A 72,089-nucleotide genomic window follows, 5' to 3' on the forward strand; every position below is an offset into this window, starting at 1 on the left:
TTTTGCCGAACTAAAGCGGCAACTTGACGTGGCAGATGCCGACATCGCGCTCGTCAACGAGCGGCTTGATGAGGCTCAAGGTATGCAATTCCTCGGGCGCATCTGGTAAGAGGAGCTTTATGCCAGTATCTTACAATGTGTGTGCTTGACGCAGATGGTGCGGACGCCGTGGAGAGTCTTCGGGTGGAACTTGCCCAAGCTAAGGAACAAGCTAGGAAAAGTGATGTGGCTGCCGAGAAGGCCCTTGAAGAGCTGAGAGACGAACAGGCTGCTCACTGCCGAAGCAAGAAGGAGATGGTCGTGATGGTCGTGAAGTTAAAAAGTGCTGCTAACCGTTGCAAGTTTCTTGAGAAAGAAGACCGAGCGAGACAGACGGACTTAGAGAAGGTCGTTGCTGATGCCAAGGACGCTCGCTCTGCGATGAGAGCTGCGAAGGAGGAGCTGCGTCAGGCCGGACAGATTGCGGCTGGAAAGCCCTTTATGCTGCGGAGGAAGTTTTGCGATCCAAAGTTTGCTCCATTGGACCGGATGTGGAGTGCGGAGGACACCTATCTGGATTTGGTAGAGAGTGCTGCTAATGCGACCGAATACTTTCGAGATCAAGAAGATCGCGAAGTGGAAAGGCTTTTCTGGTCGCAGTTCCAGAATCCAGAGCGTCCATTGGCAGTGGACGATTGCCTGGCTCAATGGGCCGAACTGAATAGATTGTCCGGACTCGCCATGAAGTACGTCATGGGTCATCTGTGGCCGGGGAGATCGGAGCCGAAGAGTTATTTCAGCTTGGTGTAGCAATTCCTTGACGTGGTGCCACATATCGATGCCATGAAGAGGTCAGCATGCATAGAGGGCGCACGGATGGCTCTTGCCCGTGTCAAGACATACTGGGCAGAGATGGAGACCACCGTTGTTGCATCCCGAGATTCGGACAAAAGCCGAGTACCCTCCGAGCACTATTTTTAGGAAGTCCTTGAAGGCGCTCGTGTAATAGAGACGCAGTGCTTGAAGGATGCTACGTTTTGATAGCATATGTAATTATAAAGCAATATTTTGATGAATTGTAGTAGCCTTTTATACTTGTGCATTCAAGTATTTGGAACACCTCCTGTGCGGCCGTTTTAAGATATATATATACAAAATCTGAAAGATTGCAGTCATTGGCTTCAGCCCCCACGCACATAGTGCGGGGGTGCTCGCAGAAGGCGCATTTTCACACTTAATCCAACGTCTTGGTCCTACAAAGGAGGTGATAGCGCAGCGATCTAGGCAACCGGACTATAATGCTTTAACACTTTCACTTAGCCATAGGAGCTTGACAATGGGACTATTTAGGTAGCCCCTGGTGGCGACTGCGCTCGCCCGAATTCGGGGCGCGTATGTGCCTGGCCGGGAAATGGCCCTTCGTTAATGCGGAGGGATCCTACAGATTCCGGAGAGTCATCGAGTGGTTGACCAGTCTCACGCCATATCATGACAGTCGGTTTTCGGCTTTCTCTATGAGGTGCTCGCCTGGCCGAACCAGGGCACAATCGCAGTAGTTCTCCTGGTGCCGCCTTAGCCGATAGAGCGGAACGTAAGGCGGCCGAACACAGGAGCCGGGCAACCCAACATGTGACCAAAATCATGACTCGGAGCTGATGCATATAAGGCCAAACTCGCGACGTCGAACACTCCCTAAGGTATTCGGTCTTTATGAGAGCGGGCGAGGTAACGCTCTGAGGTATAAGCCCCTAGTGTCCAGGTACGCGCAAGAATTCTGACGTGGCCACATGCCAAGACGCCAGCCTCCTCCTTGGTCATAGAACCAGGGGATGTGTATCAACAAGAGACAGTAAAAAGGTTTACGCAGGGTCTTAATCTGAAAAGAATCCTTGGAACGGGTCCCTACTGCACGTCTGCGCCTGTGTCTCCGTTGTGCCGTATCCTGGACGGGCGCAGCACGACGTTCATCTGTAAAAAGAGAGCAACTAAGTTGAAAAAGGGGCATGCCGAACAAAAGTTATATGAAATAAACAAAGTGTAAAGTAAGATATGAAAATTTGAGCTTTATTGTCTCTTATTTATACGTGTGAAGCCCCTAGTGCAGGGGTATATGGCCACTAAGCCTTTATCGACGATACTTTTGTGCCGGACTCGTCTATCCGTGTCCGTGCTCTTAATGACCTGTTCTGATGTTCTGGCTGGGGAAACCATTGTATTGTGGGGCTGTTAAAGCGGCCGCACAATCCTCCGCTTGGGGGAGGTGTTCTCACTGCTTCCCCTTTAAGGAGATGATGCCGCGTGGACCGGGCATCTTAAGCGTAAGAGATGCATAATGCGGTATTGCGTTAAAGAGGGCGAAAGCTTCGCGTCCCAGTAGTGCTTGATAGCGACTTGAGAATGGGACGATGTGGAAAGTCAGCTTTTCGCGATGGAATTTATCGGTAGAGCCGAAAATAACCTCGAGCCGGAGAAAACCCATGCAATGGGTGTCCGGACCTGGCGTTACTCCTTGAAAGGAGGTTTTGCTGTGGCGAATTCTTTTTGGGTCGATCCCCATGTGGCGGATTGAGTCCTGATATATCAGGTTGAGTCCGCTGCCACCGTCCATAAGGAAATTTGAAAACTGGAGTCCGCCAATTATTGGATCGAGTACCAGGGCAGTCCAGCCTGGGTTCCTGACACATCTAGAATAATCCAGATGATCGAAGATGATTGGTTTTGACAACCAGTGGCGGGATTCCTTTGGGATAGGCCGTGGGGCGCGTACCTTTATGGGCGCCGCACGCTTTGTTATGTGGAGTAAGTTTACTATTTTTACTTCTTGTGGGAAATTCTTTTGTTTCCTGGTACTCTGCTTTTGGGGTTCGTCCTCATCTTCGCTTGGTGTGTCGAGCCCCTTGTGTTCGGCGTTGAGTCTGCCGGATTGTTTGAAAACCCAACAATCTCTGTGGGTATGGTTAGCAGGCTTTCCGGGAGTGCTGTGTATTTGACATATCCTATCCAAGATTTTGTTTAGGTTGGATAGGTCGTCCCTGTTATCTTGGAGGGGCGGCTTTTTCTGATTCTGTCATGAGCTTTTGAATCCGGCGTTGACTGTCGTGCTCTTCGGACTTTTTTCCTTAGTCCGGCGACGGTCCTTATTGCATCGCGGTTTTCCGTTTCCATCCCTAGTTTCGGATGTACTTGGGTCACTGGTAGTGCATCTTGCCAACCAGCTGTCCTCTCCTGCGCAAAAGCGGGTCATGAGGCTTGTTAGCGCAGCCATTGTTCTTGGCTTTTCTTGGCTGAGGTGTCTAGCGAGCCATTCGTCTCGGACATTATGCCTCAAAGCCGCTAAGGCTTCAGCGTCTGGACAGTCGACTATCTGATTCTTTTTAGTAAGAAATATATTCCAGAATTGCCGAGCTAACTCTCCGGGCTGTTGAGTTATGTGACTAAGATCGTCTGCATCCGGAGGGCGGACATAGGTCCCTTGAAAATTTGCTTGGAATGCGTCCTCGAGCTCTTCCCAACTTCCGATTGTGTTTTCAGGAAGGCTTTTGAGCCAATGCCGGGCTGGCCCTTTAAGCTTAAGGGGTAAGTATTTTATGGCGTGGAGGTCATCTCCTCTAGCCATATGTATGTGGAGGATATAATCCTCGATCCAGACTCCAGGGTCTATTATTCCATCATATGCCTCTATGTTTACGGGTTTGAATCCCGCTGGAAATTCATAATCCAGGACCTCATCGGTGAAACATAGGGGGTGTGCGGCATCCCTGTATTTGGGTGTGCCGGATTCTGATAATGGCTTGCATTGCTTACGACAGCTTGCTTTCTTGGCCCGTAAATGGACCTAGCTGGGCCATGATGCGAATCCTTAAGTGGGTCGCATGCCGGCTTAAGTGCGGCGCTGCTTGCCGCTTTATGCTGGCCATGGGGTCGTCTATCCGACCGTGTGGCTTTCTCACTTTTGGAATGCGAGGGCACTAAGGCCTCCTTATTGAATTCAGGCAGTAGCTTTCTCTTCGGATAGCTTTTAGTGCGGCGACTGTCGCCGTATTTGTCTGCGGTATTGATTACTTTACTCCATCTGATCCTGAGTGCATCTTCCGCAGTTTTTAGCTTCTGCTTCTGCTTTTTCAGGCTGCATACGGTTGCAACGAGCCATTTGTGGAGGTTCTTCTGCTTCGTGGGCTTGTCCGGCGTAGGGTCGTCCGGAATGCCATTTTCGCCGGGGGAGGGATGTTCGGTTTCTCTATCCGGGTTGTCCTGTTGGGACGGTTTCTCTAAGACATGCTCGTCGTCTACCGGCTCATCCTGCTCTATGGCTGGGTCTTTATCGAGGCGGGGCTTGGGTCGGCGTTTACGCCGACGCTTTGATTGTTTTTCGAGAGATCGATCCCTCTTTCCATCCCCGTTTTCCTCGTTGTTGCTTCCTTTAGGGGTATCCACCATGCACACATCGTGAGATGAGGTGGCTGTCCAATGCCCTATAGGCGTTGCTTCTTGGTTGTCTCCTGCATCGTCGTCCATACCGTCGATGTCTTCGGAGTCGAAGCCGAGCATGTCGGTTAAGTCGTCGACAGTGGCTACGAAGTGGGTGGTGGGTGGGTTTTGAATTTCTTCATCATCCGAATCCCATCCTTGTTGACCGTAGTACGGCCATGGCTCTCCTGATAAAGAGAGAGACTTTAGCGAATTCAGGATGTCGCCGAAGGGCGAGTGCTGAAAGATGTCTGCGGCGGTGAACTCCATTATCGGCGCCCAATCGGATTCGATCGGCAGGGGCGCGGGGGGCTCAGAGTTCGGAAAGGAATCCGGATCCTCGGAGTCACGGGCCATGCGGAGTGCGGGGCTGGAGTTCGGCTCGATCGCCTCTGAGATCGCAGCCCCTAAGGTAGCGTCCAACCGCTGATCCTCGATCGGCGTAGTAGGCTCCGAATCAATGGTCGGAACCGATGCGTGTGCGGCCTCAAAGGCGCTGTTCGCCGGCAGTGCGAAGCCGCCGAAGACGAAGATCTGTCCGGGGGGAAAAGTCTCACCCTGGACTACATCGTTGTTGATGATCGAAGGAGCCATCGGGCCCTAAGGCGATGACACAGAGGAACTCTCAATGAAAGCACCAATGTCGGTGTCAAAACCGGCGGATCTCGGGTAGGGGGTCCCGAACTGTGCGTCTAGGCCGGATGGTAACAGGAGGCAAGGAACACGATGTTTTACCCAGGTTCGGGCCCTCTTGATGGAGGTAAAACCCTACGTCCTGCTTGATTAATATTGATGATATGGGTAGTACAAGAGTAGATCTACCACGAGATCAAGGAGGCTAAACCCTAAAAGCTAGCCTATGGTATGATTGTTGTATGATGAAGTTGTCCTACGGACTAAAACCCTCCGGTTTATATGGACACCAGAGAGGGTTAGGGTTACACAAAGTCGGTTACAATGGTAGGAGATCTTGACTATCCGCATCGCCAAGCTTGCCTTCCACGCCAAGGAAAGTCCCATCCGGACACGGGACAAAGTCTTCAATCTTGTATCTTCATAGTCCTGGAGTCTGGCTGAAGGTATAGTCCGGCTACCCGAACACCCCCTAATCCAGGACTCCCTCAGACGCCCTCCTCCGTTATGGAAGAGGACATTAAGAAGTTGAGGGAGGCCAGATATCTGACCGCCGAGGTTTCGCATCGGCTGCCTGCTCGTGGGCAGATCGTCCCTACTCCCGAACCCAACGAGAACGTTGTGTTCGTCTCCCACTTCCTCCGAGGTCTAGGCCTCACTCTGGATCCTTTCGTCAGGGGCTTGATGTTCTATTACGGGCTAGATTTCCATGATCTAGCTGCGGACTCCTTTCTCCACATCACGACATTTATTTTCGTGTGTGAGGCCTTCCTCCGCGTTACCCCTCACTTCGGCCTGTGGCTCAAGACCTTTGAAGTAAAGCCGAAGATGATCGAGGGGCAACATGCAGAGTGCGGAGGTGCATCAATAGGCAAGATGGCAGGAGCTCCATGGCCGAAAGGTTCCTTTCTAGAGGTGTCCGAATTATGGAAACGGGAGTGGTTTTACGTCACGGCTCCCAAAAGTGCCAAGTGGGCAGCTGCCCCCGCTTTCCGCTCGGGCCCCCACCACAACTGATGTCGTGGATTAGCAGGGGTCTGAGCTGGGGTCCAGCCAAGGACGTGCCTATACTGCAAAGCCGCATCCGAGATCTCTTCGAGGGAGATTTTAATTTGGTTGAGGTAATACAAGTTATGCTGGTTCGTCAAGTCCAGCCTTGCAAACGCCGGCCCCTTCGCTTGTGGGAGTTCAACCCAGAGGGACCACGTGCCATTTGAAGTTTCCTCGGCCTGACGCATGAGGAGATGTACAAGTAATTCTTCGGACCTCAAGTAGAATGTCCGGATATTACCGAGGACGCGGGCCTGAGCAGTAACCGCGCTGCCGAACAAGTAAGAAACCCTCTAGCCGAACACACTGTCTTTTATTCAAAGTTATTTCGGAGAGTTTGCTTTTTGACCAGGACTGGCTAACAAAGGCGAAGATGATTCGGTGTTTGGCCCCCTCCCTGAGGGTTTGGAAAATCCGGTATTGGAAAAGATGCTCGAGGTCGCACCTTGCCCGGAGCCCTTGAAGGAAGATATCGGGGGGGATAATACGGGCGGACGCGGGCCCCCATCGCCGCCCGTTCCAACCGAGGGAATGAGCGTCTCCATGAAGGAGGACGACCAGGGGAGGAAAAGGACTGCTTCTGAGGATCCGGAAGCCGAAGCCTCCAAACGGGAGAAGAAGTCTCCCACAGAGGGTCCTGCCTCGGGGGGTGCTTTTGCCGCACAAAGTCCGCGGGGGGATCAGCCCTCCAACGAGTCGTAAGCGATCCAAAATACTTTAATAGTAAAGGTATGCTATCTTTTTTCTCTGAGAAAATAACCACCGCATATATCTTGCAGTTCGGGCCTTAGCCCATCTCAAATGAGCTCGTCTTCGGGGGATCTTCTTCCAGAGATGATGGAGAGCGAAACGCCTCCCCCGGACTCCTCCGCTCCAGAAGCGGGCGACCCCGAAGTGTCGTCACAGAGGGCCTCTCCGGATTCGGTGAGGCTAGAAGATAATCCCGTAGACCCTCGAAGTCCCCAGTGTCCGACTCCCGAAGAGAGCATACAAAAGAGTCCGGCACCGTCTCGTGTGCGGTCGGACGTTCTGAGGGAGTTGGTGGGGCGAGCGGCCATCTCAGAAGAACACCGTATGCTGATGGGTACGGTGATGGAGAGAATATCGTCCGCCGAAAGCGGATTACATGACGCCTTTATGAGTCTACTGACGGGCTTTGAGGTACGTGAGATAATATGTGATAGTACTGCACATGTTAGGTGTGCCCTGTGTAGATAGTAGCCCCTGAGACTATGGTTGTCCTCGAGAACGGCGGCGAACAGAGGATCATATTCCCAGGCAATAACCAGACTGCCCCTATGTGCAGGTGGTGGAAGCTCCGGTGGCTAGCCGGACTAGTGAGTTTGCCAAATTAAAACGGCAACTAGATGCGGCAGACGCCGACATCGAGCTTGTTAACAAGAGGCTTGACGAGGCACATGGTAAGTGTTATTATCCGGTGAACGCCACATAGTAAGAGCAACATAATGCCATTATCTTTAATATGTTGTGACTGCAGATGGAGCTGCCACCGTGGAAGCCTTGCGGGCGGAACTTGCCCGAGCCAAGGAACAAGCGAGGATTAGTAATGCGGCTGCTTTAAAGGCGGTCGAAGAGTTGAAAGCCGAGAAGGCCGCACATTGCGAGAGCCAAAAGAAGATGGCCAAGATGACCGTAGAATTAAAAGACACTACCGACCGTTGCCGGGTCCTTGAGAAAGAAAACCGAGCGAAGGCAACGGACCTTGAGAAGGCCGCGGCGGCAGACAAAGACACCCGTTCTGCTATGAGAGCGAAGAAGGAGGAGCTGTGGGAAGCCGGGGATATTGCGGCTAGGAAACCCTTCATGTTACGGAGGAAGTTCGGAGATCCACTGTATGCCCCTCTGGATCGGTTGTGGAGTTTGGCAGATGCGTATATGGATTTGGCGGCGAGCGCCACCGATGCGGCCAAGTACTTCCAAGGTCAGACAGACCGTGAAGTGGACAAGCTGTTCTAGATGCAATTCCACGTTCCAGAGCGTCCGCTTTCATTGACTAACCAGCTAGCCGAATGGGCCGAACTGAATAGGTTGTCCAGACTAGCCATGAGGTCTGTTGTGGATCATTTATGGCTGGAAAGGCCAAAGCCGAACAGCTATTTCAGCTTAGTGCAGCAGTTCCTTGATGCGGTGCCGCGCATTAATGCGATGAAGAGGTCGGCGTGCATAGAAGGCTCGCGGATGGCCCTTGCCCGTGTTAAAGCATACTGGGCGGAGATGGACACTACCGTTGTTGCGGCGCAGGGTTCGGCCATAGGCCGGGTGGCTGCCGAGCACTATTTCGAGGAGGTTCTCAAGGGTGCTCGTTTGATAGAGGCCCAGTGCTCGAAAAATATTATGTTTGAGTGATATGTATTCTCATTGTAAGCACAATGCTTTTATGAATTTTTATAAGGTTATTTTTATACTTTTGCCTGAAAGTGGTATGATGCCTCCTGTGCGGCCGTTTATGTATACCTGTGTATAACCTGAAAGATTGCAGCCGTCGGCTTCAACCCCCACGCATAGAAGGCGGGGGTGCTCACAAAAAACGCGTGTTCACACTTAACCCAACGTCTTGGTCCTATTAAGGAGGTGATAGCGTAGCGAGCGAGGCAACCGGAATATAATGCTTTAACACTTTCACTTAGCCATAGGAGTTTGACAGTGGAGCTACTAGATAGCCCCTGGTGGCTCTGCACTCTCCCGATCGCGGGGTGCGTACATGCCTGGCCGGAAAATGGCCCTTCATTAAGGCGAAGGAATTCTAACATTCCAATAGGTCACCGAGTGGTTGACTAGTCTCACGCTATATCATGACAGTCAGTTTTCGGCTTTCTTTACTGAGGTGCTCGTCCAGATGAACCAGGGCACAATCGCAGTAGTTCTCCTGGTGCTACCTTAGCCGGTAAAGCGGAACGTAAGGCACCAAAACACAGGAGCCGGGCAAACCCAACATTTGACTAAAGACAATGGTTCGGAGATGATGCATATAAGGCCAAACTCGCGACGCCGAACACTCCCTAAGGTATTTGGTCTTTATGGTATAAACCGGGCCTAAATAGTGCCCTTCGTAAGAAGCCCCTTGTGTCCAAGTACGTGCATTATTCTGACGTGGCCACATGCCAAGACGTCAGCATCCTTCTCAACTCTGCTGAGAATTCGGTGGATATGTATCAACAAGAGACAGTAAAAAAGGTTTACGCAGGGTCTTAATCTAAAAAGAATCCTTGGAGCGGGTCCCTGCTGCACGTCTGCGCCTGTGTCTCCGTTGTGCCGTATCCTGGACGGGTGTAGCACGATGATCATCTGTAAAAGAGATGAACTTAGGTGAAAAAGTTGTCGTGCAAAAGGATAGTTTTTAAAAGAACCAAGTATAATTCAAGATGAGTAAAATTGCCACTTGTCTGCGCGCGTTGAGCCCCTTGTATAGGGGTGTGACCATTGATCCGGTATGAATTACATATACCTGTGCCGGACTCGTCTAACCGTGTCCGAGGTCTTGACGACCTGTTAAATGCTTTAGTTGGTGAGGCCGTTTTTAGTGTGCGGCTGCCAAGGCAGCTGCACTCTCTTCGACGCGCAAAGATCGCTTAATACTTCCATTTACTGTAATGATGCCACATGGTCCGGGCATCTTGAGTGTGAGGGAAGCGTAGTGCGGTATTGCATTAAAGCGAGCGAAAGCTTCACATCCGAGTAGTGCTTGATAGCCACTTTGGAATGGAGCGATGTGGAAGGTTAAATGTTCGCTACGGAAGTTATCGGGGGAGCCGAATATAACTTTTAGTGGCAGGGAGCCCGTGCAATGAGCCCCTGGGCCCGACGTTACTCCTTTAAAGGTAGTATTGTTATGGCAAATTTTTGTTGGGTCTATCCCCATTTCGCGGATTGTATCCTGATATGTCAGGTTTAGACTGCTGCCACCGTCCATCTGGACTGGTGTGAAGTGATATCCGTCAATTATTGGGTCTAATACCAAGGCAGCCCATCCTGCACGCCGGATACTTGTTGAGTAATCACGATGGTCGAAAGTGATCGGTTGAGACAACCAGTGGCAGGACTCCGCGGTGATAGGCCCTTGGGCATATTGTTCTGGGAGTGCTGTTTTGTTTCTTCCCTTGATCACGTGTAACACGTTTACTGTTTTGACTTCTGGTGGAAATTTCTGTTGTTCCCCAGTGTCTTGCTTGAGAGGCTCATCCTCATCCTCGCTTGGTGTATCCTCCCCTTTGTGTACGGCGTTGAGCTTACCGGACTGCTTGAAGACCCAACATTCTCTGTGGGTATGATTAGCAGGTTTACTAGGGGTGCTATGGATCTGACATATTTGGTCCAGAATTTTGTTTAGGCTGGGCAGTTCGTCTCTGGCACCTTTAGAGGGCGGCTTTTGCTGACCTGGCCGAGAGCTTTTGAATCCGGCGTTTACTGCCGTGCTCTTCGTGCTGTCTTCTTTGTTCTGGCGTTTGTTACTGCTGTTGCACCTTGATTTCCCATTTCCATCTCTAGCTTCAGATGTACTGGGGTCGCTGGTGCTGCATCTGGCTAGCCAGCTGTCCTCACCCGCACAAAAGCGGGTCATGAGGCTTGTTAATGCTGCCATTGTTCTCGGCTTTTCTTGGCCGAGGTGTCTGGCGAGCCATTCGTCACGGACACTATGCTTAAAATCTGCCAGGGCTTCAGCATCCGGACAATCGACAATTTGGTTCTTTTTAGTAAGAAACCTGTTCCAAAGTTTTCGGGCTGACTCTCCGGGCTGTTGAGTTATATGGCTCAAATCATCCGCGTCCGGAGGTCGGACATAAGTTCCTTGAAAATTTGCCCGAAAAGCGTCTTCAAGCTCTTCCCAGCTTCCTATGGAGTTTTCGGGGAGGCCTTTAAGCCAGTGACGAGCTGGCCCTTTGAGCTTGAGGGGTAAGTACTAGATGGCGTGGAGATCATCTCCTCGAGCCATATGGATATAGAGGATATAATCCTCAATCCAGACCCCAGGGTCTGTTGTTCCGTCGTATGCCTCTATGTTTACGGGTTTGAATCCCTCTGGAAATTCATGGTCCAGCACCTCATCGGTGAAACATAGGGGGTGTGCGGCACCCCTGTATCTGGGTGTACCACGTTGTTCGGATGTTTGTTGTGTTACGTTGTATGCTGGGGCGCGCTTGCATGGTCCATAGATGGATCTGGTTGCGCCGTCCTTTTGGTGCGAGCCCTCGCGTGGATCGCGTATTGGCTTGTGAGTGGCATTGTTTGCCGCTCGATGTTGGCCGTGAGGTCGTCTATCCGGCCAGGTGGCTGTTTTGATTTTTGGTTGTGGGGGGTCTGAGGCCTCCTCATCGAATTCAGGTAGCAACTTCCGCTTTGGGTAGCTCTTGGTGGGGCGATTGTCGTCGTACCTCGCTGTTGTGTTGAGTACTTTACTCCATCTGATTTGGAGTGTGTCTTGCGCAGCCTTGAGCCTTTGCTTATGCTTTTTCACACTCCTCGCGGTGGCAACAAGCCTTTGACGGGCATTCTGCTGCTCCGGGTGCCTGTCCGGCGTTATGTCGTCCGGACTATTATCTTTGACAGAATTGGTTTGTTTGGTTTGATTCTCCGTATTGCCGTGGTCCGGTAGTGGTTCGCCCTGCTCCAACGATGGGTCTGTATGATCGTTATTTCTGCCGAGGCGGGATTTGGGGCGGCGCTTGCGCCGCCGCTTTGACTGCTTCTCGAGGGAACAAGCCTTCGGTGCGTCCTTTCGTTCCTCGTCGTCGTCTTCTTTTGGTGTGTCCACCATGCATACGTCATATGATGAAGTGGACATCCAGCGCCCTGTGGGCGGTGGTTCCTCTTCGCCTCCTGCATCGTTGTCCATACCGTCGATGTCTTCGGAGTCGAAGTCGAGCATGTCGTTTGAGTCATCGACAGTGGCTATTAAGTGGGTGGTGGGTGGGCGTCAAATTTCTTTGTCTATCGAATCCCAATCCTGTTGGCCATAATCCGGCCAGGGCTCTCCTGACAAAGAGAGAGACCTTAGTGAATTCAGAATGTCATCGAAGGGCAAGTGCTGAAAGATATCCGCGGTAGTGAATTCCATGATCGACGCCTAATCGGATTTGATTGGCAGGGGCGCGGGCGGTTCGGAGTCAGAAAAAGAGTCCGGCACCTTGGAGTCACGGGCTGCGCAGAGGATTATGCTTGTGTTCGGCTCGATCGCCGTTGAGACTGCAGCCCCTAAGGCGGTGTCTAACCACCTGTCCTCGATTGGTGCAGTTGGCTCCGAACTAAGGGTCGGAGCTAATGCGGGCGCGGCTTCTGGGGTACTGTTCGGCGGCAGAGCTAGGTCTTACCCATCGCGACAGTGTGGCGCGCCTGGCTATGGCTCGAATCCGTCGAAGATCAAGTCTCCGCGGATGTCGGCCGTGTAGTTCAAACTTCCAAATCTGACCTGATGGCCAGGTGCGTAGCTTTCAATCTGCTCCAGATGGCCAAGCGAATTAGCCCGCAGTGCAAAGCCGGCGAATACGAAGATCTGTCCGGGGAAAAAAGTCTCACCCTAGACCGCATCGCTATCGATGATAGTAGGAGCCATCAAGCCTAACGGCGACGACACAGAGGAACTCTCAATGAAAGCACCAATGTCGGTGTCAAAACCGGCGGATCTCGGGTAGGGGGTCCCGAACTGTGTGTCTAGGCCGGATGGTAACAGGAGGCAGGGGACACGAAGTTTTACCCAAGTTCGGGCCCTCTTGATGGAGGTAAAACCCTATGTCCTGCTTGATTAATATTGATGATATGGGTAGTACAAGAGTAGATCTACCACGAGATCAGAGAGGCTAAACACTAGAAGCTAGCCTATGGTATGATTGTATGTTGTGATGGTTGTCCTACAGACTAAAACCCTTCGGTTTATATAGGCACCGGAGAGGGTTAGGGTTACACAAGGTCAGTTACAAAGGAGGAGATATCCATATACGTATTGCCTAGCTTGCCTTCCACGCCAAGTAGAGTCCCATCCGGACATGAGACGAAGCCTTCAATCTTGTATCTTCATAGTCTAACAGTCCGGCCAATGGAGATAGTCCGGCTGTCCAGAGACCCCCTAATACAGGACTCCCTCAGGTATGCTTCGTTTACTTCCTTCTGAGAGGCATATGATTCCCCATCCACCCATTCCTCAGAGGTCTCCTAGAGTATTATGGCCTCCAACTACACAATCTGACGCCAGGTTCCATCCTGCATATCGCGGGCTTAATTTGTTGCTCTCTGCGAGCCGTTCCTAGGCTGTGAGGCCCATTTCGAGCTATGGCGGAAATTCTTCTGCCTCGTCCCCCGCTCCCAAAAAGGATCAATATTCGAGGTGGGCGGCGCCGAAGTATGGCGCATAGCCGGGACAGGATATCTGTCCGGCACTCTGAAGAAGGCATTTGAAGAGTGGCCCTCGGAATGGTTTTATATCAAAGACGTCGTTCTTCCTGACCCAATCCAGCGCGGTCTTCCTGAATTCTCCAGCGCTCCTTTAAACAAGTGCGCCAGCTAGCGTCCCCGAAGCCTCGAGGAAGGAGACAGTGCGGAAGTCGAGAGGCTGGCAAGCGAGATCAGAGTTCTTGCCAACTCCGGACTGTCTATAATCGAGGTAATGGCAATTTCAATAATGCGATGCGTTCAGCCGCTCCAATCTAGAGGGCTTCCCATGTGGAATTACAACGGGGAGGACGTTGCGTCCCGTTGTTTGCGCAAGGTTCCAGAAAAGTTTGCTGCCCTAGCTACCATCCTAGCTAACCTTTATAAATAGGAGAAGGAAGACTTCACTTGCTTGAAATGTCGGGAAGGTTTTTCCATGTATAACCCCATCGATTGGGTGAGTTTTTTAATTATTGGCCTTACTCAACCTTTTTCCAGAGTCATGCTAGTCGAATTTAATCCAGCTACTTTTAATAGGAATGGAGAAAGGTCGCCGAGGGGGTCTACAGCCCCGCTCTACAGCCAGAGGACCATGTTCGGGACCTGGACCCCGGATATGAAGAAGATCCAGATATATTCATAGAACTTAAGGAGGGGTCTTCTATCATGCGAGCTACGACGGCACAGAAGTGGCCATTATAGCCGATTACGCCAGCCTTCTCCCCTCCTCCCATGTAAGTACCCAGGGGACGTCTCCTCCAAAAGAGTTTTCCCGTTGCGCCTCGCCCATCGCACTGTCTCATGCTCCGAAGGGGCAGCGCTCGTCTCGCCGAGCTGTATCAAAGGTGTCCTCTAAGAAGGCGGTGCCGACGCAAGGCGAGTCTTTGAAAAGAAGGGCAAACGGTAATACTACTGAGCCCCCACTAAGGGAGTCCTGGACTAAGGGGTCCTCGGGCGTCCGGCCTGTTGGACATGGGCCGGACTGATGGGCTATGAAGACACAAGACCGAAGACTCTCACCCGTGTCCGGATGGGACTCTCCTTGGCGTGGATGGCAAGTTTGGCGTTCGGATATGAAGATTTCTTTCTCTGTAACCGACTTTGTATAACCCTAGTCCCCTACGGTGTCTATATAAACCAGAGGGTTTAGCCCGTAGGGGTAGAGACAATCATAATCATATATGCTAGACTTCTAGGGTTTTATCCATTACGATCTTGAGGTAGATCAACTCTTGTAATACTCATATTCATCAAGATCAATCAAGCAGGAAGTAGGTACTCATATTCATCAAGATCAATCAAGCAGGAAGTAGGGTATTACCTCCATAGAGAGGGCCCGAACTTGGGTAAACATCATGTCCCCTGTCTCCTATTACCATCAACCTCAGACGCATAGTTCGGGACCCCCTACCTGAGATCCGCCGGTTTTGACACCGACATTGGTGCTTTCGTTGAGAGTTCCGTTGTGCCTTCATCAGAAAGTACGATGGCTCCATCCATCATCTACAACAACGCTGCCCGGGGGGATGTCTTTCTCCCCGACCAGATCTTCGTATTCGGCGGCTTCGCACTGCGGGCCAACTCGCTTGGCCATCTAGAGCAGATTGACAGCTACGCCCCTAGCCGTCAGGCCAGGTTTGGAAGCTTGAACTACGTCGCTGATATCCGTGGAGACTTGATCTTCGACGGATTTGAGACAATGGCAGCCGCTCCCTGCCACCGCGATGAACATGACCTAAATCTGTCATTGGACCATACACAGGAGATTGTGCCTGTAAGCACTCTGGCCCTAGATCCGGAGCGGCTTGCGCCATCCGAAAACGGTAAGCTTAACCCTGCCACAGAAGCCGCAGACTCAGCCGCATTGGACCCACACACAGACCCAACTTCGAGTGGGGTCCGCGTCACCGGACCCCCGGATTCATCTCCGGTCACTGGTTTGGAACTACGTGCATCCGCGTCCGCCGAGCCTTACCAGGCGCCGATCGTCGAATTCAGTTCCGTGGACATCTTCCGGCACTCACCTTTAGGCGGTGTGTTAAAATCATTAAAAACCCTCTCTTTAGCAGGGGACTCACAACCGAATTATATCCGGTTTGAATTGGGGGCTGATGACGGGGAATTTCACTTCCCACCCACCTCCCACTTAATAGCCACTGTTGAAGATCTAACCGACATGCTCGACTAGGACTCCGGAGACATTGACGGTATGGATGACGATGCCGAAGAGGAGCAGGCCCAAGACCCGCCATTTACCGGGCGCTGGACGGCCACCTCCTCCTACGATGTATACATGGTGGACACACCCAAAGAAGTTAACGGCGATGACAAAGAAGACCCAGTGGAAGATAAACCTCCTGAGACACAGCCAAAGCGCCGACGACAGTGGCGCCATTCTAAGTCACGCCATGAGAAAGACAGCACTACCGGCACAGGAGAAAATAATACTCTAGACGATGCCGAAGACAATGAAGACCCCATTGAGCCAACTTCCGAACAGGACGAATGGGAAGATGGGCGAGTCAGCCCTGATGAATAGTCCATGCACGAAGACTCGGAGGACAGCAATTATCTTCCACTCTCTGAGGATGAGGTGAGCCTCGGCGACGAAGACTTTATCGTGCCTGAGGAACCTCTCAAGCAGGAGCGCTTTAAGCAACAGTTAATAGCCACTGCAAGGAGCCTGAAAAAGAAGTAGCAGCAGCTTCAAGCTGATCAAGATCTGCTCAACGATAGATGGACCGATGTCCTGGCAGCAGAAGAATACAGCCCTGAGAGCCCAACCAAAAGTTACCCGAAGCATAAACTGCTACCCCAATTCAATTACAAGGCACTTGAGCCCGCACCATTAGCGCGTAATGGGACTGATCGACCACCATGCGGCCGGGACAAAACGGCAACTCAAACCGAACACTAGCCCGTACTACCTCGCGACGGGGATAAAACAGCTCGGGCATACACGTATGATCTTCGGCAGGGCCTGAAGAATAAAGCAGGTCTGGCCATATTGATCTATAGATCATGGGGGCGTGCACCGACGCGCGACGACGGCTATCAAGCCGAACATGGCAAGCACAATTACGTCCGAGCCGAAAATCGCGGACGGACTCCATCCAAACTACGTCGTGACCTGGCCCGATATAGAGGCGCCGCACACCCCCTCTACTTCACTGATGAAGTAATGGAACATGAATTCCCAGAAGGGTTCAAACCCGTGAATATCGAATCATATGATGGAACCACAGATCCTGTGGTATGGATTGAAGATTTTATTCTCCATATTCACATGGCCCGCAGCGATGATCTTCATGCCATCAAATACCTCCCCCTAAAAATCAAGGGCCAGCCCGACACTGGCTGAACAACCTGCCTGAAAACTCCATTGGCAGCTGGGAGGACTTGGAAGAAGACTTCCTTGACAACTTCCAAGGTACATATGTTCGACCTTCGGATGTCGACGACTTGAGTCACATAATCCAACAGCCCGGAGAGTCAGCCAGGAAATTCTTGACTAGATTCTTAACCAAAAAGAACCAGATCGTCGACTATCCGGATGTTGAATCCCTAGCAGCCTTTAAACATAGCATCCGGGATGAATGGCTCACCTGACACCTCGGCCAAGAAAAGCCGAAGTCCATGGCGGCCCTCACGGCACTCATGACACGCTTTTGCTTGGGAGAAGATAGCTGGCTAGCCCGTAGCAATAACAATACAAGCGAACCTGGCACTTCGGAAGCCAGAAATAGCAACGGCAAGCCCCGACGCAACAGACACAAGCGTCGAAGCAATAGTGATAATATCGATGACACGGCGGTCAACGCCGAATTCAGTGGCTCCAAAAGCGGCCAGTGGAAGAAGCCATATAAAAGAAATAATCAGGGCCCTTCAAGCCTGGTCCACATACTCGATCGCCCATGTAAGATCCATGGCACCCCTGATAAACCAGCCAATCAGACCCACAGGAGTTGTTGGGTCTTTAAATAAGCCGGCAAGTTAAATGCCGAAGACAAGGATAAGGGGTCGCAAAGCGAGAACGACGATGAGGAGCCCCGTCCACCGAACACAGGGGGACAGAAGAAGTTTCCCCCTCAAATCAAAACGGTGAACATGATATACGCTACCCATATCCCCAAGAGGGAGCGCACGAGCACGCTCAGGGACGTCTATGCGATAGAGCTAGTCGCCCCAAAATTAAACCCATGGTCTTCCTGCCTGATCACTTTTGATCACAGGGACCACCCAACCAGTATCCGTCATGGAGGTTGAGCCGCACTGGTCCTTGACCCAATCGTTGATGAATTCCATCTCACGTGAGTCGTCATGGATGGTGGCAGCAGCCTGAACCTGCTCTATCAGGATACAATGCGCAAAATGGGTATTAATCCCTCAAGGATCAAGCCCACAAAGACTACCTTTAAAGGAGTCATACCAGGTGTAGAGGCCTGCTGTACGGGCTCAATCACACTAGAGGTTGTCTTCGGATCCCTGGACAACTTCCGAAGCGAAGAGTTGATCTTCGATATCGTCCCCTTCCTCAGTGGCTATCACGCACTGCTCGGACGAACCGCATTTGCTCGATTCAATGCGGTGCCACACTATGCTTATCTCAAGCTCAAGATGCCCGGACCACGCAGCGTCATAACTGCCAATGGAAATAGAGAACACTTCCTGCGTACTGAGGAGCACACCGCTGCTTTAGCAGCAGAAGTACAGAGCGGCCTCTCCAAGCAGAACCTCAATTCAGCGGCTGAGCTCCCGAACACCGTCAAACGAGTCCGGACTACTCCGCAGCAGGACAGCCGAGCTCGTCAAGAGCTCGACTAGCAATTCAGCCTCCGTCCTAGCCCCTACCAAGTGGCGGCATTCGTACCGCGCGTACATAACTACGCACTCCAAATACCATGGGCATAGATGGAGGCATAACTGAAGTGTGATCCATAATACGGCTCGCCTCCCCTGGACACACATACTTTCACTTTTTCCTTTTTTTTCCTTTTCAGGTTTCTTTTCCACAGGCCTTTTCCGACAGCCTGATCACATGTCATTTCGAAAGGATAGATACACCAAGACAACACAAAGCACTGACATATAAGGGAATTTCTAGGTGGTCTCTTTAACGATCACTCTACCTGCTTTCAGGACCCGCACGCATGTAACATCCCAAATTTTAAATTTGGAATGTTATACATTAGATCATCATTGCATATCATATTTTATGGCATTTTGGTTGATCCTAGAAATTCTACGCAACTCAAGGACCCACGGAGAGAGTTGGGGATTTCGTTATTTTCATATTTGAGTTCTTCTCGAATTTTGAAAAGAGGATCGTTTGATTGTAATTATTTTTCTCTGAAATATTTCTTTTATTAAAAATAAAAGAGAGAGGATAAAATGACTTCCTCAAAATAAAGAAATATCAGAGATTTAATATTAAAATCAAATAAGATTTTTATTCGGAGTTTTACCGCTGTTTTTATTTGAATTAGGAAAAATATGCGTTTTCCAAAATTGCATTTTAGGCCCAAATAAATGTTTCACCTTGTCCGACTAATTTTTAGAGGATGGGGAAAATTTATTTCGGGAATTTTGGAGTCCGTTTAGTATTTCTTTTCTTTCTTTTTCTGCACGTCGGAATTATTTTAAAAAAAGTCAAACCGACTTTGGGCCGTTTTCGGCCAGGACTCTTCGGGCCGGCCACTTTATAAGCCACACCCCGCAGCCCGCCAGCCCCCACCCAAACCCTAACCCTAAGCCGCCCCGCCCCGCCGCCGCCGCGCCGCACGCCGCCGACCCGCCGCCTCGCCGGAGCCATCCGCCGCCGCTGCTGCCCCTCGCCGGACTTGCCGGAGGTAGCGCCGCCGCCGCCGGTTTTCTTCGGAAAATCATACGATTTTCTTAGATCCGCGGTTTTTTAATTTATTAAATAGGTTTTATTTTTTGGTTTAGTTTTTTTAGCGGACGTTCGTCTGTACGTTCATTTTTACGAACAGTTTTCACCGTTTAGCCGCAAACAGCGAACGTTTGTTCATTAGCCTGTTTGTCAGTTTTTCTTTTTCTCGGATTTTCCACGATTATTTTCGATCGTGATTTCTGATCCGATTTTCGTTCTAGTATAACTTTTCGCTCGTTTATCGGAATCAGGCGATTCAAGCGCCTAGAGTTTCATCTCGAAACCTTCTTTCCGTTTAACCAACTTAAACAAGTTTTTGCTACTGTAAAATTTGACTTTAGTCCAAACTAGTAAACGAAGCTTGTTTCCCTCGCGGTTTGAGTTTCGTTGCTTCGTTTGAGTTGATTCTTTTTGCAAACCGGAGTTCTTAAGTTGAACTTTCTGGTTAGATATCTTATTTTAGTTTTACTCGTGCATTTGCTTGATTGCTTATTGTATGCTTGTTTGATTGCGATAGATTACCCGGAGTGCGAAGCGTGCTACATCGAGTCTCTAGGTTTCGCGGATCATCAGCAAGGCAAGTAACACTTTGATCATACCTCTTACTACCCAGTTTTTATTGCATTAGAACAACCCTCAAACAATTGCATGGTTAGGATCTGATCTAAATTGTGGGTTTTGGGAAGTAGATGAGGTAGTACCTATTCACCTGTTTATTATCAAACCCTGGGAGTTACTTCTACGTTTGCTTATGTTTCCATGCTATGCTCGTAGACGTGGATTGGGTTTGAGAGTTTTCATGACAGATGTGAGATTGTCAATTTAATGGTTAACTTAAGGTGGAAATTTAAATACACATCTGGGTGGATTGAGGCACCTGGGGAACCGAGTGATTGCGTGTATTTTTTTGGAAATCCCGGGGTACCGTGTGATTCTCCTATGGACCGCCACCCAGGCTCAAAGGGATCATAAGATTATTCATGCTAGAAACTTCCGTGTGCAGCCACATGCCATTATGGGCTCTGGCATAGTTGAGTAAGTTGTGGGAAACCTTTCCATGATGGGCTAGTAGATGTACGGGATTGTAGGTGTACCGACCTATCTATCGGTTAAGGGGACCTCTTCGGAAAGACCGTGTCTCGGTCATCCGTTTCACAAACACCATGTTGTGCGATAACATCAACGGAGGAGATCGAGTCTTGTGGGGAAAAGTGCACAAACCTCTGCAGAGTGTACAAACTAATCATGGTTAGCTGTGTCCCCGGTTATGGACATCTTGAGTATTCGGTTCTTGGATTATCATGTGGATCTCATCACTCTTAATATAATTTGATTGGGTTTAATGATGATTACTTTTTAATTGGGATTGAGTTGGGTGAACCTTCTCAATGTTTGACAACCACCATGATAGTTAAATAAAATTTAATTCCTTTGTAGTAGGGAAAAATTGCCTTTTCGCAAAACATTTAACCTTATAGCCTCCACCAAACCATATATGCATGTAGTGATAGCATTATTCCATTCATTACTCTCTTGTGTTACTTTGCCAGCATATTCTATGTGCTGGCCCGTTTTTCGGGCTGCAATGTATCATGTTGCAGACTTTTCAGATGACGAGTAAGGAGCCTTAGGTTGTGGTCTTTCACTCAGTGATGTCGTTGGAGTTGATGGACTCACTTTATCTTCCTAGTCTTCCGATGTTATCGTATTAGATGGCCTTAAGCCATATTTATTGTAATAAGTTCTCTCTTGAGACATTCGATGTAATAAGTGTGTGATTGCCACTCTGTTATAAATCCTTCGAGTACTGTGTGTGTCAGCATTACCGATCCAGGGATGACACTTATGCACAGAGATCAGACTGTTTGAGGTCTGGTCGCTACAAAGATGGTATCAAAGCACACGCTAACTGTAGGACACGACCATTAAGCTAAAGCCCTAGATCACTACTCTCTTCTCATTTCTAACTCTTCTCCTTTTTCTACTCTTTAGGATGGCGGACGCAAGGAACAAGTTTGCATAACCACATGAAGACACCCCTTTTGGAAGCCACTTGAAGGAAGTCACTAGGTACCTGAACATTGGAATACCAAGCTTCACCGGGACTTACAACGCCACTTTACCAGAAGAGGAGCGATGGATGATTCAAGTTCAAGTTCCAGGAAGGACATTTACACCAGTCACTGAGCCCATAGAGTTTTCTTTCGATGCACCAACCTGGAATCTAGGAAAGAGTATGGCAGCTCACATCACCATGGGACGCATTGGGGAAGTTTACCACAAGGATCTCAAGGATACTATCTACCAGATTTGTGGGCGCCGAGATGAGCAATGGGAGATGATTAGCACCAGGAAGGATAGATCAATTGCAGCTTTCATCCAGGAGTTAAACTAGCACATTCGTCGCCAGGAGAACCAGATGTGCGCAGGCATGATAGATCTGAAGAAGGTGATGGTCTGGATCACGGAGCTTGAAGAAGAACTCAAGGCCACTCACGAAGATTATGAGGAGGAAATCGTCGTACTAGTGGAGAAGAATGACGATCTGGAAAGGAAGCTAGGAGTATTCATGGGAGACCCCGCACCAGGAGGAGAAGACAAAGAACCCAAGGAGATTCGTCCGGAGGACTACATCATCATCGACAACACCGACTCGGACCCCGACGATAGCGATGATGACTATGTTGATGAAGCTGGAGCAGATGTCATGGAGTCTTTGACCAATCAATATTTCTAGTTGACCACCAAAATAGTAGTAATAGCCTACCATGTAAATAGTATAGTCCAAGCACTTTGTAACGATAGTTCTAGACCGATTGTATGCCCTTGCTTGATTGATTGAGTGATATGATTGTGTTTGTCTCATGTGCATATGGTTAGTCTCCTGCGAAAAACTATTTGATCCTCTGTTCGGCTTTTCTTTCCGAACCCCAGACAAAGTCTCAGGGGCTACTGTCTATACTGTGACTTTCTTTTCACAAATTGCATTGCTTACCTCAAAGCCTGTTAAAAGGCTTGTGCAGGCTTCGGTCAGTCCGCTCTTCGCAGACTGAATCTTCTCAATCACCGCACCCTTAAGGGTACGGTGTTCGTCAACGATGGAAGCACTTCGCAGTGCTTCCAGTAGAGTATCCGGTGCCTCTAGTTGGACAGAGGTCACTGGCGGAATAGGCACACCTTATTTCGACGAAGGAGGTTGCTTGCCGGATTCTGGAGCCGTATAGATCTCCGGGACCATATTCGGCTGGGGGCCGAATTGGACATGGCCCCCATCACCAGTCTCCATGGGGATCTGCTCCCCCATGTGTCCGGCGGCCGAGGTCTCGCCCTCTAGCGCCGTCCTGACGGCCTCCTGCGTCTCTCCCTGGTCGGGATCCTTCGGGACAACACCTTGGTGTCATCCATGGCCCTGGGAGACGAGGCCGTCGGAAGGGACCCGCTGTCCATCATCTTTGGGTCCAGCGAGTTCCCCGAAGACAAGGATCGCTCAAGGGCGGAACAAGCCGGACTGCAAGTGCATGATTCGACATGTTAAATTTATGAAGTAAAGAGGCGGATATATGAATGTGTCAGGGTCTTCAGATACTCACGATTCGGCTAGGGGCTTATCTCGAGGGCACTGTTCTAGACTACTATCGATGTCCCATGCGGAGCTATCCGCGAGGGAAGCCTTTCCCTTCTTGGATGCCTCCGCTTCCAGATCCGTGGAGGCCTCCCTCTTCTTTGCCCCCTCAGGGAGGGGGAAGTTGCTTTCTTCCTCCTCTTCCTCCTCCTCCTCGTCTTCGGCGGCGGAGTGAGCTTCGGCGTCTTCGTACGCCACGTCCGAAGTACCCTTGGGACGGAGGCCACCTCTGGTCCCCTTGGCCTTCTTCTTGACCTTCTTCTCCGGCACCTTGTAGGGCGCCGGAACCAACATCTTCGTTAGAAGCGGGATGGCTGGTTCCTCGGGCAGCAGAGCCGGACATTGAATCCGCTCCGCCTTCTTTGTCCAACTCTAAAAAAATAGGGAAATTCGGACATCCTCCTTGAAGTAAGCAAGTAAGGGATACACCTTGAAACACGGAAAACTTACCGAACTGCCGGGATGGGCCAGGTCGTGCCCGCGGTCCTCGGTCGTCTTCGGCCACGTCTCATTGGCCTTGAATAGCACCTTCCAAATATCTTCGTGCGTTGTTCCGAAGAACCATTGCAAGGTCTTGTGCTCGGCCGGATCAAACTCCCATAGGTGGCATGCCCGACTCTGGCATGGAAGGATCCGACGAACTAACATCACCTGAATCACATCGACAAGCTTGACGTTGTTGTCCATCGTGCTCCTGATGCGCATCTGGAGCGCTGTTAGCTCGTCCGATGAAGACCAATCCAGGCCCTTCTCTTGCCAGGAGGTGAGCCACATTGGGTACCCGGATTTGAATTCGGGAGCTGCGGCCCAGGTAGTGTTGCGGGGCTCTGTGACGTAGAACCACAACTTCTGCTACCCCTTGACGGTCTCCACGAAGGTGCCTTTGGGCCACGGGACGTTGGCCATTTTGCTCACCATGGCACCTCTGCACTCTGCGTGTTCGCCGCCCACCACCTTCAGCTTCACATTGAAGGTCTTCAGCCACAGTCCGAAGTGGGGGGGATGCGGAGGAAAGCCTCACACACGACGATGAACGCTGAGATGGTGAGGAAGGAATTGGGGGCCAAATCATGGAAGTCTAGCCCATTGTAGAACATGAGCCCGCAGACGAAGGGGTGGAGTGGGAATCCCAGCCTGCGGACGAAGTGGGGGATGAAAACTACCCTCTCACAGGGCTCCAGGGTAGGGACGATCTGTCCCTCAGTCGGAAGCCGATGGGCGACCTCCTTGGCCAAATATCCGGCCTCCCGAAGTTGGGTGATGCCCTTCTCCTTGACGGTGGAGGCCATCCACTTTCCCTGCGCTTCGGACATGGTTGGAGTGCTCTCTTGGGGCAGGAAAGACGAGAACTTGGGCACTGGAGCTCGAGAGTGGGTAGGCGGAAAGAGAGAGGGTGTGGGTGAAAGAGGTGAATCCTTATCTCCTTATAAAGGCAGTGAATATCAAGCTCCTCCCCACTCGCCATAAAACTCGCCTATTCCCCAGGGGCCGTGCAGGCGGCACGGTTGGATTACCCATACCTGTATTGATGAGAATCCCGCAATAAGGGGACATGATCTTTGCTTTGACAAGACGTGCCAATAAAGCCGCATCTCGAAATATGGAGTGACAGGCTGAAAAATGGTTCGAAATAATAACCAGGCACGAACGTGATATCACGTTACAAAAAGTTGTCAGCAAATTGGACTCGTGAAATATTATACTCTCTACGGTGGTGTGTGGTACTTGTTTTGTAGATCCGGACACGTTCGAAGACTGTGTTGGGGTATTCGGAGGAGGAACCAGCCTTGCAATGCCGAAGACAATCTGCGCATCGGACACCTCATCATTGAAGCCTGGTCCAGGGGCTACTGAGGGAGTCCTGGACTAAGGGGTCCTCGGGCGTCCGACCTATTGGACATGGGCCGGACTGATGGGCTATGAAGACACAAGACCGAAGACTCTCACCCGTGTCCAGATGGGACTCTCCTTGGCATGATGGCAAGTTTGGCGTTCGGATATGAAGATTCCTTTCTCTGTAACCGACTTTGTATAACCCTAGTCCCCTCCTGTGTCTATATAAACCGAAGGGTTTAGCCCGTAGGGGTAGAGACAATCATAATCATATATGCTAGACTTCTAGGGTTTTATCCATTACGATCTCGAGGTAGATCAACTCTTGTAATACTCATATTCATCAACATCAATCAAGCAGGAAGTAGGGTATTACCTCCATAGAGAGGGCCCAAACCTGGGTAAACATCGTGTTCCCTGTCTCATGTTACCATCAACCTCAGACGCACAGTTCGGGACCCCCTACCCGAGATCCGCCGGTTTTGACACCGACACCCACCTTCACCAAAGAGGTATAGTTTTTAACATGCACTCGGTGGATAGACCAAACTGTGACGCTTTCTGCTGGGCTATTTTTAGGAAGAGCATATGCCGGACTATATCCGGGACCTTGATGGTCATGCGTCGAATAATCCGGCCCTGGACCCTGCCATAAGGACTAGGGTTGATATGGGCAAAATGCTGAATTGTGATCTCCAAGAAGATTCGGATATTGTATCTGTCACCAATTCCGAAGTGGAGCGCGATGAATCATCAGCGGCGGAAAGAGGCCATGCACGACCCAAGTGTCACTGAAGAGGCGTTCAATGCCCTCAGCTGTACGGATGCATATATTCGAGCTACTCGGGATGGACTCGACGGAGCCACTCACCAGCTTTGAAAGGATATGCGGGTAAGAACTTTGTGTAGATTCAATAATCATGTGCCAGTAGCCCCCGAGACTTGAAGTAGTTGGCCCAACTGATTTGAGGGTCATTATATCATCAGGTACTCACGTAGAAAAATAGCATGCTATCCAAGGAGCTTGAAGAATGCCGAACCAAGCTAACTGTTGTCACCGCCGAACCAGAAGATTTGAAGAAGTCCAAGAAGGCACCAGGTGGTAAGCACAATACTGTCTGGAAAATACGATTATGTGCCAACAATGATTGTTAAATATGCATTGGTTTGTTTACAACTGCAAGGTCAGCCTATAGATTGGAGGAGATGTTGAAGGCTGCTCAGGTGGACAAACAACATGTCGAAGGGCAAGAAGCCGCTGGTCAATGTGTATTAACGTGGACCATTAATGAAAAGAACAAGATACAGGATGCCAAAATCAAGCAAGCCGAAGAGGTGAAGGACGTATGCCCAACTATCGGATGCCTTGAAGGAGAATAGAAAGCCGAAAGGCGGCATATTTAGTATGTCCCTTAACCTAACTTTCACAAGATCCCCTGATGGAAAGTTTTATGAGATTTTGTTCCTGTAGGTTTGTTAACTGAGCGGCCCGAGGTAGAAGTGTTCAGATTTCAAGGCGACTTGCTGCAAGAACTATCCAAAGTGCACGAGCGAGATCGGAAAGCAATGAGGAACATGGCTAAGGCTTTATGGCCATCCGATTCTCCTCCAGGAATGATGGGGGAGCTTGGGAATTTATTCAAGGGAGCTCGTCTTTGTTTTGAGCTATGGAAGGCATCATCATGTCGAGAAGGTGCACGAGAAGCCTGGGCCATAGTGAAAACGCGGTATACCGGACTTGATCCGAATCATATGGCCCAGGTCGGACCTCAGGGACCATACGGACAAGAAATTGCGGTTAGCTTGGTGTACGACCAAGTGAAGATGGCCACCAAATTTTCATAGGAAGACTGTAAACTAGAGAACCTGATAGATGGCATAGATAAAGAATAGGCGTGTGATTTCATGTAACAACACACTTTATCAGTAAACTTATCTCCAGCCGAATTGTAAAAGATTGTCATGGCAGACCTTCCGCTTCAACCTCCGAAACCCAAGGGTGGAGTGTTTCCGAATACTATACCTGTGGGGAACAACCAATATGTTCGGAAACTAGGCAATCCGGCCATAGTGCTTGAATAGACATACTGTGTTCGGGGAGTTATGTCATATTACTTTTTAACGTAGGATATATCTTCCAGATAGAATAGTTCCGTTAAGGGTTCCTCTCCCTGGGCCAGCATGCCTTATATATAGATGCCTAAGCCGTGGTGCAAAATAATCACCGGAGCCTTTGTATTTTGATAGTTTATATTGCCACGAAGGCAGTTCGTCGTTTGTACGCTGACCAATTATTCCCTTAAGAACGCTAGCTTCCGGCCTCACCCGTCTGAGGTACATGTCCGGATGACCCGGTTGTAACAATCACAGAGGTGCTCCCTTTATGCCCGAGCCGAACAAGCGGGAACGTAGGGCGTAAGCACAGGAGCCAGGCACCCAGCCTGGCAAAAACTTAAGTCATAGAGGTGCATATAATGGCGAAGACAGGACATATGTGAGAAAACAATCATATATATGGTGAGCTTTATGCTCAAAAGAATAAGCTTCTATTGAGAGGAGCCCCCAGTTATGATGGGGTGTGTACATTTAAGGATACATTCTCCTCAAGTGTGCGGCTTACCCAAACACATGCTAGAAGTCGTAAAGAAACACGAAAAAAGAAAAATAAAAAAGGAGAAAAAGGGAACAAACAAAGGTAAATGTCCAGACTCAGGTGTAGAATCTTCGGAGTCGCGCGGCGTTCCATGGGTTCAGCTCTAAGCGATTGTCCGATGCATTGCGAAGGCGATAGGCTCCTCTAGTGAGAACTTCATCTATAATGAAGGGACCCTCCCATTTGGGCTTGAGTTTGTCCTTTTTCTTCTCTGGTAGGCGCAGAACGAGTTCACCGACATTATAAGTCTTTGCCAGCACTTCTCTGCTTTGGTATCTTCGAGCTTGATGTTGGTAGAATGCGAAACGGGCTTTTGCAACGCCACGCTCCTCCTCCAGGCCATCTAGGTCCTCCTGCTGATTGAGCTCGGCCTCTCTCTCCTCATACATGCGCACTTGAGGTGAGTCATGAATAATATCGCAGGGCAAGACAACCTCTGCACCATACACCATGAAGAACAGTGTGAATCCGGTCGTCCGATTGGGCATGGTCGACAGCCCCCAGAGTATGGAGTCAAGCTCTTCGACCCAGTGTTTTTTTGACTCCTTTAGGGATCGCACTAGTCTAGGTTTGATGCCGCTCATTATCAGGCCATTGGCCCGTTCAACTTGACCGTTTGTGTGGGGGTGATATATAGAGGCATAATCGAGCTTAATGCCAGATTAGCGCACCAAGTTTTCACGGCATCGGCTGTGAAGTTAGAGCCGTTGTTAGTAATAATGCTCTGTGGGACACCATAACGGTGTACGACACTGGATATAAAATCTATCACTGGTTCGGCTTCAGCCATTTTAATTGGTTTGGCCTCTATCCACTTAGTGAATTTATCTACCATAACCAGCAAGTATTTTTTCTTATGGCTTCCCCCTTTAAGGGGTCCTACCATGTCCAGCCCCCAGACTGCGAAAGGCCAAGTAATGGGGATTGTTTGTAGGGCAGTGGGCGGCATATGGCTTTGATTGGCAAAAAGATGACATCCGACACAGTGTTGTACGAGGTCCTATGCATATGCTCGAGCTGTGGGCCAAAAGAAACATGTACAGAAGGCCTTACTTGCAAGGGCCCGAGCTGCGGTGTGATGGCCGCCAAGACCAGCATGTATTTCAGCCAAGAGTTGTCGTCGCTCGTCTTCAGAGGTACATCTTTGAAGGACGCCAGTAGTACTTTTCTTGTAGAGTTCGCCTTCATGGACTTTGTAGGCTTTAGAGCGTCAAACTACGCGACGGGCCTTGTTTTGGTCATCAGGGAGCTCCTGCCTATATATTTTGGTAGGCTAAGAAGGGTTCGGTCCATGGGGCATCACTGCCATGATTATGTGGGCAGAAGGCGTTGGTTCGGTTCTCGAGCCCCCGATGATATACGAATCATGTTCGGCATCCGAGGGTGTGATCGTCGCTGGACTGGAATTCCCACTCTCGTCCTACCATACCACGGATGGATTGAAAAGCCATTCCACGAAGGTGTTAGGTGGGACGGGGTCGCGTTTAGCGCCCATTCAAGAAAGGATGTCTGCTGCTTGATTACTGTCTCGGGCCACATGATGGAACTCGAGGGCCTCAAACCGAGCTGATATTTTGAGTACGGCGTTGCGGTAGGCCGCCATCTTTGGATATTTTGCATCGAATTCTCCGTTTATTTGGGATATAGCGAGGTTCGAGTCCCCGCGCACCTCCAGGCGTTGTATGCCCATAGAAACAGCCATCCGGAGACTATGCAGTAGTGCCTCATATTCGGCTGCATTATTGGAGTCCGTATACATGATTTGTAATACGTAACGGACTGTGTCCCCTATGGGGGATGTTAGGATGACACCAACCCCAGCCCTGCCAACATTTTAGAGCCGTCGAAGTACATCACCCAGTTGGAGTATGTGTCGTACTCTTTAGGGAGTTCGACTTCTGTCCACTTGGCGACAAAGTCGGCCAACACCTAAGATTTAATAGCTCGGCGTGGCTTGTATGTTATTTCAAATGGTAAGAGCTCGATAGCCCACTTGGCAATGCGGCCGGTGGCGTCTCGATTGTTTATGATGTCATTGAGTGGTACCTCGGAGGCCACCGTGATCGAGCACTCTTGAAAGTAGTGCCACAGCTTCTGAGATGCCATGAAAACTGCATATGCTAGCTTTTGATAGTGCGGGTATCGGGATTTGCATGGCGTGAGGACCTCCGATACATAGTATACTGATTTTTGGAGTGGGAACTTGTGTCCCTCTTCCTCTTGTTCAACAACGAGCACATCGCTGACCACCCGGTGAATTTGAGATATATACAATAGCATAGGTTCGCCGACGTTAGGTGCGGCAAGGATTGGGTTGTTTGCTAACAAAGTTTTTATTTCTTCCAACCCAGCTGTTGTCGTGTCCGTCCACTCGAAGTGGTCGGTACATTGGAGCAGGTGATATAGAGGCAGCGCCTTCTCTCCCAATCTGTAAATAAAGAGGCTCAAGGCTTCCACACACCCAGCTTGTTTTTGGACCTGTTTTAGGACTGTTGGTGTTGCCAATTGTGACAGGGCTTGGATTTTGCCCGGATTTGCTTCGATTCCTCTATTAGAAATAGTGAATCCGAGGAGCTTTCCGGCCGAAACGCCGAAAACACATTTTTTCGGATTGAGCCGTATGTCATATGTTCGGAGGTTGTCAAATGTAAAGCGTAATTCGTCCACCAATGATTCTACATGTTTAGTTTTGATGACTACATGATCTACATATGCCTCTATCGTCTTGCCAATTTGCTTTTCCAGGCATGTTTGAATCATGCGCTGGTAAGTGGCGCCGGCGTTTTTGAGTCTGAAAGGCATAGTGTTGAAGCTAAAAGGCCCGTACGGAGTAATAAATTCCATTGCCTCCTGATCAGATTCCTTCATTTTAATCTGATGGTATCCAGAGTATGCGTCGAGGAAACACATCGAATCGTGTCATGCAGTTGCATCAATCATTTGGTCAATGCGGGGCAGTGGGAAGGGGTCCTTAGGGAAAGCCTTGTTGAGGTCTTTGAAATCGACACAAAAGCGCCAGGATTTGTCCTTCTTTGGCACCATGAGTAGGTTAGCTAGCCAATCCGGGTGTTTGATCTCTCTAATGAACCCGGCTTTGAGTAGTTCGGCTAGCTCCTCCCCCATAGCTTGTCACTTGGGTTTGGAAAATCGCCGTAGCGTTTGCTTAACTGGCTTAAACCCCTTTATTATGTTGAGGCTGTGTTCGGCTAGTCTGCGTGGGATTCCTAGCATATCCGAGGGACGCCAGGAAAAGATGTCCCAATTCTCGCGCAGGAATGCTCTAAGAGCGGCGTCGACCATCAGATCCAGCTGTGCTTCAATGGCTGCTATTTTATTAGGATCTGTCGGGTGAACTTGGAATTTGACTATTTCGTCTGCTGGCTTGAAAGAAGTGGACTTAGGCCTTTTATCGAGGATTACAACATCTCTATCCACTGTGGAACGCAGAGTGGTGAGCTCCTCGGCCGCAAGGGCCTCAGATAATGCCTCGAGGGCCAAGGATGCAGTTTTGTTTTCAGCGCAGAGTGCTATGTGCTATCTCTTGAGCACTTGCGTTGGTTTTCCCTTGAAGAGGAAAGGGTGATGCAGCAAAGTAGTGTAAGTATTTCCCTCAGTTTTTGAGAACCAAGGTATCAATCCAGTAGGAGGCCACGCACAAGTCCCTCGCACCTACACAAAAAAATAAATCCTCACAAGCAATGCGATAAGCGGTTGTCAATCCCTACACGGTCACTTACGAGAGTGAGATCTGATAGATATAATAAGATAATATTTTTTGTATTTTTATGATAAAGAGAAATAAAAGATGCAAAGTAAAATAAAAGGCAAAGGAAATAACTAAGTATTGGAAGATTAATATGATGGAAGATAGACCCGAGGGCCATAGGTTTCACTAGTGGCTTCTCTCAAGAGCATAAGTATTTACGGTGGGTGAACAAATTACTGTTGAGCAATTGACAGAATTGAGCATATTTATGAGAATATCTAGGTATGATCATGTATATAGGCATCACGTCCGAGACAAGTAGACTGACTCTTGCCTGCATCTACTACTATTACTCCACACATCGACCGCTATCCAGCATGCATCTAGAGTATTAAGTTCAAGAGAACAGAGTAACGCTTTAAGCAAGATGACATGATGTAGAGGGATAAACTCATGCAATATGATATAAACCCCATCTTGTTATCCTCGATGGCAACAATACAATACGTGCCTTGCTGCCCCTACTGTCACTGGGAAAGGACACCGCAAGATTGAACCCAAAGCTAAGCACTTCTCCCATTGCAAGAAAGATCAATCTAGTAGGCCAAACCAAACAGATAATTCGAAGAGACTTGCAAAGATAACCAATCATACATAAAAGAATTCAGAGAAGATTCAAATATTGTTCATAGATAAACTTGATCATAAACCCACAATTCATCGGTCTCAACAAACACACCGCAAAAGAAGATTACATCGAATAGATCTCCACAAGAGAGGGGGAGAACTTTGTATTGAGATCCAGAAAGAGAGAAGAAGCCATCAAGCTAATAACTATGGACCCGTAGGTCTGAAGTAAACTACTCACACTTCATTGGAGGGGCTATGGTGTTGATGTAGAAGCCCTCCGTGATCGATGCTCCCTCCGGCGGAGCTCCGAAAAAGGCCCCAAGATGGGATCTCGTGGATACAGAAAGTTACGGCGGTGGAATTAGGGTTTTGGCTCCGTATCTGGTAGTTTGGGGGTACGTAGGTATATATAGGAGGAAGGAGTATGTCGGTGGAGCAACAGGGGCCCATGACGGTGGAGGGCGCGCCTGGGGGGGAGGCGCGCCCCCAACCTCGTGCCTTCCTTGTTGATTTCTTGACGTAGGGTCCAAGTCCTCTGGATCATGTTCGTTCCGAAAATCACGTTCCCGAAGGTTTCATTCTGTTTGGACTCCGTTTGATATTCTTTTTCTGCGAAACCCTAAAATAGGCAAAAAGCAGCAATTCTGGGCTGGGCCTCCGGTTAATAGGTTAGTCCCAAAAATAATATAAAGTGTATAATAAAGCCCAATAATGTCCAAAACAGAATATAATATAGCATGGAACAATCAAAAATTATAGATACATTGGAGACGTATCAAGCATCCCCAAGCTTAATTCCTGCTCGTCCTCGAGTAGATAAATGATAAAAACAGAATTTTTGATGTGGAATGCTACTTGGCATAATTTCAATGTAATTCTTCCTAATTTGTGGTATGAATATTCAGATCCGAAAGATTCAAGATAAAAGTTCAATCTTGACATAAAAATAATAATACTTCAAGCATACTAACTAAGCAATTATGTCCTCTCAAAATAACATGGCCAAAGAAAGTTATCCCTACAAAATCATATAGTCTGGCTATGCTCTATCTTCACCACACAAAGTATTTAAATCATGCACAACCCCGATGACAAGCCAAGCAATTGTTTTATACTTTTGGAATTCTCAAACTTTTTCAATCTTCACGCAGTACATGAGCGTGAGCCATGGACATAGCACTTTAGGTGGAATAGAATGGTGGTTGTGGAGGAGACAAAAAAGGGGGGAGATAGTCTCACATCAACTAGGCGTATCAATGGGCTATGGAGATGCCCATCAATAGATATCAATGTGAGTGAGTAGGGATTTCCATGCAACGGATGCACTAGAGCTATAAGTATATGAAAGCTCAACAAAAGGAACTAAGTGGGTGTGCATCCAACTCACTTGCTCACGAAGACCTAGGGCATTTTGAGGAAGCCCATCATTGGAATATACAAGCCAAGTTCTATAATGAAAAATTCCCACTAGTATATGAAAGTGATAACATAGGAGACTCTCTATTATGAAGATCATGGTGCTACTTTGAAGCACAAGTGTGGTAAAAGGATAGTAGCATTGTCCCTTCTCTCTTTTTTATCTCATATTTTTCTATTTGGGCCTTTTTATGGCCTCTTTTTTTATTTTATTTTTCGTCCGGAGTCTCATCCCGACTTGTGGGGGAATCATAGTCTCCATCATCCTTTCCTCACTTGGGACAATGCTCTAAAAATGATGATCATCACACTTTTATTTACTTACAACTCAATAATTACAACTCCATACTTAGAACAAAATATGATTCGATGTGAATGCCTCCGGCGGTGTACCGGGATATGCAATGAATCAAGAGTGACATGTATGAAAGAATTATGAACGGTGGCTTTGCCACAAATACAATGTCAACTACACGATCATGCACAGCAATATGACAATGATGGAGCGTGCCATAGTAAACGGAACGGTGGAAAGTTGCATAAGAATATATCTCGGAATGGCTATGGAAATGCCATGATAGGTAGGTATGGTGGCTGTTTTGAGGAAGGTATATGGTGGTTGTATGATACCGGCGAAAGGTGCGCGGTATTAGAGAGGCTAGCAATGGTGGAAGGAAGAAAAGTGCATATGATCCATGGACTCAACCTTAGTCATAAAGAACTCATATACTTATTGCAAAAATCTACAAGTTATCAAAGCAAAGTATTACGCGCATGCTCCTAGGGGGATAGATTGGTAGGAAAAGATCATCGCTCGTCCCTGACCGCCACTCATAAGGAAGACAATCAATAAATAAATCATGCTCTAACTTCATCACATAACGGTTCACCATACGTGCATGCTACGGGAATCACAAACATTAACACAAGTATTTCTCAAATTCACAACTACTCGACTAGCATGACTCTAATATTACCATCTCCATATCTCAAAACAATTACCCAGTATCAAACTTCTCATAGTATTCAACACACTCATAAGAATTTTTTTATTAATCTTGAATGCCTAACATAATTAAAGAAAATTACCATGATGTTTTGTAGGACTCTCAAAATAATCTAAGTGAAGCATGAGAGAACAATAGTTTCTATAAAACAAATCTACCGACGTGCCCTAAAAGATATAAGTGAAGCACTAGAGCAAAAATTATATAACTCAAAAGATATAAGTGAAGCACATAGAGTATTCTAACAATTTTTGAATCATGTGTGTCTCTCTCAAAAGGTGTCTACAGCAAGGATTATTGTGGAAAGCTAATAAATAAAGACTCAAATAATACAAGACGCTCCAAGCAAAACACATATCATGTGGTAAATAAAAATATAGCTCCAAGTAAAGTTACCGATGGAAGTAGATGAAAGAGGGGATGCCTTCCGGGGCATCCCCAAGCTTTGGCTTTTAGGTTTCCTTAGAATATCTTGGGGTGCCATGGGCATCCCCAAGCTTAGGCTCTTTCCAATCCTTGTTCCATAATCCATCAAATCTTTTACCCAAAACTTGAAAATTTCACAACACAAAACTTAAAGTAGAAAATCTCGTGAGCTCCGTTAGCGAAATAAAACAAAAAACCACTTCAAGGTACTGTAATGAACTCATTATTTATTTATGTTGGTGTTAAACCTACTGTATTCCAACTTCTCTATGGTTTATAAACTATTCTACTAGCCATAGATTCATCAAAATAAGCAAACAACACACGAAAAACAGAATCTGTCAAAAACAGAACAGTCTGTAGTAATATGTAGCTAATGCAAGATATGCAACCCCAAAAATTCTAAAATAAATTTATGGACGTGAGGAATTTATCTATTAATCATATTCAAAAAGAATTAACTAAATATCACTTTCCAAATAAAAATGGCAGCAATTCTCGTGACCGCTAAAGTTTCTGTTTTTTACAGCAAGATTAAAAAGACTTTCCCCAAGTCTTCCCAACGGTTCTACTTGGCACGAACACTAATTAAACACAAAAAAACACAACCAAAACAGAGTCTAGATAAATTATTTATTACTAAACAGGAGCAAAAATCAAGGAATAAAAATAAAATTGGGTTGCCTCCCAGCAAGCGCTATCGTTTAACGCCCCTAGCTAGGCATAAAAGCAAGGATAGATCTAGGTATCTTTAGTTGGTAATTCTTTAATGAGACATCTATCACCTTTAGGAGTTTCTTTCCTTTTATCAATAATCAAACATCTAGGCACAAGATTGAAAAAAATCATTAGTAGCAAATGGTTCCTTAATGATAGTAAAAAGATTAGGATGAATACTTATAGATTTGAGATCCGCAGTTTCTTTGCTAGAGGATTCACCCTTATTTTTAGGAACATACATAAGCTTGGCAATTTTAGTTGGAGGACTTGGAGTATTCTTTACGGAAGAAAAAGCGGTTCCCAAGTTGGTAATGATACCCTCAAGTTTATCGATTCTAGTGGAATCATGATTTATTCTTTCATTAACTATAGGTTCCTTATCTTTAATACTTTTCAAAGTTACTCCTACTTTAGATCCATATTGGGTAATTTGGTTGTGGATCTTTTTATCGAAATTTTCAATTAACTCAATGGTAGCAACTTTATTTTCAATAATTTCAAGTTTTTTCATTACATGCTCCAAAGTTAACATAGTTCCATTAACCAAAAGAGGGGGTGAGCCAAATAAATCTATCATAGCATTATAGGAATCAAAAGTGTGGCTACCCAAGAAGTTCTCTCCGGTAATGGTATCAAGGACATATCTGTGCCAAGGAATAGCACCTACATAAAAATTGCAAAGAAGAATAGAAGTAGATTGCTTCCTGGTAGATCTATTTTGAGCATTGCAAATTATATACCAAGCGTCTTTTAGGTTTTCTCCTTCCCTTCGCTTAAAATTAAGAACTTCATTTTCGGGAGACAACGGAGAAGATAGGGGACTAGCCATAATGACAAACAAGCAATGCAACACACAAGCGAACAAAAAACGGGCAAAAAGAGGCAAATAGAGAAAGAGAGGGAGGATGGAGAGAGAGGGGGCAAATAAAACGGCAAGGGTGAAGTGGGGGAGAGGAAAACGAGAGGCAAATGGCAAATAATGTAATGCGGGAGATAAGGGTTTGTGATGGGTACTTGGTATGTCTTGACTTGCAACGGCGCCACAAGTGACTCGTTGTCGAGAGTCAAATCTTGACTTGCCTTGCGCGAACCTCCCCGGCAACAGCGCCAGAAATCCTTCTTGCTACCTCTTGAGCACTTGCGTTGGTTTTCCCTTGAAGAGCAAAGGGTGATGTAGCAAAGTAGCGTAAGTATTTCCCTCAGTTTTTGAGAACTAAGGTATCAATACAGTAGGAGGCCACGCACAAGTCCCTTGCACCTACACAAACAAAATAAATCCTCGCAACCAACGCGATAAGGGGTTGTCAATCCCTACACGGTCACTTACGAGAGTGAGATCTGATAGATATGATAAGATAATATTTTTGGTATTTTTATGATAAAGAGAAATAAAAGATGCAAATTAAAATAAATGGCAAAGGAAATAACTAAGTATTGGAAGATTAATATGATGGAAGATAGACCCGGGGGCCATAGGTTTCACTAGTGGCTTCTCTCAGGAGCATAAGTATTTACGGTGGGTGAACAAATTACTATTGAGAAATTGACAGAATTGAGCATAGTTATGAGAATATCTAGGTATGATCATGTATATAGGCATCACGTCCGAGACAAGTAGACTGACTCTTGCCTGCATCTACTACTATTACTCCACACATCGACCGCTATCCAGCATGCATCTAGAGTATTAAGTTCAAGAGAACAGAGTAACACTTTAAGCAAGATGACATGATGTAGAGGGATAAACTCATGCAATATGATATAAACCCCATCTTGTTATCCTCGATGGCAACAATACAATACGTGCCTTGCTGCCCCTACTGTCACTGGGAAAGGACACCACAATATTGAACCCAAAGCTAAGCACTTCTGCCATTGCAAGAAAGATCAACCTAGTAGGCCAAACCAAACTGATAATTCGAAGAGACTTGCAAAGATAACCAATCATACATAAAAGAATTCAGATAAGATTCAAATATTATTCATAGATAAACTTGATCATAAACCCGCAATTCATCGGTCTCAACAAACACACCGCAAAAGAAGATTACATCGAATAGATCTCCACAAGAGAGGGGGAGAACTTTGTATTGAGATCCAAAAAGAGAGAAGAAGCCATCTAGCTAATAACTATGGACCCGTAGGTCTGAAGTAAACTACTCACACTTCATTGGAGGGGCTATGGTGTTGATGTAGAAGCCCTCCGTGATCGGTGCTCCCTCCGGTGGAGCTCCGGAAAAGGCCCCAAGATGGGATCTCGTGGATACAGAAAGTTACAATGGTGGAATTAGGGTTTTGGCTCCGTATCTGGTAGTTTGGGGGTACATAGGTATATATAGGAGGAAGGAGTACGTTGGTGGAGCAACAGGGGGGCCATGAGGGTGGAGGGCGCGCCTGGGGGGGTAGGCGCGCCCCTACCTCGTGCCTTCCTCGTTGATTTCTTGACGTAGGGTCAAAGTCCTCTGGATCATGTTCGTTTCGAAAATCATGTTCCCGAAGGTTTCATTCTGTTTGGACTCCGTTTGATATTCTTTTTCTGCGAAACCCTAAAATAGGCAAAAAACAACAATTCTGGGCTGGGCCTCTGGTTAATAGGTTAGTCCCAAAAATAATATAAAAGTGTATAATAAAGCCCAATAATGTCCAAAACAGAACATAATATAGCATGGAACAATCAAAAATTATAGATACGTTGGAGACGTATCACTATGTTCAGATAACTGGTGATTGTGATAACTCCATTGGGCCTGGGCATTTTGAGCTTCATGTACCCGTAATGGCGTATGGCCTGAAAGCGTGTGAATGCATCTCGCCCCAGCAGGTCGTGATATCCACTCTTGAAAGGTGCCACGTGGAAGATTAACTCTTCGGACCTGTAGTTCTCCGGCGTGCCGAATACCACATCAAGTTTAATTTTCCCCGAGCATCGCGCTTCTCGGCTGGGGATAATGCCTCGAAAGGTTGTGCTATTCTGCTCAATGCGACTCTTGTCTATTTGCACTTTATCGAGCGTGTCCTTGTAGATGAGGTTCAGTCCGCTGCCGCCATCCATGAGTACTTTCACGAGCCGAAAGCCACCGACGATTGGGTTTAAGACCAAAGCGGCTGGTGCACAAACTGATTGAGCCCTTGGCTCATCGTTAGCGGTGAAAGTTATTGCCGTATCGTCCCAAGGGTTTACTGCAGCTACTTGGTTGACTTCGGCGAGGTCACAGAGTGCCCTTTTACACCGATTATTTGAAGAGAAGGTCTCGAAAACCGTAAAGACGTTGAGGTTGTCATCCTCTGGAGGGTACTTCTCGGAGATTGTATTGGTGAGGATAGGTTCACCGCTCTTCGCTAGCTGCCGGAGCACCCAACATGCCTCAAGGTTGTGAGTTGGTTCGTAATTCGACGTCATGTGTATCCAACAGGGCGTGTCAAGCCATTCATCAAGAACAGTTATGTGTCCCGTTGAGGGCTTAATTTTCTTGTCCGTAGAGTAATGATCTGGTGCCCCGTGAGGGTGCATCCTTTTTGCCCGTCCGGTGGGTGGCTTAAAGGCAGGTGGTTCCCACCGAGCTGTCTGGGCTTTCGAGGCGCTTTCCATGGCGCAATATTTCTGTACTATGTGTGCCAAATCTGCAAAGTGCAGTATGCGGCGTTGGTTGAGGGCATTAATGATACCCTCGTCCGTACAGTTGTGGCAAAATACTGAAACCGCGTCGTCGTCGCAGCAATCTTTGATCTTGTTTTTAATTAGGAGGAATCTGGCCCAAAAGTGATGGACTGTTTGCTGCGGTTGCTGTCGCACATACATTAGGTCGCATATGTCTGGAGGACCTGAATTGCTTGGGGAATATTACTTGTGGTGGGTGGGTGGGTTTAAATCCCAACCCTGGCCCAATGTGGGATCTGGAGTTTTAATAATTTCTTAGGTCACTAGCCCAGGATCCGGAGTGTCCTGGGGGTTTTCAGGCTCGACGCTTAGTTCTATGTTCGTAAGACAGGGAGTCTCTTCCCGAAGATGGGTATCCGGCTCACAGGGCTCGGAAATCCAAACATAGCTTGTTCTCAGCGTAGGGGGAAAGTTGTCCTTGGCATGCTCCTCCACAATCGCAACCAGATGGGTGATCGGCGGGGACTTGATTTCCATCTAATCGGGTTTAAGCCCGATCTGATCGTAGTCTATCGCGACCCCTAGGGCAGCGATGCGATCTAGTAGTTCATTCAAAGATGAAACATCTGCCGGATCCATCTTTTCGGAGTGTTCGAGGCCAACACGGAGATGATTTTTGGTGGTTTGGGGGACCGGCTTTGGCTTAACGGCCGAGTGGGCGCCCACGGAAAAACTGCTGAGTTGGAGGATCTGCCCTGGAGCTAGGGCCCTTACAGAGGTGATTTTGTCATTGATGACAAGGCGAGCCATCGATCCTTATATTGATGGCACAGAGGAACTCTCAATGAAAGCACAATGTCGGTGTCAAAACCGGCTGATCTCGGGTAGGGGGTCCCGAACTGTCCGTCTGAGGATCGAAGGTAACAGGAGGCAAGGGCTACAATGTTTACCCAGGTTCGGGCCCTCTTAATGGAGGTAATACCCTACTTCCTACTTGATTGACTTTGATGAGTATAGGGGTTACAAGAGTTGATCTACCTCGAGACCGTAATGGCTAAACCCTATATGTCTAGCCTATATGATTCTGATTGCCTCTACGGACTAAACCCTCCAATTTATATAGACACTGGAGGGGCCTAGGGTTCTACATAGTTGGTTTACAGAGAAATGAATCTTCATATCGAAACGCCAAGCTTGCCATCCACGTAAAGGAGAGTCCCGTCCGGACACGGGGGAAGGCCTTCTATCTTGTATCTTCATGGCCCATCAGTCCGGCCCATGTCACATAGCCCGGACGCCCGGGGACCCTCTAATTCAGGACTCCCTCAGTAGGACTGAAGATGACATGTACCTAGGGTAGGGTCTAGGCCTGACCTAGACGCCCTACCCAAGGACACTACCCTAGAGTCAAAGACATTCAAAGTACAACAGAAGATACCGACTGAAATCACCTTGGAGTGTAATCCACTTGAACAACTATTCCACTCGAATACCCCAATTCCACTTGACCAAGACAGAGTCGCTCAACCATACAAAGAATCACTTGGAGTATAGAAGATCTAAAGCCACCCCAGGATGGCAATGGTCAGGCGTTCACTCCGTAGTCTTAAAGGTCATTAATAGTCATTTATAGCAGGTGTTACCAGTAACGCCCCTTGGCGGTGTCCTGGACTAGGGGGTACTCACCACGTCATCTCCCGACTAGCTGGATTGGGCCGAGGACCCCCATAGCGGTTCACTCATGGGCCACTTCGGGCAGCTCATGCCGCATACAAGGGAGATCCCACAAGACTTGGCGCCCAAAATGAGGACTCTCCTAAAACCCTAGGCCTCTAGTGTGTTATATAAACTGAGGCCAGGGTAGTCGATAGATCATCTCATATTCATTAATATAATCTCGTGGTAGATACATGTACTCTGTACTACACCCATATCAATATAATCAAAAGTAGGATGTAGGGTATTATATCTTTGAGAGAGCCCGAACCTGGGTAAAACCCTGTGTCCATGTTACCATCGGTCCAAGACGCCTAGCTTAGGACCCCTACTACGAGTTACGCTGGATATAGAACCAACATTGGTGCTTTCATTGAGAGACGGCTGGTTGATTGTTGCGGATTGAGGGAAGTCAACATCAATACTCAGATCATCTGGCGTTCTACTGCGTCCTGGAGATTGCTAAATGGCGGCGTCTAATCAAGGCAAAAGTATGTAAGAGGTCGATCACAGGTGTCGTACACGGAACGAGGACGCACCTGAACGGCTGCAACAAATCAGGTGTTATTTTCCAAGTTAAATTTATTTGTTGATTGATAATCTATGCGAAGATTGTCTCTGTTGGTGTGCGTGATTTCTTGTTTGCACAGACATATAGGATCCACCCAATACCGATGATCCAATCTGTTCGGCAGCGGCGGCCACCCGATGTCACAAGTCATTTCCGAAAGCATGTTTTGCTATTGTCGGGCTGTATTCTAACAGAACATGCAACTACCCCCAGGTCCCAAGGTGGGCTGATCAGGGAAGATTGCGGATTACCAACTATGCATGCTGACGATGTATACGAAGACTAGTACTACTGTTACTCAGATCGGGCACTAGTCCTAGCCTACCCAATTAGTACTGCTACTTCACGTGGGCACAAAGGCGAACTTGCTTTCAAAAGTGCCATCATCAAGGAAGCTCCTTTGCACTGACCTGCCCTTCACATCGCTCGGCTCAGGGGCTCCGACGTCGTCGCATCGACTGGCTCCGAGAGCTCGGCCTCGACACATCCTCGATGCTAGGCTACATCTCTCTTAATAATTTATTTTGCATAAAAGATTCTATAGAGAATTCTTATTATTATCTGGCTGTGCTACTTCATGATAATAAACCTCGACTACTCCATGCCGCCACCTCGGTCAACTAAAGAAAAAAGAAAATGCAGTCCGGCCGGTGGTGCTATACCCAAGGACACCATGGGCTAGTGGTGATTGATGCTTGGCAGCGCACGCGGGTAAATTCCAATCACTGAAAGCACACATGGGAGCCCAATCCTTCTGTCTTTTCTTTGTTATTTAATTAAGGCGGTCTTTGCTTTTTGCTAATCATGGTCCTTCTTGGACTTCTCGCGTGCTAGCACTGGTACTAGTACTATTAGTAGATGCAAGTCCATGAACATCCACATGTGTTTCTTCGGATTGCTACAACAAATAAGCCAGGTGCTATTAATCCTAGTAATTTTTGCTAGCATGGGTTTATTTTTTCCCAAGGAATTATTGCTATGGTTTGTGCCATCCTCTTTACACATGTCTGTCAAATGGTGGCCGCATTAACGAGGTCGCGTGACGGTCCGATCAGTTTCCATCCGTAGTTTGGTGAACGCCATATCTGGAACTCGAACTACCTTGCGAATTCAGGCTTTGTCACGCCTTCACCGCATCATGCCGACACCCCGCATCGACATTGACTTTGGCACCGGGCCACACCTCTTGAAATAAATTGTTTTGCGTAAATTAATTATGTGAGTTTTTTAATATATTTATATTATTATTTTTTGGACCGCACTATTTTATATGTGTAGGTAATCTACTCCGACTGCGTCACGCGGTCACTTCGGCAAGCCGACGTCATCGTCCCAATCGACGTAAATCGGCTCGCGTGATCACCTTGTTGGTCGAATTGCCATACTGACATGTTCGGTTGCCTCGGGGACTTCGGCATCGCTGAGAGAGCTCTACCTCATCGAGTGTTCGGCACATGGGCCATATTTCTCTTATTACTCATTTTGCATAAATTGTTTATTATGCTGCGATTTTTTTAATTTATTATCATTACTATTATCACTGGCTTGCACTATTTTCTATGCACAGACAAATGATCCGGGTTGACCAGCGCTGTCACCTCGGCGTACCGACGTACCACGTCACCTCGGCTGGACCGGGGCTTTGTCATCACTTCATTAACCCACGCCCGGGACTTCGTATCGTACTGCCGTCCTGCTCTGTCGCCTCAGTCGGACTGGGGGATTCCACCTCGCCACATTGGCCGTGCTATGTCACCACTTCGGAGTGCCGAGCTCTTCGCTCCGCCACCTACGGACCGGCTTGGGGGCTGGGACCTCGTCCTGCCGTAAGCTCGGGCCGCGCATCAACACCGAGCACATTAACCAACTAAGTCGCTTCCGCGCCCAGTTTTTTAATTCTTGTTCGGTTCGACCAGACATTATATTTGTATTAAAAACTTAGTTTGTCAACGAACGTTGTTTGTTAAAAACACTTCCTTTCCCATGTTAACTTGGGGCTCTTAAATTTATATGAGCCATTTTATAATAAATGGTCTTCTTTTAAGTTGTTGCAAAGTCTTTTTCTACCACTCCTTTCTCGACTCGAGTGTGTGGTCAATCGCTAGATGGCCTAGTTTCTCTCTAAAGCCGCTCGAGTTTGGTTTACTAAACTGGCCTTGGAAACGCACTACACCTTCGGGATATGGAGGTTGAAGCCAAAGGCTGGTCCACTTGAAGTCTAGAGATCAGATGTGTCATGTTAGAGCACGACAGAAGCACAAAAAACTTTACGACCAATTTTCGGATTGGCACAAAAATCTTGATTTAGCCCGGACGTCAAGATTTTACATAAGTTTTTGGCTTTTGGAGCATATGGCACTTTTTAGCTGTTTGTATGTTTTTCTTTCAGGAAGAGGTACATCCTCATGATTGAGGTGTCTTGCATAATAATTTAGCTCGGGAGATCTTTTTCGATCCACAGCTTTGCATCTTTCCTGCCGAACTACACCTCAGCATTGACAACACACATGCCACATCGGGACTAGTTTCTGAGCAGTGCAATGCCAGACGCCTTTAAAGCATTGGAAATATTAAACGGGGGGCTGGACTATAGCCGAACCCACCAAAAACCAAGGTAAGCCATAGAGTCCTCGGCAAAAACATTCTCGTATATTGCTATATATGCATCGGTTTCGAATTGTGTCTTTGGTCCATAGTTGGGTTGCCTAGCTCCTGTGCTTGCCTCCTATGTTCCGCTTTGTTCGACTAGTTGTGCAAAGGGAGAACCACTGCGATTGTGCTTCCAGCTCGCATGGTTAAGCGCCTCAGTGGAGAAAGCCAAAAACTGACTGCCACAATAAGCGTAAACTGGTCAGTGATCTGATGACTGTGTTAAACGATAAGATCGATGGAGGTCACCCCGTGTTAAACGACGGGCCGTTCATAACATTAGCTGAAGTGTTAGCGGTTTGACCTCAACTGACGCCGAACACTAACCGGGGGCTAGTAACTAGCCTCCCAATTTTAAGCTCCTATGACTAAGTGGAAGTTATAAAGCCCGCATATCTGATTGCCTCATTTCCGCTAACACAACCGCCTTCGGGCACCGACACGTCGGCTAAGGGTTGTTTTGTTATTGCGGAAACACCTTGCGTAGCATCTACAAAGGGGTGGAAGCCGACAATGGGCCACTTTCAAATGCTAAACGGTCGCAATGGAGTCAAAATAAGCATATATCATCAGAGTTTGTATTCCATATACGAGCGCTGCCTTCCGTAATTATCGTAATAAAGCCATAAATATGCATCAATTTGACTTAAGATTTTGGCCAAGCTAGGTTGCATGGCTTCTGTGTTTAACTCTACGTTCCCGATTCTTTGACTAGGGGATAAAGGGAGCACCTCTGCGATTGTTACTACCAGGTCATCCAAGTTAGTACCTCAGACTGGGTGAAGCAGAAAACTAGCCATCTTAAAGGATATAATTGGTCGGCAACGACGGATGTGAAAATTTAGGTTCACTAAAAACCACATAGTTCGGGAACTTTCCCCAAATTAATTCCTCAATATTTTTCTCCCGCATTAATCGGAGGTGAGGTTTCCTGATCATGGTCGGCATGACAACGCAAAGAAAGGAACTGATAGCGGGACTATTTTCTTTGGAAGACGTTTCTTACATTAAAAAGTAATATAATATATCTCTCCGCATACCTTTGTTTATAAAACCGTATGGCCAAATTGCCTTGTTTGTCATAAATCTTTGCCCTTATAAAGGCTTTATAAAGTGGGACAAACCCTCCCCGGCTACTGGCCGAGGAGGTTGAAGCCGATGGTCAGTCAACAAAGTTTTGTACAATGCGGATCCGAACATTAATGATGTGAAGTACTTGGATACATAGAATCATTACACTTAAATTGTGATTTTAATCTGAATATCAATCCTTAATTCGGCCACTTGTGCCCACATTAAGGCTGGAGTGTCGGTGTCAAAACCGGTGGATCTCAGGTAGGGGGTTCCGAACTGTGTGTCTAGGATCGATGGTAACAGGAGGCAGGGGACGTGATGTTTACCCAAGTTCAGGCCCTCTAGATGGAGGTAATACCCTACGTCCTTCTTGATTGATATTGATGAGTATGAGGGTTACAAGAGTTGATCTACCACGAGATCGTAATGGCTAAACCCTAGAAGTCTAGCCTGTATGATTGTGATTATATCTTCGTCTACGGACTAAACCCTCCAGTTTATTTAGTCATCGGAGGGGCCTAGGATTGTACAAAGTCTATTTACAAAGGAAGGAATCTACATATCCGAACGGCAAAAGCTTGCCATCCACGCGAAGGAGAATCCCATATGGACACGGGAGGAAGTCTTCTGTCTTGTATCTTCATAGCCCATCAGTTCGGCCCCTGTTACATAGCCCGGACGCCCGAGGACCCCTTAATCCATGACTCCCTCAGTAGCCCCTGAACCAGGCTTCAATGACGATGTGTCCGGTGCGCAGATTGTCTTCGGCATTGCAAGGCGGGTTCTTCCTCCGAATACTCCAAAACAGCCCTGTCGGATCACGGGTTCTGGCAAAACCCTCAAGGTTCGAACACTGGGGTGCGCGCAAAGGTTTTCTCCCTACCGATCCACGCCCCAGATCTGTAAGATCTCGCGGACGAACTCGACGAACTCACAACACGAGAAGACACAAGATTTATACTGGTTCGGGCCACCGTTCTGGTTTAATACCCTACTCCAGTGTGGTGATGGTGGATTGCCTCTTGGGCTGATGATGAACAGTACAAGGGGAAGAACAGACTCCTGAGGTTGATGTGTTCTTTTGCCCTCTTTTCGTCGTTCTCTACTCTGGTGACTAGTTCTACTTATATAGGCACTGGTCCTCTCCCCAAATATTGAGCGGGAAGGGAGCCAACAATGGCCAATTTGAAAGGGGAAAGCTAGTACAACTTATCCTGACAAAAGCGGTCTTCGCCTGCAAAATGCTCTGGTGATGACGCCGTCTTGGGCTCCATGGTGACCTCCATCTTGCTGTCCTTCTGGTCTTGGTCTCGTTGCACCAATATGGAAACCATTGGTTGATGCCTCGGTACTCCGCGCCTGCGCTTGCCCTGTTGGCACCAAAGAGGAAGCAAGGACACTACGCGCTGGCGCCCACCTGGTGTCAATCGTCATGGCTCACGTCACAAGGACCTCGCAAGGTTTACCCTACCTTGATCTCTCTGCCACTCACAAGCCTGCCTGGCGAGGCCGCTCCTGAGGAGGTCTTGCATCGTCCGCCTCGCGAGGTTTGGCCCCTCACGAGGGTCTTGAATGCCTTGTCGATGAAGATGGGCCGTACAGACCTGCCAGCCCAGCCACGCCGTGGGCCGCAGGCAGGCAAGTCTAGGGACCCCCGTTCCCAGAACGTCGACAGTAGCCCCCGGGCCTAAGGCGTGCTCGGGCGTGGCTTCGAGGCGAAGCCAAAGGTCAAGCGCGGAGCGCCGTGGGCCCCAAAAGCATGCGGCCTCGGTTGACGTGTGGTGGTTGATTGGACGTGGGCATCTCCGCTTCCCCACGCTGCCTCGGCAACTGCCCATCTTGACAAGTCCCTGCGGCATGCAAGGAAAACCATCATTACCTGTGATCGTGGGAGCGCTGGTTGGCCTTCTCTTGATATAAATGAGGAAGGGGGAGGAGCCCCCATCCCCCACTTCTTCCCATTCTGAATGCTTCTTCCTCCTCTGCTCCACCACCAACTCCAATGGCTCCGGTGAAGAGGTTCTGCACCGCGGAAAAGGGAAAGGCCCCTCGCGAGGGGCCCGGCTCCCCGGCACCTAAGCGGGGACGCGACCATCCCCTCAAGCACACCACGACTCCTGCCGTGGCCCCCTGCTCCCAGGGTGGCGCCGCTTCATGTGGTGGGGGTCGCTCCGGTCGCGGCAGCCCCGTCGATGAGGGGAGATGTGCTGTGGTTGCGTGGCCTCCCCGGCCACGCTTCCACTCGGCAGAGGTGCTGCCGGAGTTCGTTGTCTGGTTGGAGGATCCGGCTGGCAACTGACTCGAGCTTCCACGCTTCTTCGTCGACGAGCTGCCGGCCTCTCGTCTAGGCGGGCTCTGGCTGCAGGTGGACGGCTGCTGCAGCAGGGCTTCCTGGGTCGCGGTTGAAGTCTCTGCCGCGAGCAACATAGCTCTGGCCCGCGGTTGGCATACGTTCGCCCGCGCACGCGGCCTGGGCATGTGGTGCGCCCTCCATTTCAAGTATGACGGTGATGCGACTCTCTACGTGAGGGTGTTTGGGGAAGATGGTCGCCGCGCCGCGTGCTGCCCCGAGACGAACGACGGCGAGGAGGTGCTCGGTCTCGGCGATGGCCGGGACGAGGGCGAGCCCGCCGGCCGCGCCTCGTCCAGCTACGGTGGCTATTCTCTTGGCGAAAGCTCCATCAGCGGCGACTAAGACCAGCCGCCGTGCTCGCTTCGAAGGTGGTAGCGGGTTGTCTCATTGTCGCGCCTCCATGAAGCGCGAGGAGGGATCCGGCTAATCTCGGGACATCGCTGGAGGCCTACCCCCGCGGTTCGCTGCAACGCCGCTCTTGTTTTGTTCCTCTTTTCCTTCCTGCATCAAAATGAAACCAGTATGTGCCCGGAGGGGCGTGTATCAAACTGTGATTCTCAATCATTACACTATGCTTGTAATTTCTATGCTGTGTCGTTATTTTGTACGGAGATAAGTTAGCTTGGCGCGTTCGGGGCAGCCTCTTCTTCACGCGGAACTTGTTTCTTCGTGCCCGTCTTGGCTTAGTGGTTTCTCAGGAACTGCAAAAAAATGTTAGGAAGCTCGCTAGGAGACTTATCATTCACCCGAGCCTTGACCCAGCGCTTCATATTGCGGTACCCGAGGGGCACGGACTAGGAGAGATGTGCCGGTTTGTGGGCTCAAACGAGGGTGCCTCACGAGAAAGCAGACCGAAGGCAGAGAGAAGGGCCAACACAGGAGGAAGAAACCCTCGCGAAGGCGCCTGCCTAGCCCCCTCGCGAGGTATGCGAGAGAGAGAACACAAGCGAACTGGATTCGGAAAAGGCGGCAAAGGGCGACGGAACCAAATCAGCAAGGAACACCAGAAGCAAACTTTGATTAAGAGAAAGGCGAGCCAACTACGGAAAGCAAATGAAAGCCGCATCCGGCACCTAGTCTAGTCTTCAAGTCTTCTCGCCAGAGCAGAGCTAAGTGTTGCCACAAGGCGTGGGAGGGAGCCCCCGAGGCCCGAGGGCAGCACTCCTGAGACTCCGGGGTGTGTACAGCCCCACTCATTATTACGTGAGAGTGTCACAGGCGGCGATTCTTCGCAGACACCGGGCCTTCTTCATAGGCACTAGGCCTTTCTTCACAGGCACTGGGCCTTGCTTCATAGGCACGAGGCCTAACTTCACAGGCACTGGGCCTTGCTTCACAGGCACCGGGCCTTGCTTCATGGGTAGAACTTCCGGAGGTGCTGGATGTTCCAAGCGTTCTGGATGGGCACCCCGTCAGCTTGGCGCGTTTGGGGCAGCCTCTTCTTCACGAGGAACTTGTTTCTTTGTGCCCGTCTTGGCTTAGTTGTTGCTCAGGAACTGCAAAAAATTTGTTAGGAAGCTCGTTAGGAGACTTATCGTTCACCCGAGCCTTGACCCAGTGCTTCATATCGCGGTACCCGAGGGGCACGGATTAGGAGAGATGTGCCGGTTTGTGGGCTCAAACGAGGGTGCCTCGCAAGAAAGCAGACCGAAGGCAGAGTGAAGGACCAACACAGGAGGAAGAAACCCTCGCGAAGGCGCCTGCCTAGCCCCCTCACGAGGTATGCGAGAGAGAGAACACAAGCGAACTGGATTCAGAAAAGGCGGCAAAAGGCGATGGAACCAAATCAGCAAGGAACACAAGAAGCAAACTTTGATTAAGAGAAAGGTGAGCCAACTACGGAAAGCAAATGAAAGCCGCGTCCGGCACCTAGTCCAGTCTTCAAGTCATCTCACCAGCGCGGAGCTAAGTGCTGCCACTAGGCGTGGGAGGGTGCCCCCGAGGCCCGAGGGCGGCACTCCTGAGACTCCGGGGCGTGTACAGCCCCACTCATTATTACGTGAGAATGTCCCGGGCGGCGATTCTTCACATGCACTAGGCCTTTCTTCACAGGCACTGGGCCTTGCTTCACAGGCACCGGGCCTTGCTTCACAGGCACTGGGCCTTGCTTCATGGGTAGAACTTCCGGAGGTGCTGGATGTTCCAAGCATTCTGGATGGGCACCCCGTCAGCCTCGCGCGTTCAGGGCAGCCTCTTCTTCACGAGGATCTTGTTTCTTCGTGCTCGTCTTGGCTTAGTTGTTGCTCAGGAACTGCAGAAAATTTGTTAGGAAGCTCGCTAGGAGACTTATCATTCACCCGAGCTTTGACCCAGTGCTTCATATCGCGGTACTCGAGGGGCACAGATTAGGAGAGATTTGTCGGTTTGTGGGCTCAAACGAGGGTGCCTTGCGAGAAAGCAGACCGAAGGCAGAGAGAAGGACCAACACAGGAGGAAGAAACCCTCGCGAAGGCGCCTGCCTAACCCCCTCGCAAGGTATGCGAGAGAGAGAGAACACAATCGAACTGGATTCAGAAAAGGCAGCAAAGGGCGACGGAACCAAATCAGCAAGGAACACAAGAAGCAAACTTCGATTAAGAGAAAGGCGAGCCAACTACGGAAAGCAAATGAAAGCCGCATCCGGCACCTAGTCTAGTCTTCAAGTCTTCTCACCAGCGCGGAGCTAAGTGCTGCCACTAGGCGTGGGAGGGTGCCCCCGAGGCCCGAGGGCGGAACTCCAGAGACTCTGGGGCATGTACAGCCCCACTCATTATTACGTGAGAGTGTCACGGGCGGCGATTCTTCACATGCACTAGGCCTTTCTTCACAGGCACTGGGCCTTGCTTCACAGGCACTGGGCCTTGCTTCGCAGGCACGGGGCCTTGCTTCACAGGCATTGGGCCTTGCTTCACAGGCACCGGGCCTTGCTTCATGGGTAGAACTTCCAAGGTGCTGGATGTTCCAGGCGTTCTGTATGGGCACCCCGTCATCCTGGCGCGTTCGAGGCAGCCTCTTCTTCACGAGGATCTTGTTTCTTCGTGCCCGTCTTGGCTTAGTGGTTGCTCAGGAACTGCAAAAAAATTGTTAGGAAGCTTGCTAGGAGACTTATCGTTCACCCGAGCTTTGACCCAGTGCTTCATATCGCGGTACCCGAGGGGCACAGATTAGGAGAGATTTGTCGGGTTGTGGGCTCAAACGAGGGTGCCTTGCGAGAAAGCAGACCGAAGGTAGAGAGAAGGACCAACACAGGAGGAAGAAACCCTCATGAAGGCGCCTGCCTAACCCCCTCGCGAGGTATGCGAGAGAGAGAACACAATCAAACTGGATTCGGAAAAGGCGGCAAAAGGCGACGGAACCAAATCAACATGGAACACCAGAAGCAAACTTTGATTAAGAGAAAGGCGAGCCAACTACGGAAAGCAAATGAAAGCCGCGTCCGGCAGCTAGTCTAGTCTTCAAGTCTTCTAACCAGCGCGGAGCTAAGTGCTGCCACTAGGCATGGGAGGGAGCCCCCGAGGCCTGAGGGTGGCACTCCTTAGACTTCGGGGCATGTACAGCCCCACTCAGTATTACATGAGAGTGTCACGGGCGGCGATTCTTCACAGGCACCGGGCCTTCTCCAAGGCACTAGGCCTTTCTTCACAGGCACTGGGCCTTGCTTCACAGGCACGGGGCCTTGCTTCACAGGCACTGGGCCTTGCTTCACAGGCACCGGGCCTTGCTTCACAGGCACTGGGCCTTGCTTCATGGGTAGAACTTCCGGAGGTGCTGGATGTTCCACGCGTTCTGGATGGGCACCCCGTCCTGTGTCTCCAGGCGCGCGGCGCCAGGCCTGGAGATATGGACGACCCTGAATGGGCCCTCCCACATGGGTGAGAGCTTGTGCAACCCTTCCCTGGAGAGGACCCGCCTCAGGACGAGGTCGCCTGCCTCGAGCGTCCTGGAGCGGATGTTGCGACAGTGGTATCGCCGTAGTGCCTCCTGGTACCTTGCCGCCCTTAGTGCAGCTTCGTGGCGACGTTCCTCCCCCAGCACGAGGTCCATCCCCCGTGTGGTGTCCTTCTGCGTTTCATCAAACGCCAGGACCCGTGCGGAGCGATACTTGACCTCAGGAGGGAGGACCGCTGTGGCTCCAGAGACAAGGAAGAACGGGGTCTCGCCAGTCGGCTTAGTGGCAGTGGTGCGGATGGACCACAACACGGACTGGAGCTCGTCGTGCCAGCTCCTGCCGCAGGCCTCAAGCTTCTTCTTGAAGGTCCGGGTCTTGAGGCCTCTCAGGACGTCCGCGTTGCACATTAAGCCTGGCCATTGCTCCTGGTGTGCACCACCGAAGCATAGCAGATCTGCGTTCCAAGGTTAGCACATTATGTTTTGAATAGGTTTCTGGTGAACTGCGAGCCATTGTCGGTGATGATGCGGTTGGGGACCTTGAAACGGCTCACGAGGCCCTTGATGAACTTAACTGCGGAACCAGCTGGGATCGTGCGGACGGCTTCCACTTCCGCCCACTTGGTGAACTTGTCGATGGCGACGTAGAGGTAGCGGTAGCCCCCTGGCACTCGAGGGAATGTGCCCAATATATCTAGTCCCCAAACCGCGAACGGCCATGTGAGCGGTATAGTCTGGAGACCCTGAGCTGGCTGATGGATCTGCTTGGCGTGGAACTGGCAAGCTTCGCAGGACTTCACCAGCTCATCTGCGTCACTGAGCACCGTGGGCCAGTAGAATCCACTGGGGAACACCTTCCCGACAAGAGTCCGTGACGACGAATGGTGTCCGCAGTCCCCGCCGTGTATGTCAATCAGCAACTCCTTCCCCTGGTCCCTGGAAATGCAACACAGCGAAACATCATTTGGTCGCTTCCTGTACAACTCACCGTCCTGGATGCAGTATGCCGTGGCTTGCCGGGCCACGCACTCTACGTCCTCTTCCTTCTCCGGTAGCGCCCCTTGCATCAGATATTCCTTGAATTCCTTGGTCCAACATCCCTCTTGGGGCTCGAGCGCCAAGAGCAAGAGAGCTCCTGAGGTTGGGCCACAAGCTGGGGCTCCCATGGCAGGCGGTTGTGGGAGCTCCTCCCAAGGCCGTGCCGTGCTTGAAAGTGGTGGCGTCACTGATGGCTTGAAGAGCCGCTCCACGAAGACGCCAGGCTCTTGGGGCTGCTGCCTGGATGCCCTCCTGGCGATGTCGTCGGCTTCCTTGTTGGTGCCACGGGGCACATGCTGCACCTCCAGGCCTAGGAACTGCTTTTCCATCTTACATACCTCTGCGAGGTACGACTCCCTGTACTCATCCTTTGGCTCATATACTTTGTTGGAGAAGTTGACTAGGATCTGTGAGTCACCCCTAACGATGAGGCGCTTTACCCCTAGAGCTGCCGCGACCTTCAAGACGGCTATGAGACCTTTGTATTCTGCAATGTTGTTGGAGACCTTCTCGCCCTGCTGAAAATAGAGATGCACATCGTAGTAGAGCTTGTCCTGCGTGGGTGATATGAGTACTGCTCCAGCCCCCGCGCCCTGGTGCACGAAGGCACCATCAAAGTACATGACCCATCCGTCGGGCGCCTCACTTCCTAGCGTGGTAGACCGGTCCTCGCCCACTTCAAGTGCCGGGGCATCCATCCATTCCGCCACAAAATCAGCGAGCGCGACTCCCTTGATGACCCTGGTGGTGCTGAACTCCAACTGGAACGCCTGCAGCTCGATGTTCCACTCAGTGACCCTTCCAGCGGAGTTGGGGCTCCTGAGCACCCTCTCTAATGGGTAGGCCGAGATGACCTTGATAGGGTGTCCCTGGAAGTAGTGCTGCAACTTGCGTGAGGCCACCAGGAGCGCGAGCAGGAGCTTCTGAGGCATGGGGTATCGTGCCCTCGCGTCTCTGAACACCATGCTGACGAAATACACCGGGTGCTCGACGAGGACCGGCGTGTTGGTGAGGCTCGCGTCTTGCGCGAGCTGGGGTGCCTCCTGAGGTGGTGGGACCCCTAGCGCCTGATCGCTTACGGGAGTCTCTAGGGTGTCATCCTACCGAGCTTGGTCTTATGTTGCTGCCGCTATGGCTCTTGCTGTGCCTTCCTGATCTTGCGTCATCTCGGTTGGCGACGTAGCTTGGCGTGGTGCACTCTTGGCCTGGTGCTCCTCCCGAACCGCCACTAGCGTAGCACTGGCGGAGTATGGGGTGGTGGCAAGATAAAGTACTAGAGGCTCGAGAGGCCATGGCGCTACCATCACCGGAGGGCTGGTCAGGTATCTCTTGAGGTCTTGGAAGGCTCGGTCGGCCTCCGGAGTCCACTCGAACGGGCCCTTTCTTCTTCATCAGCTTGACGAAGGGTAAGGCGCACTCTCCCAGCTTGGAGATGAAGCGCCCCAATGCAGTCACCCGACCAGCCAGCTTCTGCATTTCCTTGAGGGTCTGCTGCGGGCTCATGCCCTCAATGGCCTTGATCTTCTCCGGGTTCGCCTCGATCCCTCTGTGTGACACGAGGAATCCTAGCATCTTGCCGTAAGGGACACCGAACACACACTTTTCCGGGTTAAGCCGCAAGTTCACCTGACGCAGGCTTTTGAAGGTCTCCTCCAGGTCTTGGATCAAGGTTCTCTCCTCCCGAGACTTCACCACAATGTCGTCGACGTAAGCCTCCGTGTTCCTGCCGAGCTGCCGCCCTAAAGCGATGTGCATCAGCCGCTGAAAGGTCGCACCCACGTTGCGCAGTCCGAAGGGCATACAGGTGTAGCAGTACACCCCACACGGGGTTAGGAAGGCTGTCTTTTGGACATCTTCCACAGCCATCTTGATTTGGTGATACCCTGAGAATGCATCCAGGAAGCACAGTAGGTCGCACTCGGCGGTGGAGTCGACGATCTGGTCGATGCACGGGAGAGGGAACAGATCTTGAGGGCACGCCCTGTTGAGGTTGGTGAAGTCGACACACATTCGCTCCTTCCCGCCTTTCTTCGGCACCACGACGGGGTTTGCCAGCCATTCGGGGTACCTAACCTCACGAATGGCACCTGCTACCTCCAACTTGCGGGTCTCTTGGATGATGAAGGCCTGCTTCTCCGTGGACTGCCGCCTTGCTCGCTGCTTCACATGGCGCACATTAGGGCATACCCTTAAGTGGTGCTGAATCACCTCTCTCGGGACCCCCACAAGCTGATCGGGCTCCCATGCGAATATATCCTTGTTCGCGCGCAAGAACTTCACCAATGCTTCCTCTTGGCTGTGGTTGAGGCCAACACCTATGGTGAAGGTGGCTCCTGAGGAGCTGTCCTCGTCGACCGGCACCTGCTTGGTCTCTGCCTTGTCTTGGGTGAACAACTGCTTCTTCTTGGTTGGCGCGGCCTCCTTGGCCTCGGGGGCACAGGTGCCGACGGGCTGCGCCGCCGCAGCGGTCCTGAAGGCAAGTTTGAGCGCCGTCACGGCCTCCTTGGTGTCCCCCTTGATGGTGAGGACACCTTTGCTTCCAGGCATTTTCATGAGGTTGTAGGCTGGATGAGACGCCGCCATGAACTGGGCCAGACCTGGGTACCCAAGGATGGCGTTGTACAGGAGGCCGATGCGGGCGATGTCGAAGTCGACCAGCTCGGTGCGGTAGTTGTCGCGCGTGCCAAAGGTGACGGGAAGGCGGATCTGCCCCAGGGAGCGGGCAGCGCCGCCACCAACTCCTGAGAAAGGCTTGCTGAGGCTGAGTCGCTCGAGCAGCACGTGAAGATGGCTGAAGGCCTCCATGGAGAGCAAGTTGAGGCCAGTGCCGCCGTCGATGAGGGTCTTGGTGACAGCCACATTGAAGATGGTGGGCGTGCAGAGCATCGGAAGCATGCCCGCGCCGGTGGTGGTGACGGGGTGGTCTTCTGAGCTGAAGGTGAGGTCGGCCTCAGGCGCGACCCAGCCCAGCGGAGCCCCCAAGCGCATGGCAGCGGCACCAATCTGGCGGAGGAACAACTGGATGCGGTGCTCTAAAGGCGGCGCCTGTGAGCCTCTAGCAGGGCCGCGACCGCGTGGTGCGCCGGTGCCGCGTAGCACACAGTGAAGAGGTCGTGCAGCTCCTCCCAAGACAGCACCATGGATCCGGGAAGGTTAAGCAGCCAGGCGCGCGGCTTACCGACGAGGGCCATGGGAAGCCAGTTGGCCATGACCTTGTCATCACCCCCGGCTTCGAGGACGGCCTCCTCATACGCCAGCAGGAAAGCTGACGGGTCCGCCGCGCCGTCGTAGTGCGGAGGCATCTCCGGTTTGAACTTGTGCGGCCACTGCACTCGCCGCAGGGCGGGGGCCAGGGCTCGGAGCCCCCTGGCCCCGTCGTCAACGCTGGCCGTCGGAGTCGGCGGCAAGGCGCCTGCCATGTGGGCGAAGCGCGGTGGCGACAGAGCGCAGATCAACGGAAGAGAAGCTACGATGCACCCCTACCTGGCGTGCCAAATGTTGGATCACGTGTTCCGACAAAACCCTCAAGATTTGAACTCTGGGGTGCGCGCGAAGGTTTTCTCCCTACCAATCCACGCCCTAGATCTCTAAGATCTGTCGGACAAACTCGACGAACTCACAACACAGAAAGACACAAGATTTATACTGGTTCGAGCCACCGTTGTGGTGTAATACCCTACTCCAATGTGGTGGTGGATTGCCTCTTGGGCTGATGATTAACAGTATAAGGGGAAGAATAGCCTCCTGAGGTTGAGGTGTTCTTGTTCCCTCTTTTCGTCGTTCTCTACTGTGGTGTCTAGTTCTACTTATATAGGCCATGGTCCTCTCCCCAAATATTGAGCGGGAAGGGAGCCAACAATGGCCAATTTGAAAGGGGGACAGCTAGTACAACTTATCCTGACAAAAGCGGTCTTCGCCTGCAAAAGGCTCTAGTGATGACTCCGTCTTGGGCTCCATGGTGACCTCCGTCTTGCCGTCCTTCTGGTCTTGGTCTCGTTGCACCAATATGGAAACCTTTGCTTGATGCTTCAGTACTTCGCTCCTGTGCTTGTCCCCTTGGCACCAAAGAGGAAGCAAGGACACTGCACGTTGGCGCCCGCCTGGTCTCGATCGTCATGGCTCACGTCACGAGGACCTCGCAAGGTTTGCCCTGCCTTGATCTCTTTGCCCCTTGCGAGCCAGCCTGGCGAGGCCGCTCCTGAGGAGGTCTTGCATCGTCCGCCTCGCGAGGGTGTTGAATGCCTTGTCGATGAAGATGGCCCATACAGACCTGCCAGCCCAGCCCAGCCACGCCGTGGGCCGCAGGAAGGCAAGTCTAGGGACCCCCGTTCCCAGAACGTCGACAAGCCCTCGAACAAGAAACGTGTTCGGCTCTAAAAAACGAGTACCACACGCACATGCAGAGAGTATAATATTTTTTGAGTCCAATCCGCTGACAACTTTTGTAGTGTGACATCACATCACTGCCCGATTCTTTTTTCGAACCATTTTTAGCCTCCTGCTCCACGTCTCAAGACGTGCTTTTATTGGCATGTCTTGTCAAAGCAGAGATCGTGTCCCCTTACTATGGGATTTTCATCAATACGAGCATGGGTAATTCAACCATCCCGTCGGTCCAATTCCTAGGAAATAGGCTAGTTTTAAGGCTCATGAGGACGCGTTCGATATTCATCGCCTTTATAAAGGGGCACAGACCCATCCTTGTCCTCTTCCTCAACTTTTCCAACCTCGAGCTCCAGCGCCCAGGTTTCAACTTAATCGTTCCAAGCCTCCCAGTCATGTCCGGACCCAGCTTTCAAGGTCGATGGGTGGCCTCCTCTGTCACAGAGTAGGATATCACGAAGCTTCAGGCGGTAAGGTACCCGACCCCCGAAATCCCCCACAGGCTCCCTGCTAAGGGGTAGGTTATTCCTACATCCAGATCCGGCGAGAGGGTTGTAGTCATCTCCCACTTCCTCCGGGGGCTAGGGTTCGCTCTCCACCCCTTCGTTCATAGTCTCATGTTCTATTACAGGCTAGACTTTCACGATCTGGCTCCATACTCCTTTCTCCACATCTCGGCATTCATTATCGTGTGCGAGGCCTTTCTCCGCTTTCCCCCACACTTTGTCTTGTGGCTCAAGACATTGAATGTGAAGCCGAAGGTAGTCGATGGGGAGCAAGCGGAGTGTGGCGGCGCTACTGTGAGCAGGCTCGCCAATAATCTTTGGCCAAAAGGCTCCTTCATGGAAACTTCCCACCTATGGCAGTGGGAGTGGTTTTACATCACTGAACCCCCTGGTACCAAGTGGGCAGCTACACACGCGTTCCAATCTGGCCCTCCATTACGACTCGCATCATCGATTAATAAGGGGCTCGACTAGGGATCGATTGCCGAAGTGCAGACGCTACGAAGCCGTATCTGCAGCCTCCTTGAAAAGGACACCGGCCTCATCAATGTGATCCAGGTAATGCTAGTCCGCCGGGTCCTATCATGCCAGCGACGGCCCCTCCGCATGCGGGAGTTCAATCCGGAAGGACCACAAACCCTCTAGCACTTCTTCGGCACAACGCACAGAGGGATGTGGAAGTTATTCTTCGGGACCCGAAAGCAGTGGACGGATACAACCGAGGACATCGGCCTTGACTGCAATCATCCGGATACCTCGGAAAGCACTCGACTCCTGAACACAGCTTAGTTGATTATCCCGTATCAATATACTGAGAAACATGTCTTCGACCAGGGATGGATAAAGAAAGCGGAACGAATTAGGTGTTCGGCCCCACTTCCCGAAGACTTAGCCGATCCCATGTTAACAAGAATGCTGGTCCCGGCGCCGTATCAAGTGCTGGCGAAGGAGGACAAAGAGGAGAGCAAAAAGGCCAGGGGTAGCTCCCACTCTAAAGGTACACCGGCCGCTATGTCCGGGAAGACCGGAACTCCCTCTTTTGAAGACGAAGGGGAAGAAGCATATATCCCTTCTCCCCATGGGAAGAAAAGGACCGCCTCCGAAGATTTGAGGGCGGAGGCTTCCAAGAGAGGGAAAATGTCCCTGTCAGATGGTTCGGGTTCGGAAGACGACGTTGCCGCACAGTTCCTCCATAAGGACAAGCCTTTCGCCGAATCGTAAGTGAACAAGGGTATTCTAGACATATCCCGTTCTTTCCAGGTTACAAGAGTAACCTCTTAAATATATGTTTATAGTCCGGGCCGCAGTCTTCCTCAATAGTCCTCCTCCTCGGGTGACCTGCTTCAGGAGATGATGGAAAGCGAGACGCCTCCACATGCTTCCTCGCCCCTAAGGGCGGACTTCGAGGTGTCATCCCGGAGGGTCTTCCCCGATCATCAAGTGGCGCAGGGGGCAATGAAGGCGGTGCCCGAAGGTAATACTTCGGCCGTCAAGGATCCGGGGTGTGCAGCCCCTATGGAGACCAACAATAAAGGCCTCGGACTATTCGGCTTATAGCCGAAGATGACTCTAGGGTCAAGTGAACATATCCCTTTGAAGGAAGTTCATACACCTTTAGCTGCTTCCAGGAGTCCGGAGGCGCCGGATACATTAAATTGCATGTTGCAGAATGCGTCCATCTCAGAGGAACATCGTACCTTAATGGGTATGGTAGTTGAGAGGATTCTATCCGCAAAGCGGATTGAATGAAGCCTTCACGGGCCTGCTAAGATGCTTTGAGGTATGTAATGTAATATCTTAACCGCTCTTTATATGCAAAATGTGCCTATGTATAGACAGTAGCCCCTGCAACTCTGGTCGGCCTCCACAGGGAGGAGATCAGAGGATCAAAATGGTATGCTCAGGAAATGAAATGACTAATTTTGAAAACAGGCTGGTATGACAATAGTGACTGCCTATGCTGCGGAAGTTGCAGATTTAAAGCAGAAGCTTGAGTCAGCGGATGAGGACATTACTCTTATCAACAGGCGGCTCGACGAGGCACAAGGTATGTTTTGGGGCCATTATCTTATGCATGTATACTAATATTAGCACGAAGCTGAATAGTATATACTAGGACATGCATAATTGCAGATGGTGCTGCTGCGGTTGAGACCCTTCGGGCTGAACTTGCCCGGGCCAAGGAGCAAGCCAGAGAGAGCAATGCGGCTGTCAAGGACGCTGCTGAGTTAAAGGCCGAACAAGCCACTCGGCGCCAATGCGAGGAGAGAATATCTACCATGGCGCGAGAGCTGAAGGATGCCACAAGCCAATGCGAATCACTCGAGAAGGATAACATAGCCAAGGAAGCCGAACTCAATAAGGCTTTACAAGAGGCGCGAGAGGCACGGTCCATGTCTAGAGCGGCTCGGGAGGAGATCCAGCAAGCTGGGGAGATAGCGGCTGGTAAGCCCTTTCTATAACTGACTAAATTCGGTGACCCGAAGTATGCCCTGCTTGATCAATTGTGGAGTTCTCCAGACTCATTCTTGGACCTTCCGAAGAGTGTCGCCGATGCGGCGCAGTTTTATCAAGTGCAAGACGGACGTGCGGTGGAGAAGCTTTTCTCGTCACAGTTCAACGTGCCAAAGCATCCGTTGCTAAACGAACAAATGGCCTAGTGGGTCGAGCTCCACAAGGTGTCTGGAGCTGCCATGAAGGAAGTCGTGGTTCGGCTGTGGCCAACTGAGCCAATTCCGAACAATTATTTCGGTTTGGTGCAGTGACTTGTTGATGCGGTGCCGCGTATCGATGCCATAAAATGGCCGGCGTGCATTGAAGGTGTACAGATGGCCTTTGCCCACGTCAAGACGTACTGGGCGAAAACGAAGGTCGCCGATGTTGCAGCTAATAGTCCACCCGAAGGCAAGGACCATCGCACGCCGGAGCATTATTTTGAAGATGTCCTAGAGGGTGCCTGCTTGATAGAGGGTCAGTGCTCAAAAAATATTATGTTCGAGTGAAGGTATCGGAATTGTGATAACAATATTATGATATATTTAAGGCTGTGTTATATTTATGTAACGCCCACGATGCGGCTATATCTCCCACGTGTCGAAGCACGACTTAGAGGCATAACCGCATTGTATGCAATGTCGCAAGAGGGGTAATCTTTACACACCCCATGTACTGAATAAGGAAAGAGATACATAGTTGGCTTACAATCGCCACTTCACACAATACATGAAATAACATTACATCAACCAGATACACACAAGGTCCGACTACGGAACCCAAAATAAAAGAAGACTACCCCAAATGCTACACAGATCCCCAATCGACCCCAACTGGGCTCCACTACTGATCAACTGGAAACGGAAACGACATAACGAACACGATCTTCATCGAGCTCCTCCTTGAGCTCGGTTGAGTCACCTGCACGGTATCATCGGCACCTGCAAACTGGTTTTGAAAGTAATCTGTGAGTCACGGGGACTCAGCAATCTCACACCCTCGCGATCAAGACTATTTAAGATTATGGGTAGGATAAGGTATGAGGTGGAGTTGCAGCAAGCACTAGCATATATGGTGGCTAACTTACGCAAATGAGAGCAAGAAGAGAAGGCAAAGGCATGGTCGAGAAACTATGATCAAGACGTGATCCTAGAACAACCTACGTTCAATCATAACTCCAACACCGTGTTCACTTCCCGGACCCCGCCGAGAAGAGACCATCACGGCTACACACGCGGTTGATGCATTTTAATTAAGTTAAGTTTTAGGTTTTCTACAACCGGACATTAAAAAATTCCCATCTGCCCATAACCATGAGCACGGCTTTCAAAAGTTCAAAACCCTCCAGGGGTGTCCCAACTTAGCCAATCACAAGCTCTCACGGTAAACGAAGGATATTCCTTCTCCCAGGAAGACCCGATCAGGCTCGGAATCCCAGTTACAAGACATTTCGACAATGGTAAAACAAGACCAGCAAAGCCTCCCAAATGTGCCAGCAAATACCGATAGGAGCTGCACATATCTCGTTCTCAGGGCACACCGGATTGTCCAAGGTTCCGGTAGATCATGGAAATACTGGTGTAAAGGAAGGGTGGCATGAGCGTGCAAAAGATGGTGAGGTGATCCCGGTTACCGGGTTCCCACGGATGGACGGCATGGCAACGAGGAGGGCCAAGCAAGTGACAACTCGGACACGATGCAAACATACGGTGCAACTCATACATCGCAAGCATTCATTCACGGGCGTCGTCTCGATGGTTATACCTTCAAAGTGTGCAAACGGGACGGTTCTCGTTTGATGCCAAGTAGAGGAAGTAAACGTTCTCGGGACGTTCGTAGTGAAAGTAGGGGTACATGACGACGATAGAGGTACTCGTAATCTTGGCGGCGGTAGTCGTTCACGTTCTTAGTTGCACAATTTTCCATAGATGTTCGGGATCACGACGAGGGACTTGACGTCCACGGAGGCTTCGAGGGTTGACGGTAGTTGTTCCCGTATCATCGTGGAAGTAGTCGTACTCGGCGATAGTGGTACTTGGCGTTTCGTTCGGTACTCGTTTGAGCATCCAAGGTCTTCGGCGCTATGGTAGTCGAACTTGACATTTCCAAGGGGCTCCGGATGTCGTGGTTCTTGGTGAATCCGCGTGGTCGTACACGTTCAAGAAGAAATTAGTGCGACATCATGGCACTTGAAGCATCCAAAGGGTACTTGACGGATTCGGTCTTGGCGTACCCAAAACGGTCACCGGTGATGGAACTTGGCGAATTCCACGGAGGCATCCTTGGGCGTTCCTGGTTGTCGCGTCTTGGCAAAACAAAGGGGATGTTGGCGTCCATGCAACCAGCAGGGGAGGTGATGGCGCTGGGCTCCAGCGAAGCAGGGCGCTGACGAGGAGGCAAAAATGGCGTTGCGGTGGCCTGCTGGTCTTGGACGGCGGCAACACACAGGAGAAGGAGGAGGGCAGCAGCGGGCAATGGCGACCATGGGCCTCAGCAGCAGGGGGCGCGGCCATGGCGGGGCTTGGCTGCTCGTGGAGGACAGCGAGCGCCGGTGCGGCAGAGGCATGAGAGGGCGGCGTCGGGCGCGCAGGAGGGACTTGATGCAGGACGGCCTGAAACGGCAGCGCAGCGACGCGGTCCGGCGGCTCTGCTCGCCAGCGGTGGGTGAAGGTGGGGGCGCGGCTGCAGGCGCCGGGCCCGGGGCGGCGATGAGATGACGGACGACGGGGACGAGGTGGCGCGAGCGAGGAGAGAAAGACGACGCTCCTGCTCGGGGTCCTGGGCGCGCGAGGCTGCAGCAGAGGATGGAGGAAGAGCGAGGCGCTGCGAGGGTGGCGTCGCTGGAGGAGGGATCGAGGGAGAGAAGTGGGATCGAGGGAGATGAGTGGAGTCGGGCTCCCTGGCGGCGCTGCGGGAGGAAAAAGGGAGATCGAGAGGAGGGCTAGGGTTAGCTAGGGCGGCTGGGCCTTAGGAAAATGGGCCGAAGCGGTGGAGGGCGCTGGTTGTCCGGCCTAGTAGAGCTGGCAGGGGCGCTGGGCTATCCACTCCCTCTCTCATCTCTTAAACTCTCTTTTCCCAAATTAAAACAAAACAGAATAGAGAAAGAAAAGAAAGAGGAGGTAGGGGTGGAATCTTGGTATGGGGATAATATTGCCGGACTCGCAAAAATGTGTATGATCCAAGAAAAATGGAGTGACCATTTTTCAAAGTTTAAGTTCAAACTCATTTGATTTGAATTCAAATGGTTCTAATTGGAAGTGAGGGTTAGGAAGGTCCAAAAATGTTCAGATTTTTGGTGGAGCTCCGGAAAATGATGAGAGAATATATGGCAAGGTTTGAGGAGCAACTCGAAGCAGAAAAGACTTGAGAGTTACATTGCAAGTGCGTCACGGTAATTCCACAAGAATGGAAATATTTATAATAGCTCCCTAATATCGGGACGATATGTTATAAAGAGAATCACCATGTGAACTCCCTCGGTTTAAATGGACCAAAGATCCATGCAATTTATTTAGTGAGTTTGAAAACGGGTTGCATGATGACATGATGCAATGCACATGATGCAAAGAAGAAATGCAACAGACGAAACAAAACACACCACAAAACCCGGAAACCCTGGAGGCACCTGAAGCTTCGGTCTTGGGGCGTTACAACACTCCACCACTACGAGAGGATCTCGTCCCGAGATCTAGGATGGCACCGGAGGTTAAACGGAAGAGAAAGAGAAGAGGTAAAACTAAGTTGCTTCTTTGAGAAACGAGTGAAACCAAAGAACCTTACGAGGTTGAGCAAATTGAAAGAAAGAAAAAACAACGAAGATGAACAAAGTTGAAAGCACTCCGTTAGAAAACAGGGACAAGGAACATCACGAGAACCCTGTAGGTTGGAAGACATGAGAAAAAGGGTTGCAATGGACAAGAAGTACATCCAAGCACTCCGGTAGAAACGAGATGCAAGACTTGATAAGATGAAAGAAATTGAGCAGAGGACACAGCACTCTGGTTAAATGGACAACCAAGAAAAGAACATGATCCTAACAAAAACAAGAAGATGGGTTGAAGAGAGCAACATCACAATGCCTCCGGGAAAAAGAATGGAAGATAGACCATTGGAATGAAAGAATGGAGAAGAAAACAATATCTTCTACCTCGAATGAGCTTGAAAGCATCTTTAGGAGAAGGGTCGAATGGAGTTGTTGGAACACCAACAACAATAAGATAAGCTTGAAATGGGCTTATGGAAAGCATCTCAAAATTATGAGGTGACAACCTGCCACTCACGGAAAAAGATTGGATTGATAAGAACACGGAGACGAGAAACTATTTCACCATGAGGATAAAAGAAGAACTTGGATCATTTATAAGCACCATAATTAGCAACAATCCTTAGGAAAAAGCTTTAGGTGAAATATAACCCAAGATAACTCCATGGAAGAAAGTTATGGGTTTAAATACCTCACTCTTGTGAATGAAGAATGATATATTTCCACCTCAAGAGATAAGGGAGAACAATCGCACACCGGATTGCAAAATGAAGAATGTTTGAGCTCCTCTGAAAAGAATCTCATAGAACACTTCGAGAAGGAATTAAATCCTTGATGAACCATCATGTAGAACCTTGATGAAGAACTTCAGTAACAAAAAGGATAACGAAAAGAAAGAGAAGCTGAAAACATAAAGTGAAACCTTGTAATGATTTAGATGGATCTCCGTGATGATGAGAACTTGGAACTCCGGGAAAAGAAAAGATAAAGCATCTCGAACTGAGAATGTGATATGATGGACCACTCCGGAAAAAGAAATTGAATAAATTCGATGAAACAAGAATAAGAATTACATTATGCTTATCCTTCACCAATTCAAGTTGATGACAAGCAATGGATTTGGCATACTACTTATTCTCGTAGAAAGGATTAAGATAGATATAGCGTCAACTTGGGAAGGTCTTCAATGAACCGTTGGTAGGATTGGAACAATGAATGAATTGATATGATAACAACAGAAGAGAATCCTGGAAGAACCACCATAAGAATTGAACAACGAATGAAGTAAAAGGATGAATCACCGGTAAGAATTAGCAAATGAACGAACATACTTGAGACAATCTAGATACATGAGAACGAAGGGATCACGGACTGATTAGAGAATGTTTGAACGATGCACCGGTAAGATTTAGAGAAAGAGAGTTGAAAGCTGAGAATGAATAATTCTGAGATGATGGCCTACGGATAATCAAACTGAAAAATACTCCTGAATTGCTTCGGATGGGTGAAAAGAATTCTCATTATCAAAAATAATTATGAGATGATGGCAACAAACTAGAGCCACGAATCTTGAAGAGAATGGAGCAAGATATGGAGGAAAATTCTTCTTCGGTCTTCAAAATCCGAGAATGATGATGGGAAACATCACCAAGAATTGTTTAGACACTCCGGAAGAATCAAAAGCGAAGAGGTTGAGCCAACGATGAAAAGATTTTGACAGATCTTGGAGAAGACATTTGACTGATGATAATTCATTCTTACATCAAACTTTAAAAGATTTGAGAATAGCTCCGGTAAAATTAGAAGAGTCAGGTAAGATCCTGGAAAAAGACCTGTGGGTTAGGGCCCACTGAAAAGATACACCGTTGAACGATTTTGAAGAGAGATTGCACCGGTTGATTTAAATGGCTTGAATGAGATAACAACCTCGGAATAAGTTGATCGAATGCAGAGTGGAAACATGAATCTTCGAGATATCTTCAGCACTCCGGAACAATTGCGAGAGGTGAATAAATAAGAGAGTCTTCGATAAGCACTTCCAACATGGAAAGCATGTGGCACAATGAAAAAGATATTGATCAACACCGAAAGCTTGCATTAAATCCACCAGAGAAGAAAAGAAACAACGAATGATAACTTGAAGCTCCGTTAGTATCTTCCTGAGGATCACCGGATAAGAATATTGACGGAAAAAAATGGAGAGACTTCACATTCATAAGATAGCTACTTGATTAAGAAATTCGAGTCCTTGAAGAAAAAGGGTGGGAGGGTGGGTAAAACAAAGACAACTTGGGGACGGATGAAACAAACATCATTGAAAAAAAGCTTAGAATTGAACTTGCGGATGTTGAAAAAGATCGGATCCACTTAAAGATAAGCACACCGATTGAAAAAGAATTAACCTGACAAACTCGATGATCCAGAAGGATTAGCATCCTCATAGATATATGAGAACACCGCTTAGGAAAGGTATGGAATCAACACTTGACATTGAAGCAACTCGAATACCACAATCAAAACAAAACAAAGGATTGGCTTGCAGAATAAGCCGGAACAAACATATGATAGAGATTCGTCCGAAGTTTTCATGGTGGGGCCCACACGGGCTCGATCGTACATCACCATCATGTACAAGGCAGTGCACATGACATACGAAGCGTCCCCGAGTCAGCATAGTCAAGGAGTCTTTAAGACACAACGAGACCACTGTAAAACCAACCGTGGATAGGCAGACCACTAGACATCGAACCCCAATTTCATATCATATTCTGTCAGAAAGATATCCTAAGAGCTACTTGAATTCCCACTTATAAACTTCCGAAACTTTCCGGTTATGCAATCAGGTGTTGGGGATACAGGGGAAGCATAATGTCTCACCCAAATCTAGCAAATCCTACATCCAGCTGTATCCATCCTTCAACACATAACCAAGAAACCTTCGGAAATCGTTTACCTCAACATTCGAAAAGCATCCGTTATAGAAGTTATGGCAATACTCCCGAACTCCTGCCCCAGTACTGGGTGGCGTCGAGGTTATCTCACCAACAACTGCATAAAAGAGATTTTCGATGTCGGCGAAACTCAGATATTCCAGAACTACAACGATAAAATTATGATGATAACACCTCAGAGCTCAACTCCCCGGGACATTGCCACAACCCCTAAATGTCGGGAGGCACCAAGAACAATGTTCTCGTCACAAAACCATCAAAACGATTCCAAGATACCCGCGTGATCCTAAATTTTTTTAGTGAAATTTGAGAAGAGAAGAGTCAAAACTCTATGTCAGGATGCCTCACCAGAGCGACGAAGGGACTGAGGAGTAAAAAGAATCCTACTCTCCGATATATATATATATATATATAATCCTAAATGACTCAAAACATTTTTTTCTAGACTCAACAACGTCAGCGATTCGATCAACCAGGGGGCTCCTAAGTCGGGGAAGGCTCTGATTACCAACTTGTAACGCCCACGATGCGGCTATATCTCCCACGTGTCGAAGCACGACTTAGAGGCATAACAACATAGTAAGAAATGTCGCAAGAGGGGTAATCTTTACACATACCATGTACTGAATAAGTAAAGAGATACATAGTTGGCTTACAATCGCCACTTCACACAATACATGAAATAACATTACATCAACCAGATACACACAAGGTCCGACTACGGAACCCAAAATAAAAGAAGACTACCCCAAATGCTACACAGATCCCCGATCGACCCCAACTGGGCTCCACTACTGATCAACTAGAAGCGGAAACGACATAACGAACACGATCTTCATCGAGCTCCTCCTTGAGCTCGGTTGAGTCACCTGCATGGTATCATCGGCACCTGCAAACTGGTTTTGGAAGTAATCTGTGAGTCACGGGGACTCAGCAATCTCACACCCTCACGATAAAGATTATTTAAGCTTATGGGTAGGATAAGGTATGAGGTCGAGCTGCAGCAAGCACTAGCATATATGGTGGCTAACTTACGCAAATGAGAGCGAGAAGAGAAGGCAAAGGCACGGTCGAGAAACTATGATCAAGAAGTGATCCTAGAACAACCTACGTTCAATCATAACTCCAACACCGTGTTCACTTCCCAGACCCCACCGAGAAGAGACCATCACGGCTGCACACGCGGTTGATGCATTTTAATTAAGTTAAGTTTCATGTTTTCTACAACCGGACATTAACAAATTCCCATTTGCCCATAACCGCGGGCACGGCTTTGGAAAGTTCAAAACCCTACAGGGGTTTCCCAACTTAGCCCATCACAAGCTCTCACGGTCAACGAAGGATATTCCTTCTCCCAGGAAGACCCGATCAGGCTCGGAATCCCGGTTACAAGACATTTCGACAATGGTAAAACAAGACCAGCAAAGCCACCCGAATGTGCCAGCAAATACCGATAGGAGCTGCACATATCTCGTTCTCAGGGCACACCAGATTGTCTAAGGTTCCGGTAGATCACGGAGATATCGGTGTAAAGGAAGGGTGGCAGGAGCGTGCAAAAGATGGTGAGGTGATCCCGGTTACCGGGTTCCCACGGATGGACGGCATGGCAACAAGGAGGATCGAGCAAGTGACAACTCGGACACGGTGCAAACATAGGGTGCAACTCATACATCGCAAGCATAGATCCATGGGCGTCGTCTCGATGGTTATACCTTCAAAGTGTGCAAACGGGACGGTTCTCGTTCGGTGCCAAGTAGAGGAAGTAGACGTTCTCGGGACGTTCGTAGTGGAAGTAGGGGTACATGATGATGATAGAGGTACTCGTGATCTTGGCGGCGGTAGTCATTCACGTTCTTAGTTGCACAATTTTCTATAGATGTTCGGGATCACGACGAGGGACTTGACATCCATGGAGGCTTCGAGGGTCGACGGTAGTTGTTCTCGTATCATCGTGAAAGTAGTCGTACTCGGCGATAGTGGTACTTGGCGTTTCGTTTGGTACTCGTTCGAGCATCCACGGTCTTCGGCGCTACGGTAGACGAACTTGACGTTTCCAAGGGGCTCCGAATGTCGTGGTACTTGGCGAATCCGCGTGATCATACACGTTCAAGAAGAAATTAGTGCGACGTTGTGGCACTTGACGCATCCAAAGGGTACTTGACGGGTTCGGTCTTGGCGTATCCAAAACGGTCATCGGTGATGGAACTTGGCGAATTCCACGGAGGCATCCTTGGGCGTTCCTGGTTGTCGCGTCTTGGCAAAACAAAGGGGATCTTGGCGTCCATGCAACCGGCAGGGGAGGTGATGGCGCTGGGCTCCAGCGAAGCAGGGCGCTGACGAGGAGGCAAAAATGGCACTGCGGTGGCCTGCTGGTCTTGGACGGCGGCAACGCACAGGAGAAGGAGGAGGGCAGCAGCGGGCAACGGCGACCATGGGCCTTAGCAGCAGGGGGCGCGACCATGGCGGGGCTTGGCTGCTCGTGGAGCACGGCGAGCGCCGGTGCGGCAGAGGCATGAGAGGGCGGCGTCGGGCGCGCAGGAGGGACTTGATGCAGGACGGCCTGAAACGGCAGCGTGGCGACGCGGTCCGGCGGCTCTGCTCGCCAGCGGTGGGTGAAGGTGGGGGCGCGGCTGCAGGCGCCGGGCCCGGGGCGGCGATGAGATGACGGACGACGGGGACGAGGTGGCGCGAGCGAGGAGAGAAAGACGGCGCTCCTGCTCGGGGTCCTGGGCGCATGAGGCTGCAGCAGAGGATGGAGGAAGAGCGAGGCGCTGCGAGGGAGGCGTCGCTGGAGGAGGGATCGAGGGAGAGAAGTGGGATCGAGGGAGATGAGTGGAGTCGGGCTCCCTGGCGGCGCTACGGGAGGAAAAAGGGAGATCGAGAGGAGGGCTAGGGTTAGCTAGGGTGGCTGGGCCTTAGGAAAATGGGCCGAAGCGGTGGATGGCGCTGGTTGTCCGGCCTGGTAGAGCTGGCAGGGGCGCTGGGCTCTCCACTCCCTCTCTCATCTCTTGAACTCTCTTTTCCCAAATTAAAACAAAACAGAATAGAGAAAGAAAAGAAAGAGGAGGTAGGGGTGGAATCTGGGCATGGGGATAATATTCCCGGACTCGCAAAAATGTGTATGATCCAAGAAAAATGGAGTGACCATTTTTCAAAGTTTAAGTTCAAACTCATTTGATTTGAATTAAAATGGTTCGAATAGGAAGTGAGGGTTAGGAAGGTCCAAAAATGTTCGGATTTTTGGTGGAGCTTCGGAAAATTATGAGAGAATATATGGCAAGGTTCGAGGAGCAACTCGAAGCAGAAAAGACTTGCGAGTTACATTGCAAGTGCGTCACGGTAATTCCACAAGAATGGAAATATTTATAATAGCTCCCTAATATCGGGAGGATATGTTATAAAGAGAATCACCATGTGAATTCCCTTGGTTTAAATGGACCGAAGATCCATGCAATTTATTTAGTGAGTTTTAAAACGGGTTGCCTGATGACATGATGCAATGCACATGATGCAAAGAAGAAATGCAACAGACGAAACAAAACCCACCACGAAATCCGGAAACCCTGGAGGCACTTGAAGCTCCAGTGTTGGGGCGTTATAATTTATGCCTTTTGCCTGAAAGGCATTTCCTCTTGTGCGGCCGTTTTTTTATTTTTTTATATATAATCTTAGGGTTTGCCAGTCGTCGGCTTCTGCCCCGTCGCGTATAATGCGGGGGTGTTCAGAATAGCAACTGACTACACTTGACCCAACGTCATGGTCAGTGAAGGAGGTGTCAGTGCGGTGAACTAGGCAATCGGACTATAGGGCTTTAACACCTTCACTTAGCCATAGGAGTTTGACGGTGGGTCTATGATATAGCCCCTTGTATGTACGCGGTTATCCAAATACGGCTGCGCTACATATATGGTCCTTCGTGTTATACGGAAAAAATGGCAAAAGATTTTAGTAAGTCGCCGACTGGTTGACCAGCTCTCGCCGCATAATGACAGTCAGTTTTCTGCTTTCTCTACTTAGGTGCTTAACCAGGTGAACCGGAAACACAATCACAGTAGTTCTCCCTTTACTACCCTAGCCGATAGAGCGGAACGTAAGGTAGTAAGCACAGGAGCCGGGCAACCCAACTATTGACCAAAGACATGATTCGGAGCGGATGCATATATGGCCAAAACTCATGACACCGAAGTATGTGGTAGAGCTGTTCGCACTTGCTGGCAATTTAATATGTTGCCGTATCGAGCCCCTGGTGATTGGTGCCGAGGTGTATATGTGAAACCACTGAAAAGGTAAAATACAGTTCTATGAGTAGTACTGAAGATGGATTATGTCCACTAGAATCTCATTGATACGTCGAGCGCAATCTTACTGATTATAACACCTCTACCTGGGTCATTTTACATGCCAGGGGTCGAAGGCTGAGGAAAAAGGCTATATCCAGGTTTTAAATAGAGCGTTTGGTCTACAAAATGTTTTTTGGACCTCCTGTCGCACGTCTGCGCTACCTTTGCCTTAGCGAAGAGGATTCCTTAAAAGGAGAAATCTTTGGTTTCCTGGACGAAACTGGGCTCCGAAAGAGTCCTTGCGGGTCCATAGTTCGAGCAGGTTTTGATTGATCTGTGGCAAAAGATAAGAAATAATTTAAAAAGAAGGGAGAAAAGCTATAGGAGGATGAACCGTGCCGTAGGTTTGTCCGCATTGTGCCTCTGCCGACGACCAAGGTATTTTAAGTGTATAATTATGCATGCGTGATGCGAACTTTGCGGGCATATGTGGCGAACGACGGAGGCGGAATTTCTAATCCATCTCGAAAATTGGACGGTCTTGTGCAGTAGAGGCCGGTGGCTTAATGGCCGATAAGTTATGCGGTTTAGCGAGTCCGCTTCGTACTTCGGTTATGATGGCCCTGGTATACTCCTTGGAACGGAGGGGCTGTTCCTTTTTTCATGTGATCGTTATCACGCCGCATGGACCGGGCATCTTAAGCTTTAGGTAAGTGTAGTGTGTGACCGCATTGAAATGAGCGAACGCGGTCCGCCCAAGCAATGCATGGTATCCACTACAGAATGGAACGATATGGAAGATCAGGGCTTCGCTTCGGAAGTTGTCTGGCCAACCGAAGACAACTTCCATTGTGATTGAGCCCGTACAATGAGCTTCTCCGCCAGGTATTACACCTTTGAAGGCGGTTGTGGTGGGCTTGATCCTTGAGGGATCAATGCCCATTTTGCGAAAAGTGTCTTGGTAGAGCAAATTAAGGTTACTACCGCCGTCTAGGACTCGTGTGAGATGGAATCCATCGATGATTGGGTCGAGAACCAAAGCTGCCGAACCTTTGTGACGGATATCTGTTGGGTGGTCATTGCGAACAAAAGAGATCGGACAGGCTGCCCATGGGTTAAATTTTGGTATGACCGGCTTTATGGCGCAGTCGTCTCGTGGTATGTGTTTGCGCTCCCTCGTAGGGATATGCGTCACAGATATCATGTTTACTGTTTTTATTTCAGGGGGGAATTGCTTTTGTCACCCGATGTTTGTTTGGCGAGTCTCCTCGTCTTCGCTGTCACTAGGCGGCCCTTCCCTTTGTGTTCGGCTTTGAGCTTGCCTGCTTGTTTGAAAACCCAACAATTTCTATTGGTATGGTTGGCGGGGTTGTCAAGGCTGCCATGAATTTGACAGGGCCGATCCAGTATCCTATCTTAACTGGATGGGCCATCT

This window comes from Triticum urartu, chromosome 7A, assembly GCF_056163025.1.
Source record: "Triticum urartu cultivar PI428250 chromosome 7A, HENAU_Tu73, whole genome shotgun sequence".
Taxonomy (NCBI): Eukaryota; Viridiplantae; Streptophyta; class Magnoliopsida; order Poales; family Poaceae; genus Triticum; species Triticum urartu.